Source organism: Piliocolobus tephrosceles, chromosome 9 (assembly GCF_002776525.5).
Source record: "Piliocolobus tephrosceles isolate RC106 chromosome 9, ASM277652v3, whole genome shotgun sequence".
In the NCBI taxonomy this organism is placed as follows: domain Eukaryota; kingdom Metazoa; phylum Chordata; class Mammalia; order Primates; family Cercopithecidae; genus Piliocolobus; species Piliocolobus tephrosceles.
The window spans coordinates 74,640,382-74,712,105 of NC_045442.1; the positions used below are offsets into that span (position 1 = coordinate 74,640,382).

Consider the following 71,724-nt stretch of genomic DNA (forward strand, 5'->3'; position numbering starts at 1 on the left):
CCTATATAGTCATTTTTCTCCTGTGCCATGCATTCAGGGAATGACATCTCTTGTTTCTATCTGGTCATCAGGGATCATGTGCAGGCCTTACCTTCAAGGTTGTGGAACTCAGCCCCAGCTAGACCTTGTGGGTCTTATTTGGATTGTAAAGAGTTTGTCCTCATAAAAGGGTGCTTTTGTGTCCTCTGGCTTTCCGTTTGGGATTCCAGTGGTCGATAGGCACAAGTGGGGTCTTACGTCGTGTGGCAGCCAAATAAGCTGCATCTTTGGGTTGTAGGGCTTGGTGTGGGAGGGGTGCCGCTAACACATGCTGTGCCTTGAGTTCTGGGTGTATCACATCATGATACTGTCCCCATGCTTCCCATGCAAGGGTCACAGGCACCTCCCACTCATCTGCTGCCTAGGGCCAGTCCTATCGCCAACTTCATGTTTTGGGTCCAGGGCCTCCCCTCCAGAAATCCCACACATTGGCAAGGGAAAGCCAGCCTAAAATAAGGGCCAGGCCAACCTGAGGTGTGGTGGCCCAGGCCAACGGGCTCCCCCTCATCTTGAGTGCATGGAACGCCTCCCTGTGAGGCTTATTTGGTGGCTCAGGCCAAAGGGCCCCTCCATCTTGGATGCCTGGAATGCCTCCCTGTGAGGTCTCAGATCTGGACGTGGAACCTGAGGTGGGACATGGAGGAAATGGAGCAGAGAAGGAGAAGGGGTGAAGCCTGGACCCTGATGGAAGGGGAGGAAAAGAACAAACTGGGACTGCCACAATGGGGAAGGAAGGGCCCATGTGGAGGAGCATGGAGTCATCTGCTCATGAAGGAAAGGCAGGAATGGTGCAGAGGTACTGGGGCTTCCGTGTGACTCCAGAGACCAAGCCCAGAGCTGTGTGTGGAGCCCATGAGAAGCAGAGATTTTCCAACAAAGGCGCATTTGTGGGCCTCCAGATGGAGGCCCTACCTTCTCAGCAAGAGAAGAAATCCCTCTCTCTTTGACCTTGCTCCCATGCACAATTAGAAGGTTCTGAAGAGTGACTTCATTATTGATGGGTGAATATATGTTTGTTGAGCATCTGAGGTGTGCTAGACATTGTGCTGAGTGCTGGGTGCAGAGGTAAATGGAATATCTGGTTACTGCTCTCATGGGGCTTATAGTGGGGGAGAAAGTTAGGGCACACGTAAACACGAGAATGGATAGATATTGTGATTAGTGCATTGGAGAGAAAGAACAGGATGTTTCAAGAAAGGACAGCATGAAAGACTGCTGTGTGGGATCAGGAAGGCCTCCATGTATGTGTTGCGGGGGTGATGGTTAAGGTGAGGCCCAACAGATGATGGGAGTTACCCAGGTGAAGGGTTGTGGAGACAGAGAGCACAAGCGAGGGACAGGAGGCAGTTGGGCTCACGGCACTTAGGGCCCCAAGGAAGGCTGATGTGGGTGGCAGGGGGTAAAGGGGGTGCTGAGGTGAACCCAGCAAGGGCTGTGGACCAGGAAATAGGACTTTGTTCTGAGTGTGGTGGGAAGGCATGTGGCAGGCAGCCACCTTGAGGATGGGTTTCCTTCTCGCAAGTGCCAGAGCTCAGTGGCTGCTTTCTGAGAAGCTGGCGACCAGGACGACTGGTGCAGGGCAAAGGGCATCAGGGAGACTCTTCCTTCCTCTGGGAATTGAGTTTCTCAGTCTCCAGCAGGCAGCATGGGAGGTCCCCAGACCTGCCCTAGAAAGCTCCCCCAAACCTGAGCAGTAGGCAGCAGCTTGGGGGTGCTGGGTTCATGTCCACCCTGAACTTGTGAATGTGACCTTATTTGGACATAGGGTCCTTGCAGATGTAATCAAGTTAAGATGAGGCCACAGTGGATCAGGGTGGGTCCTAATCCAATAACTGGTGTGCTTATAAGAAAAGGGAAATTTGGACACAGACACACAGATGGAGAGGCCATGTGAAGATGGATGCAGAGGTCAGAGTGATGCTGCCACAAGCCAAGGATGGCCAGCACCCACCAGAAGCCAGGAGAGGCCCAAGCAGAGCCTCTCCTAGTACCTGCAGTGAGAGCATGGCCCTGCTGATAACTTAGCTTCAGACTTTGTACCTCCAGAACTGTGGCAGAATAAATCGCTGTTGTTTTGAGTCACCCAATTTGTGGTGTTTTGTCACAGCAGCCCCGGGAAACAAATACATTGGGCCCAGGAAGGGGAACCTGGTGTATCAAGCCTGTCCCACATGCTGGCCCACCAGCATTCATTATCTTGTTTACATGATACCTCAGAGAAGTTCCAATCATGGTCTTCATTTTACAGAAAAGCTGGATGGTCAGAGAGGTGCAGTGACATATTAAAGGCCCACAGAGACACAATAACAAGGCTTGGGTTTGAGCCCAGGTCTGAATCGGCCCCTGATCTTTCTGCACTGCCCATCTGCAGAGCCTTGATGGAGAGTGATTCAAGGGGGTCAGACAATGATGCAGAATCGAGGCTCTGTGGCACTCATGTATTTACTGGTGGAATCCCATGCCTGGCATTTGTTTTAAAATGCCCTAAAAGAAAAAAGAGTGGGAATGGGGATAGATGAAAGAACAGCAGAGTGTTGGTAATCATAGAAGCTGGGTAATGGGCCCATGGGAGTTCATTGTATTATTCTTTTATGTTTGTGCATCTCTGAAAATATCCATAGCAAAAACTTAAAAAGTAAGGCCAGAGAGATGCAAGCCTAAAAAAGAAAAAAGATTAAAAATAATGAGGGCTCTGAAATCAGAGAGCACAGGATTGGGATTTCAGCTTCGCTCTTCATTAGCTGTGAGATGTTGGACAAGCCACTTGGCCACACTGAGCCTTGGTTTCCTCTGCTCTATGGGCTCTCACCAAGCAAAACCTCATGGGATGGTGGAGGAATCAAATGGTGGAATTCAAGTGCTCAGCCCAGTGCCATGCACATAGGAGGCATTCTAGAAATATTTGCATTATTATGGTTACCGAGTGTGCACCTTACAGCAGCTCTTAAGAGTCAAGACTCTTTTCATTTTTGGTGAAATCGAGATGAGAATGAGGCTTAGAAGTGGAGAAACTTGTCTAAGATCCCAAAGCTAATAAGTGACAGAGACAGGCCTGACCCAGAAATCTCTCCCTGAGCTAACTGCTTCCATCACTCCCAGAGCTACTCAGAGACCTGCTTTCATGCAGTGTTTAGGGCCTTTCCCACAAGGAAGCTAGCTTTCTTCACCTTGGTTTAGGGATCGGGCCACGGAGGGGAAGGAAGATGAAGCCACCCCTGGCTGACCCTGGTGAGCTCTGGTCACTCCGTGTTTGCTCAGCTGCAGGGTGCAGGTGGCAGGAGCGGATGCTGAGCGCCAGCTGACATGCTTTCAAAGGTGACAGGCCCGTGGTAATTGATGGTCAATGAGGGCCATGGCTCCATGCAAGTTGTTGATTTAAGGATGACATTGATCTGACACACTGGCCACAGCAGAAACAGCAAAACAAAGGAAGGCCAAACTGGAAACAGGCCTGGCCTCCCTTGGCCTCAGCTGCCTTGGCTCTGAGCCTTCCCAGAATGCTATGCCCTGAGGCCTGGCCAGGATCCTGGTGCCCTGGAGCTCTGGGGTCAGCCAGGATAGAGGAAGTACCCAAGGTCCCCACCCATCTAGGTGCAGGCCAGGGAAAGAGTGAGAAGGAGCAGAGCGGGAGCAACCTCTGAGGTTCCCAGAGCTGTGCTCACACACTGTTTCCAGCCTTCCCCTGCCCAAGTTTCCACACCCTGGGAGCAAGGTGGAGGAGGGAGGGGCCTCCAGACTGTGTCCCACACGCTATGGTGGGTGCGTTGGATGTGTCTGCTGAGGAGAGAAGATGCAGGGGCCCTGGGAGGTAGGCAGGGGTGGGCTGGGGGATAAGAGAGGCAAGCCTGGCAGCAGAGGCCTGGGTGTGAATTCAGGGCTCTAGCAGGAAACAGAATTCACTCCAGATGCTTCCAGTGAAGAGACAAGGTCATTGTGTGAGCAGCATCAGGGAAACTCCCAAGAGATGAGGATGCTCTCATTGACTAGCAACAGTGGCACGACATGACCCTCCCTAAGGCTGAAGGGTCGGTGGGGGTGGGAGGGACAGTGCTAGCCAAATCCCAGGAGAGCCAGACTCACAGAAGAGGGTGCCAGCAGCCACTGCCTGGAAGGCGGCCTGAGCAGGAAGAAAGAGGGGAGGAAATGCACAAGCTCTCTCTTCACTCCTTTCTAGATCCTTGCCAGCTGCTGGAGGGAGCCACTGATGTAGTCAATAGGGGCCACCTCCCAGGCTGGAGCAGGGCAAGGGAAGGGCAAGGAACTGAGGGGCAGTCTGGGGAGAATAGAGGATACCAGCACACCTCTTTTCTTTCCCTACAATGATGGCTGTCATACTCACCGCACAACCCCAAGGGGAGGATTATTGATAAGGTGTATGACAGTCCCAGCATAAGGCTCCGCATGTGCTGGGTAGCTTCAAACTCTCCATCTCTCTTTTTCTGAAACATGCACACACACACTCCACATTTCCTAAAATCTCTGAATGACTGTCATAAGGAAGAAGGAGTGAACATGTTCTGGGAGGGCCAAGGGGGAGCCCGAGGACAAATTGTGTAGCTAGCAGAATTCTGTGGCTCCTGGAATAGGCATGCCCCAGGGGCACTGCCTTCTGCCATGGGAAGCATGGTGCCCTTAACACGTGCCTGCTGTGTGTGAGCGAGGCTCATGTGACATGCTCCCCATCCTCCAATCCACACCAGCTCTCAGGGCAGCTGATGGTCATGCCCTAGCTTTGCAGGTGAAGATGCTGGCCTCAAAGGGATGGGTGCTTGCCCAAGGTTGTCCTGGAGCCAGCCTGTATCAATCAGGATAGGCCAGGTTTTGCTGCTGTAAAAACCCCCAGAGCTCGGTGGGTCAAGACAATAAGGTCTTGGCTCCTGCTCATGTTATCTGTCCATCAGGGGTCGGCTGGAGGCTCTGCATCTTGCCAACCTTCCTCTGGGACATAGGCTGTCAAAACTGTAGCCATCTGAGGCATTGGTCTCATGCTGGAGATTTTGTTTGGCCTGGAGGTAACACACATCACTTCTGTTTACAGTTTGTTGGTCAGACTGGTCACTTGCCTCTATCCAAGCAAAGGGGCCAGGATGGTCAGTCCTACTAAGTGTCCAGAAGGTGGAGAACTGGAACTATTAGAAGAACAGCATTAGTGGCTGCTACATGAGCCATGGCTTCCTTTCAGGCCTAGGGAACTCCAGGCGCAGAGCTCTTCCTGCTGCTACAAGGTCGACCCCACCCTGGCAGAGGCTGGTGGAGTGCCATGGCACAGTGGGAAAGGCTGGAGCAGGGACTGTCTCTCCATCTGGCCCCTGGGTGTCTATGGTCTGCAGAGCTCCATCCATCGTTCATGTTTTCTCTTTTTGGCCATCTAATCCCTACCATGAGCCCAACATTGATGAATCACAAACCCAGACCTCTTTCTGGAATTCCAGGTATGTTCATCCATGTGCCTAGTTGACATGTCCACTTGGATATCCAACAAGCTCCTACAACTGAACATGGCCTTTCTCCCGAATTGTCCTCGTGTCTAGTCATTCTTGTTTCAGTCAATGGTGTACGTATCCACCAGCCGTGGAAACCAGAAACTTGAGAGCCCTCCCTGCTTCCTTCTTCTGCCTGTCTCCATGGTAGGTCCTGAAGCCTGACCTCCTCCATAGCCACTGCCACCATCTCCAACCTGGAATAGGACAGCAGGCTGTTCGGCACCTTGTTCTTTCCAATCCATCTCCCTGCTGCCACAGGGATTTACAAAAATCTAGTTCAATGAATTCCGTAATTTTTAAAACCTTCAAGGGTCCCTTCACCCCAGTTTTAAATCCAAACTCCCAAACAGGGCATCTTTATGATCCAGGCTCCTGTCTCTTCTGCAGCCTCTTCTCTCCCCAACCCTGCACCCCACGCCCAACTCTGTCCCTTTGTGCACACTCTCTGTTTGTCCTTCAATGCCTTTCTCTGCTTCCTGTCTGTCTAGATGGCTATGGCTAATTCCTTCTCAACCTCTCCAACTCAGTTAACACATCATTTGTTTTAGGAAGCTTTTCTTAACAGTCCCCAAAGTAAGTGTGCCTCCTCTGCATTCTTGTAGACTCCTGTATATAAACACCTATTGGGAAGGCAGAGGGGGTGCTGCCCCTCCTCTCCCCTGTGTGTTCTTGGAGGGCAAGTTTGAGTCCAGAGCCCAGCACGAGGCTTGTCTGGCAGTCAATCAATTCTCGTGAAAAAATAGGCAAACTGGCCTACCCCCAAAGTCCCTCAACTGTGGTCTCAAATCACAGAGGGACCTTGGAAATCATGTAGCCTAATGATTCATTCCACAGATGAGAACTGTGAGGTTCATCGAGGAGGTGAAAGTTCTCAGTGAAGGAGTAAATATTGAATCTAGATTGGTGAACTTCCAAACAAAGACCACTGTATTTTTTTTTTTTTATTATTTAACATTTTACTATGTCATGCAGAGTTTATTTCTTTTGTTGACTTTAAACAGAAGCACTGAAAGTTCATGTGAAATCATTCATCAAATACAGACAAACAAAAAGAGAAAAGATGGAATTTGCTTAGTAATTACACTGCCTAACCAGAGATAACCATTGCTGATTACTTGGCATGTTACCTTCCCTTCTTTTCCCTGGGCAGATAGATGTATGTCCATTTTAAAAAACAATACTATGATTACACTACAAATGTGTTTCACCCATGCTTTAAACATATTTGTAAATCTCTATTCATATTTGTCAAAGACTGTATAGTTTTAATGTTTTTAGTTGTGCTACAATATAATTCAGTAATCGGACATGATTTTTGGATCTTAAAGTTGGTTCTATTTTTTTGTTATTATAAACAGAGCAATGAAGAACATCATTACAGTGAAAAGTTTGGCCAATTTTTAATTATTGCTTTAGCACACATTCTTAGAAGTTGAACTGAAGTAGAACTGGTGGGTTGAAGGATTTGCACTTTTGTGCATTTTGCCAAATTGCCCTCCAAAAAGGTTGACTCATCAGAGTTTATATTTACCAGTTTGTTGTATTGTCAATGTGAGAGCAAACTCTTTGCACCAGAGATTGAAGGACCTGTCTTTGGTAGCAACTTTCCCTCAAGTCACATGTCTCAGTCTGGAGGTTGTAAACTGGAAGCCATGAACCATCTTCTTTTGAATCTGTGATGTTTTAAAATATTTGAAGTAAAGCCAGGTGCAGTTGCTAACACCTGCAACTCCAGCTACTCAGGAGGCTGAGGCAGGAGGATAGCTTGAGTCCTGGAGTTTGAGGCCTCAGTGAGCTATGATTGTACAATGGCATTCTAGCTTAGGTGACACAGTGAGACTCTGTTTTTAAAATACACACACATATATATATATATTATACTGGATGTGGTGGCTCACACCTGTAATCCCAGCACTTTGGGAGGCCGAGATGGGCAGATCACATGGGGTCAAGAGTTCAAGACCAGCCTGGCCTACATGGTGAAATCCCATCTCTACTAAAGATACAAAACTTAGCCAGGTGCAGTAGCGTGCACCTGTAATCCCAGCTATTCCGGAGGCTGAGGCAGGAGAATCACTTGAACCTGGGAGTTGGAGGTTGCAGTGAGCTGAGATAGCACCACTATACTCCAGCCTGGGTGACACAGCAAGACTCTGTCTCAAATATATATATATTTGAATTAACAGCCAACTTTTTTCTCTTTTTTTTCTTATTAGACTTTAAGTACTAGGGTACATGTGCACAACCTGCGGATTTGTTACACATGTATACATGTGCCGTGTTAGTGTGAACAGCCAACTTTATGTATCAGTAAATTTCACGAAAAAAAAAAAGAATCTGAATTTCTGACCTCTACTTCTGAAGGGCATGTGCTCTCACAATTTGCCATAGTCTCTACCTTTCCCTGTTGCCACCCAGTCTGCTTCAGTCATTTACTTGCCAGGCCCCTCTAGGCATTAGGATTTGTAGCCCCTCTCAGTTTCTTTTTCCCATTTAAAATTGGCCCACCAGCATAGAACACCATGCTCTTCATTCTGATTAACTACAAAATTAATTTTTTAAAAAACAAATCCTATTTGTAATAATAATATTCAGGTTAATCATTTAGGAAGCTGCTTCAGAGAAACCCCGAAAGTCTTTAACCAATATAAAATACCATGAATCACTTTGGACTCCACAGTGCATTATGTATTTAAAAACAGAAAATTAGACACAGGAGAATTCATCTTAACTTCATTAGATATGAAATATTAATTCTCTTCTGGCTTTCATATTATTTACATATTTAATAACATGTTAGCTACAGTCTTTGACTGAGAGCAATTAGAGGCCAGGGGCTGTCTCCTGCCTTAATCTTAAAGATGCCAAAATGTTTTGATATTGTGGGAAGAAGGGATTGCTAAGGAGAGTTGGATGCTGTTGCCTCCATTCCTTTCCTCATATGTCGTAATTAGTTAACCACGTATTTCTCTTAAACAGGATGTTGATGACTTTGCCTGACCCAGTGAGAATTACATTTCTCCGTTCCCATCCCTTTCTCTGCTCTAGCTGGGAAGAGGAGATTGTGGCCATTTTGTTCTACTAAAACACAAAGACAAATGTTGATCCAATATTTTTGGATCCCTTTTTGCCTTTCTTAGGTCCTTTTAGAGCCTCAGTTTCCTCATAAGCAAAATTAGGGTAAAAGAACAAACGTGCTGGACTATTGTGAGGGTAAAGGGGCTGAACGTGGAGGAACACACAGACCCATGTCTCACACGAGGCCGCTGCCTGGCTGGGGGTGGGTTCTTCCTTGCTGCATCAGTGAGCAGCGCCTTGGGCCTCTGCACCATCCTTGGTGCATCTCTGGACCTTAGCGTGCTGCTCCTGTCATCACGTCACCAAGGGCCCACATGAGTGCTGTCAGAAGTTTGCAATGATGAATGTGTCTCTGGGAGTCACATCTGCAGTTACAGCAAGAGAATCAGGTGAGGCTATTCAGGCCTTGGGAGGCTGGTGGGACAAGTTCAGCCTTGACCTGGGCCTGGGAGGGAGGGAGGGCTTGGACGGAGGCCCTAGAGAGAAGTAGTGTGTATGATGAGTGCACAGCATAGAGCTTGTTGGTGGCGAGCTTGGTGCAGAGGGTCATAGAGAACAAGTCAGCCTGGTGATATGGGAGTGAAGGGATGGGCAGAGTCAAGGCTAGGGAGGTTCGATAGATTGCTTTTAAGACCAGAGAGTATCAAAATTATAAGGGACCTCGGGAAAAGCCTAGAGTTGGGGATCATCACCTGGTGGCCCTAGACCAGATAGTGCACATTGCAGATATCTCTTTGGCTCACCTGATGCTAACTATTATTATTACTTTTGTTAATTTTCAAAATCTTTTAGATACAGCCTGCATTTTCCAGTTACTCCCAGTCTCCTCCACTCCACCCATTGACGTGACTTACTGGTCCTAGCTTCCAACCATGCCCCTCTTTCGATTTGAAGAATGAGGGAACTGCAGTCTTACGAGTAGAAGCTGCTTGCTTGGGCTGCACACAGGGTGAGAGCCTCAGCGTGATTCCATGCCAGGCTGCCTGTCACGTGGTCCAGGGCCCTTGGAGGAGCTTGGATGGAGCCCTGTGGATGACAAGGAGCTCCTGCAGGCCCAGGGCAGAACATTGACGTCTGGGAATCCTGGGTATGCTACGGAGGAAATTGTGGGTTGTGGGTCGGACCCAGTGGTGGCTGGAGCCCAGGCTGCTGTCTGGATCTCAGAACCCCATACCTCTCCATTAAGCACAGGCCTCCCTGGCAGGGGCTGGCTCACTGCAGCCAACATTGTTACCTCCCACACTGCTGCCTCCCTCTCTCCCTCCTCAACGGAGGGCCTTACAACTCTCTCCTCCACTCCTTAGTGGGACACTGAGACAACAGCATGTCTCCTAATCACATCTCCACCTCCTGATAAAGACAGTTATCTGCAGAATCCCAGGCGGACTTTTAAAGAAAAGGGTCTCCCAGTTATTCTGGAATGAGACTTGGGTGGTTCATGGAGAACTGGGTGTGCAGAGTGCTCTCACCTTATACCCCAATTGAGTCTATCAGGATTAATGTCACGCTAATGAACACAAGAATTAAGGATGATTTGTCGCTTGTTGTAAAGTGCTTCCAGGCATCACCAATACATCATGGCCACTCTCCAGAAACAAGAACCCAGTGAGTCTGTGAGACGCTGTCTGGGGAATCAGGATCAGGAGAATCGCTTATTATAGTTAACCTGCCCTGGGTGATGATTCCAGGAAGCAGTGGAACCCAAGGCTAAGGCTCAGGCACACGGGAAATAAGTATGACACCCCAAACCATGCTGTAGGAGCAATGCTCCTCCTTCCCTGAAATCCTGAACCTTTATGCACATCCTCTCTGTTTTCAGCACTAGAGCCAGGGTTTGGGGGATAAAGGCTGAAGGAGAGTTTCCGTCTTACAAATAGGGAAATTGAGTCAGAGGATCTACGCAGCCTCAAATCTGTGGTAGTTAGAGAGCAGTTCTAGTTCTGGCCCTGCTACCTACATGCTGTGTGACCTAGGTTTGGTTAAGACCCTTCTCTGGGCCCCTGTGTTTCCCCATTCATAAAATGACAAGGTTAGAGTGGAAGATGTCTCTGCTAAAATTCTAACCCAACCCATGTGTTAGAGGGCATGTAGTTTTTTCTTTCTTTTCTTAAAAAAAAAAATGTTTTCTAAAACAGCTTTATTGAGACATGATTTACATACCGTACAATTTGCCCATTTAAAGGATACAATTCAATGGTTTGGGGTATGTTCACAGATATGTGTAACCATCACAGTTTTAGAACATTATCATCATCTCAAAAAACCCCCTCTGTATCCTTTAACTATTACCTCCTTGTACCCCTGTCCTGCACCCCTAGCCCTAAGAAACCACTAAGCTCTTTTCTTTTCTTTTTTTTTCTGGATGCAGAGTCTCACTGTGTCACCTGGGGTGGAGTGTACATGCACGATCTCAGCTCACTGCAACCTCAGCCTCCCAGGTTCAAGCAATTCTCCTGCCTCAGGCTCCCCAGTAGCTGAGATTACATGCATGCGCCACCATGCCCAGCTAATTTAAAAACTATTTTTAGTAGATACGGGGTTTCACCATGTTGCCCAGGCTGGTTTTAAACTCCTGAGCTTAGGCAATCTGCTCGCCTTGATCTCCCAAAGCTCTGGGATTACAGGTATGAACCACCGTGCCTGGCCTCTATTTTTTATTTCTACAGATTTTTCATATGAATGAAATCATATAGTATTTTGTGACTGTTTTTTAAACTTAGCCTAATGTTTTAAAAGTTCATCCACATTGTAGCATGAATCAGTACTTCATCCCTTTTAATGGCTAAATAATATTCCATTATATAAAGATACCACATTTTCTTTGTCTTTTTGTCCTTTGATGCACATTTGGGTTGTTTCCACCTTTTGTCTATTATACATAATGCTGCTATAAACATTCATGTGTGAGTTTCTGTATGGACATATGTTTTCATTTCTCTCAAGCATCTACTTAGGAGTGAACTGCTGGGTCATATGGTAGCTTTATAGTTTAATCAGTTGAAGAGCTGCCATACAGTTTTCCAAAGTGGCCACACCATTTTAAACTCCCATAAGTAGTGTTTGAGGGTTTTAATTTCTTCACATCCAACACTGTTATCTGATTTTTTTTTTTTTTTTTTTGAGACGGAGTCTCGCTCTGTCGCCCAGGCTGGAGTGCAGTGGCAGGATCTCAGCTCACTGCAAGCTCCGCCTCCCAAGTTTACGCCATTCTCCTGCCTCAGCCTGCCGAGTAGCTGGGACTACAGGCGCCCGCCACCTCGCCTGGCTAGTTTTTTGTATTTTTTAGTAGAGATGGGGTTTCACCGGCTTAGCCAGGATGGTATCGATCTCCTGACCTCGTGATCCGCCCGACTCGGCCTCCCAAAGTGCTGGGATTACAGGCTTGAGCCACCGCGCCCGGCCTGTTATCTGATTTTTAAATTCCAGCTGTGCTAGTGAGTATAAGTACTACCTTACCATGGTTTGGATTTGCACTTCCTTAATGACTAATAATATTGACCATCTTTTATTTGTTTATTGGCTATTTGTGTAACTTTTTTTGAAGTACAGATCTATTCAGATCTTTTGCATCTTTATTAATTGAATAATTAGTCCTTTTATTATTGCATTGTAAGAATTCATTATATACTCTAGATTCAAATGTTTTATCAAATAATATATGATTTGCAAATATTTTCTCCAATTATGTGGGCTCTGTTTTCACTTCCTTGGTGGTGCCATTTGAAGCACAAAAACTTTTAATTTTGATGAAGTTCAATTTATCTATTTTTTATTGCTTGTTCTTTTAATGTCATATCTAAGAATTATTTATCAAGTCCAAGATCATAAAGATTTACTCTTAGGTTTTCTTTTAAGAATTTTATAGTTTTTTGCTCTCTCATTTAGGTCTTTGCTCCATTTTGAGTTAATTTTTGCATATGGTGTGAGGTAGGCATCTAACTTCATTCTTTTTTTTTTTTTTTTTTTTTTTTTTTTGAGACAGGGTCTCACTTTGTCACCCAGGCTGGAGTGCAGTGGCACGATCATGGCTGACTGCAGCCTTGACCTCCCTGGGCTCACATAATCCTCCAACTTCAGCCTACCACTTCAGCCTCCTGAGTAGCTGGGACCAAGGTGCACACCATCAGCCCAGCTAATTTTTGTATTTTTTGTGGAGATAGGGATTTTGCCATGTTGCTCAGGCTGGTCCCAAACTCCTGGGCTCAAGCAATCTGCCCACCTCAGCCTCCCAAATAGCTGGAATTATAGGCATGAGCCACTGTGCCTGGCCTCTGACCTCATTCCTGGGCAGGTGCTTAGCCAGCTCTCCCAGCTCTGTTTTGTCGAAAGGACTATACCTATTGTCCCATGGAATTGTCACATTGTAACCCTTGTCCAAAATCTGTTGATCATAGGTTTACGGGTTTATTTTTGGACTTTTAAATATATTTCATTGACATGTATGTTTATCCTTATGCCAGGACCACACTGTCTCGATTACTGTTGTTTTGCAGTAAGTTTTGAAATCAGAAACCGTGACTCTTCCGTGAATCTTGTGCTTCTTTTTCCCAGATTGTTTTGGCTCTTCTTTATCCTGTCCAATTCCATATGAATTTTAGAATCAGTTTCTCAGTTTCTACAAAAAATCCAGCTGGGATTCTGATAGAGATTGGTTTAAATCTGTAGATTGGTTTGGGGAGTGTTATCATCTTAACATTATTAAGTCTTTCAATTCATGAACGTGAGAATTTTTTTCTATTTATTTAGATCTTTAATTTCTTTCAACAATATTGTTTTCAGAGTACAATTTTACACTTCTCTTTTTAAGTTTATTCTTAAGTATTTTGTTCTTTTTGATACTATTGCAAATGCAATTATTGTTTTCTTGACTTTATTTTTGGATTCTTTATTGACAGTATACAGAAAAATGATTGGTTTTTGCATATTGATCTTGTATCTTGCAACCTTGTTGAATTTGTTTACTAATTTTAATAGTTTTAGTGAATTCTTTAGGATTTTCTCTATATAAGGTCATGTCATCTTCATGTTTTGCTTCTTTCTTTCCAATCTGGATAAATTTTATTTCTTTTTCTTGCCTAATTACCCTAGCTAGAATCACCAGTACAATGTTGAATAGGACTGGTAAAACTAGACATCCTTGCCTTGTTCCTGATCTTAGGAGGAAAACACCCTGTCTTTTAGCATTAAATATGAAGTAAGACTGGGCATAGTGGATCATACCTATAATCTCAACACTTTGAAAGGCTGAGGCAGGTGGATCTCCTGAGTTCAGGAGTTTGAGACCAGTCTGGGCAACTGGGCAACATGACAAAACTCTGTCTCTACTAAATAAATAAATAAATAGATAAATAAATAAATAAATAAAGAAGCCAGGTGTGGTGGCATGCACCTGTAGTCTCTGCTACTTGGGGAGCTGAGGTGGGAGGTTGAGGCTGCGGTGAACCATGTTTGTGTCACTACATTCCAGCTTGGGTGACAAAGACAGTCCCTGTCTCAAAAAATAAATGATGATAGCTGTGGGTTTTTCACAGACACTCTTTGTCAGACTGAGGAAGTTCTTTTCTATTCCTAGTTTGTTTCACGTTTTTGATCATGAAATTGTTCATATTTTTTCAAATGATTTTTATGCATCTGTTGAGATGGCCGTGTGATTTTTGTTTTGTTCTGTTGATACAATGTATTATATTAATTGACTTTTCAGATGTTAAACCAATTTTGTGTATCTGGGATAAATCTCAGTTAGTCCATGGTATATGATTCTTTTTATATGTTGCTGGATTTGGTTTGCTAGTATTTTGCTGAAGATCTGATTATTGTATCTATATTTATAAGTGATATTGCTCTGTGGTTTTCTTGTAATGTTTTTGGGTTTGGTATCAGGGTAATACTGGCTTCATAAAATGAGTTGAGAGTGTTCCCTCCTCCTCTATGTTTTTGGAAGAGTTTATGAAAAATTGGTATTGGTTGTTTTCTGAATGATTGGTAGAAGACACTGGTGAAGCGATCAGAGTTTGGGGTTTTCTTGGTGGGTAGTTTAAAAATTACTGATTCAGTCTCTTTACTTCTTATATAGGTCGATTCAGGTTGTTTATAGAGGCATATAATTTTGTGTGTGGGCCCTTGCACAGTTAAAAGCCTTTTGTGGGGCCTGAGCTCAGTGGATCATGGATCACTTCAGTTACTGGTAAGTCCATAGGGGTCTTCTGATTAGGTAAATATATGGCTTAGACAGAAAGTGGGATGTAATTTGGGCATCTCAGTCCTCTGGAGACTGGAGAAGATCCTGCAGGTAGGTCTGCATCCTACCTGCAGCAGGCAGGGTTGGGGGAGAAGGGCTATTTTAGGGAGCTGAAGTGGGAGGGATGGGGTGCATATTGTGATTCTATCTAGAATGATTGCTGCAGCAGGGCCCTCCAGCTAGTCTAGCTGGTGCCTTCCTGACATGTGTACATCCCTTCCATCCACACTCCCTCCCAAGTAATGGCTGTGTCCCTAGCACCCTGGGGATTGTTCAGCACCTCGGAGGAAGGGAACCTTTCTTATTATCATGTATCCCCAGCTCCCTGTAGAGGGTGGATATACATGGCAGGGGGTCCAGGTGGCCCAGAAGATTCTCAGGATTATTTTTTGAATGGAAGAATGGTCAGAACTGCCTCTTGTTTCTTGTCTCCTGGGAATCAGCAGGTATACCAGGCCTGAAGCCAGAAAGTCAAAGGGGTCCAACAGTATCCAAAAGCCCACTTTTCTCAGTAAATGTGCATCGGGTGTCTTACCCATCAAGCATGGATCTAGAAACCCTTATCACTCTCTGTACCATATGCAAAGCACTGTGGAAGATAACATAATGTGAGGTGCCTGGTCCCTGTCCTTGAGATGCTGACAATGTAGTTGCTGGAAAAACACCAGCAGATTCAGTTGAATGAGTCCTTAGATGGCCTCTCAATCTCAGCCCTGTAATGATCACCATTGTTGTTCCTGTATTCCTGGTTCCAGTAAGAGTGCCCAGCATGCTGATGCTGATTGGTGCAGGGACTGCATAAGAAGGCCTTTCAGCCCTCTGGGCTCTTCCCATTCTCCACTTTTCTTGATGGGTGGTCCAATTTCTGAAAACATGCCCAGCTTCTACTTTGTACTTCTGCAATTTTCTGCCTCAGCCAAGTCATAACTGTTTCCTCACCACCCCCACCCCCTGGAACATTGTCCTGGCAGCCTTCATCCTCTGGTCTCAGTCCCACACCCTCTCAGGAAAGGTAAATGGGTCACATACACATACACACGTGCACACACATGAAATTTCTCAATTCTTCCAAGTGGAGAGCCTCCAAGTCCCATTGCTTACCATCCACTGTGGCTTAGGGGCTGGAGAATTTGGTAGCCTCTCCTTGAGACAATATTTACACATTGATCTCAGAGGGAGGCATTTTGGAAAAATGCCAAAAGACTTAGCCTAGTTTAGCTGAGCTAACCTGAGAGCTGGGTGTTACCTCAGGCACCGTTGTAGAAACAGGCTCCACAGGGGAGCCATGGGGGTGGTTATTCCCTGTTCAGGAACTGGAGTCAGTCTCCGTTAGGTGTGTGAATGCTGAGCGGTGGAGGAGGAAGTGTCATCCTTACCATCTCAGGCCCAGGCTGGGGCATGTTAAAGGTGGCTCCTGCCTGCTGGGGGAGGCTGGCAACTCTGTCAAAGCAGCGAGCCCAGATTCCACAACCTATCTTTGTGCAGTGCAGGCTTCTGATCTTGCAGATGGGGACTGAAAGTTCTGCCCTCACACTCCTCTGGCATTTCAGCCCTGACCCAGGTGCCAATGTCCTGGATTGGCAGGCATTCTGGGCAAGCCTGAGATGGCCCCACTCTGTGAAAAGTCAGCCAGTTAGTCGACAATATTAGGTGGTACTGACTCTGTGCCAGGTATACTCTCATCTGTGGTTCTCAACCAGGGGCTATTTTGTGCCCGTCCCCCCAACCTTACCCACCAGGGGACATTTGGCAATGTCTGGAGACATTTTTGATTGACACAGCTGGGAGGCAGTGGCTACTGCTGGCATCTAATGGGTAGAGACCGGGGATGCTGCTACACATTCTACAAAGCACAGAATCTGTCTTCACAGCAAAGCACAATCTACCCCAAGATGTGAACAATGCTGGGGTTGGGAAAGTGGGCTCCCAGAGGTGACAGATCTGGACCAAATCCCTACCCTCAGAAAAGCTAGGTGCTAGTGGGGATGGACAGATCATCTCAGAGCAGGTCCCTGTCCTCCAAGTGTGCCCTGAAGGTAGTTCATTTGCTAGTTTCCCCCTTAAGTTTTTTCATTCACTTGTTCAATCTTCACAGTTTGAGGTTTTTTCTTGGGATGCAGAAATGGCATGAATCTGGTGCTTCCCCTCAAGCAGCCCATGTTCAGCAAGGAACCAACGCACACACATCAACACGCACATACACAAACACACACAAATGCACATATGCATGCATGTACATGCACATGCACATGCACATGCACACACACGCATGTGTGCATGCAATTCCAACACTGTGCAATAAGAGATGAGGTGGATGAATATCTGGAGACTGCAGGTGAGGAGTGTTTTGTAGCTCAGCCTTGAGGGTTGTCAAGGAATGGTTCCTGGGGGAAGTGAGCTGAATTTTAAAGGACAGGAAGACTCAGTAGGGGGAAAAGCTATTCCCCTCAGAAAGAACTAACTCTGTGTCGAAACCCATGGGCAAGAGAGTTCAATTTCCTGCAGGCACCGTGGGGCAGCCAGAGCTTGACTGCAGAGGCTGCTCTAGCCCTCTGCAGCAATCCACACTAATCGCTCCTTCCTCCTGCGATAAGGCATCCCCTCTCCCCTCTGCCCCACAGCCCCTCCCCCATCGCACCTTAAACTCATCTGTGAAATTGCATTTCTCACCCTCTCTGCCTCCAGCCCCTCCATCACTGCCAGGAGAGGCCATCAGTTCCCTGACCCAGCCCTAGCCCTCAGATGGGAGTCAGATGGTGGCCTCAATTATTTTCCTAACAACCAGAAGGATTTGGAGGAGAAGTAGAGCAGGAAAGGGAAGAGAATGTGGCCTCCAGGGGCTTGAAATTGGACAGAGTGCCCTTTTATACCTCTTGACTGCCTTTGGTATCTTCTCTATCATATGTAAACAGCATTAAACAAATGAAAGGCCAAGCCCTGGAAGGCCTTGCTATAGAGTCCACTGGGGAGAGAATCAAAAGATGCTCACAGCTGGTTGCCCTGGGAAGGGTCTAGTGGAAGATGCTAGGGGTCTGGGGTTAGCAAAAATGGATCTTTGTCGTGGTTGTTTCATTGTCTTGCTGGGTGACCTCAGGTAAATTACTTCACCTTTCTGGGCCACGAGCACCTCTGCTGTGAAATTTGGAGGGAACCCATCCCCAGGGCTGGTGTATCATATAACAATAACATCTGGTGACATCACTGGCCTTTAATAGACAGGACCAAAGCACAGAATTTGAAAGGAAATATGCCTACATTTCTTCCTTCTCCCCTACTGCCCATGTTCCCCAGAGGTATTAGTGGCCACAGCTGATAGCTGATGAATCCAGCTGAGGTCGATAGGATACATCAGCATTCTCCAGATAAACTCGATGTGTTCATGCTGCCGTACCTTAACCTATGCCATTCCATTGCCCGGAATGCCCCTCCTGCCCTCTCCCCACCCTTCCCAAAGGGGATATTCTATGAAGGTCTATCTAAGAAGGCCTCCCCTCTGGGACACCTCCTTGACCTTCCCTGGTTGCTGTCTCTTCTGGCCCCCAACAAACTTTGCTTGCTCCTCTGTTCCATCTTCAATGTTGTTTACTTTTGTGTCCCTGGCCTGTAACAAAAATCCAATAGCTCAGAGTGTGTCCCACCACGGTGCAGCAACTCGCATTTCATCAGCAGGTGAGCTGTGACTGTCAATAAAGCATTGCAGCTAATGACTTTGGCATGGATCTGGGCATTTCTATGCCATGACTTCTCCTTTTCACTTGTAGCCAGGACACAGAGATCACAAGAGAGGGCTGTGCATTGGAAAGTTGTTACTCCTGTGTATCTTGGAGGAGGAAAGGATGGACCCTGTGTACTGGCAAAGACTGGTTGGAGACATAATCATGGGCACCTTCAGCTGGGCTCATTTAATTGCTATGGATAGAGTCCTGCTCAAGCACCTGTTGAAAAATGTTTATTGGAGAATACGAGGCTATCATGGGGTTCTAGATGCAGAACTTGCATCCTAGTGGGGCCTCACAGGATTGAGCCCAGTAAGGAATTACAGTGCTGCGTGGAGCAGCTTCTTCTGTTCAGGTGTTACTGCTTCTCCCTGCACACTGGTTCTGCCCTACTCCATCCTCAGATTGGCTTCCTTCTTTTGCTCATAACTTCCACTCCCTGGAAACTTGGGTTTGTCAAAGTCCAATTTGGCTGAGCTTCTCCATTACATGCCTGTGAACTTTGGGCTCCTGGTCCTTCTGCTATCTCTCACAGTTTCCTAGTTCCTTGGATCTCAATTTCTAAGAAAGGAATTTATAATTCAACTCAATACAACAAAGGTTGCCGACCAATGAATGGATGCAGTACTCTTGGATCAGCACCAGGACTTGGTGTCTGGGGGGTCAGGGTCAGGTGGTACAGAAGATGGTCTTTTAGATAATGGTGGTTGGGGTGAGGCAGATTATTTTAAAGGGGGTTAGGTAAAAGCAGGGAGTATTCTACTGGTTTTTGTACACTGTTTTTTATACACAAGTAGCTACTGTGCAGCATATGATAGCTAAAAGCATGTGAGGATGGATGGACGGATGGATGGATGGATGGATGAAGTGTGGATGATGGATAATGGATGGTAGAGTGGAATCTCTTTGGCAGACAGTTGAAATGGTTCTATAGCACCACTTTCTAGATCATAGTTTATAATGCAAGAGAAAAGGAGATTTTACATCCATATACACACATAATTTTATGTATGTATGGATAGATATATAGATATAGATGTATTTAATAGTAAGTCATATCTGCTTAACCAGAGCCATACACGGCCACATGCTGTGCAGAGGAACCAAAGGTGGATACCATGTGTGGCTTTGGGGAGGACTAGTGTAAAGTCAACCAGTGTCCAAGGCATGGCCTTGGGAGAGAGAGGACCACAACTGCTACACACTGACCAAGTAGTCTTCGGGAGTGGACCAGGATCTTCTGGCCTTCAAAAACCCTTTATAACCCGCAAACAGCAGCTTCATCCTGTCACCATCCAGGCTCAAGGTGAGTCATGTGTTCCCACTGTATCAATCTGACACTCCCCATGTGGCATTGGAAGGTTGCATGTGTACAACATTATCAGTCGCACTCCCTCCACTGCTTTGGCCACACCTCCTCCCTGCTATCCCACACACTGTCTTTTTCAGCTTCAGCCTTAAGTACTGGCCAACGATGCTGGCATGCTTAGAATACACCAGGTACTGTGCTTTTCTCTTTGCTCATATCATAGTGTTTTAAGCTTTACAATAACCCTAAAGGGTAGTGGTTATTCTCCTCATTTTGCAGATGAAGAAACTAAGGCCCAGGGACTTCAACCAACCGTAAGCAATAGTCAATAAGCAGAAGAGCCTCTTCTGTGCTGACTTGTATGGACTTCCAGCCTTGCTTATTCTCCTTTTGCAGGCTCAACCTTATCTAGACTTTAAGAGACAGCCCTTTTTGTACTTCCTCCCACCCCGCACCCTCACCTCTTATTCTTATTAAGTTTAAAGTACCAAAATGATGCAATTAAAACCTATATTGCCTCCCGGCCTTTCACTTGTGCCCATGAAATATCTAAGACCCAATGTTCAGAGGTGAATACACACCTCTTCTTCTCTCCTTCAGAGCTGGGCAATATTCAAACTCAACATAGACCGGTGGATGGAGAGGCGGTTGTGGTGGAGGCAAGAGCTATGGCTGAGTCTACATCCCTAGTTTTGTAATGACTGATGACGGTTGCGAGTTCTGTACAGCATCTCACCAGGCCTCTATTGGCCCTGCCATTGGATGGAGATGACCCTTGTGTCCTGCTGACCGCACTGGATCACATCATCTCCCCATCTAGCTTCAAAAATAATCTAATTAAGACATCTGTTAATTCTAAGCTGTTTCCTTTTCTGGCCTCTGGGGACCTCAGTTCCCTCGTCTATAAAATGGAGAGGTCTCTTTCTACTGGCTGGCTCTGCGAACTTGGGGGAAGTGGTGCCAGGCATGGGGCTCGGGTGCTTTTCTTCCACCGGCTGCTAAAGGGGATGCCCTTGGAAGGCAGTCATTTCAGCTACTAGCTTGCGCTGTCTTGGCCTGGCCTCCAAACCTCTGGATGTGAAACCTTTAACCTCTTATCCAGATGTGCTGTTCTGCTGTCAAACAGTTACAAGTTTGGGAATATCTGTATAAATGCTGGCCAAAACTGAGGCCATAACCACCCCACCCCCAAACCAGAGATTTATGCTCACTGACCAAGATTTATGAAATTGCCACCTTATGAATAGTTCACGGGCATTCAGGGTCAGCTGAAGGTTTTTAGGGGAACATTTGGGAGTAATTTTGGAAACATTTTGCTTCTTTCCTTTTTCTTTGCAAGTGGTAAGAGGAGAGGGGGAAAAGCCCTGAAATCGTCCCTCCCACATGGCTAAGGAGGGAAAGCAGGACTCTGTAGTCCCTGGCTCCACCTGGCAGAATTTATAGTCTGCAGCTTGCAAATTACTGGAGGGAATATGGAAACCTGGGTCATGATGTGGGAGAGAACATTCCCCAGTGCTGACGTGGATTTCCCTGTGCCAGAGAACCAGAGATGGGGTAATTGAAGCTCATGCGCCAAATGGTTATAGCAAAGGTAATCTCCATGGCAGCATTTGAAATATCCCCAGTGCACAGGGAGGAGGGTGGTGGCGGGGAAGTCAGGCACTGATGAATGAGACAGAATCAGGGATGCTCGGGCTTGGACCCATACAAGGTCCCAGGGTTTCCAGAAACTTAGAACTAAGTTGGGCCCTTACTCACAAAATGGGGTCCTCATTGGGTAGTAGAAGTAGGAAGAAGGCGAGCCTAAAGCATAATCTCAGCAAAGGGAGGGACTCTGACTTTTCAGCACCATATCCCTGGCTCCAAGCATGGCTCCTGCCACTTAGGAGATCTTTAATATTTTTTCAGTGGATGAATGAATGAATGATGGGTGAATAAATGGATGACTCTAGAATAAGTGAATTGACAGTTCTGTTGTGTTCCACCTGTGTTCATCTCATGGCTTACACCTTGGCTTGCCCAGAAGATAGCGGTCAGAATAGTGAGGTGATGCTCAACTATGTCATTCAGAAGGCAGTAGAAAGAATGAGAGGTATTTAATGGTTAGCGTAACAGTTTCCTGTCTGCAAGTTTCTGAAGGCAGCAGACACTAGTGAGTTAGAGTTAAGGCCAATGCCTAGAACTCAGAGGCAGATCTGGGGTCCCCCAATATCACTGCTCACATTGATTGAGTGCTTCATATGTGCAGGGCATACTTTTGCCATTGCAGATGATAAACACTAAGGCTGAGGGAGTATATAGGTTTCCTGGGCTGCTGTCACAAATGACCACAAACTTGGTGACTTTAAACAACAGAAATGTACTGTCTTACAGTTCTGAAAGTCAGAAATCCAAAATCAAGATAGCAGGGCCAGGTGCGGTGGCTCATGCCTGTAATCCCAGCACTTTGGGAGGCCAAGGTGGGTGGATCACCTGAGGTCAGGAGTTTGAGACCAGCCTGGCCAACATGGTGAAACCCAGTCTCTACTAAAAATACAAAAAATTTAGCTGGGCCAGGTGGCAGATGCTCGTAATCCCAGCTACTTGGGAGGCTGAAGCAGGAGAATCCCTTGAACCCAGGAGGCAGAGGTTGCAGCCTTGAACCCAGGAGGCAGAGGTTGCAGTGAGCCGAGATCGGGCCATTGCACTCCAGCCTGGGCAACAAGAGCAAAACTTCATTTCAAAAAAAAAAAAAAAAGATAGTAGGGTTGCATTCTGTTTGACAGCTTTAGGGAAGAATCCTTCCTTGCCTCTTCTAGCTCCTGGTGGCTGTTGGCAATCCTGGCACTGTTCTTGGCTGTGGACTCATCACTGCAGTCTCTGCCTCTCTTCTCATGGCCTGCTCCTCTGTGTCTTGATTTGGATTGAAGGCCTACTCTGACAGTCCAGTGTGATATCACCCAAATCCTTCCTTTCAATTACATCTGCAAAGACTCTTATCCCACATAAGGTCACATGCACATGCTCTGAGTATGGGGGTGTTATGGACTGGGTGTCTGCATCCCCCCAAAATTCATATGTTGAAGTCCTAACCCCCAGTGTAATAGCACTTGGAGATGAGGCCTTTGTGAGGTGCTTAGGGTTAAGGGAGGTCATGAAGGTAGGGCTCTTGTGATGGGATTAGTGCTCTTGTTACCGGAGAGACCAGACCAGAGAGCTTGCAGGAAGAAGAGGCCATGTGAGCAGAGTGAGAACTTGCTACCATGAGCCCATGCGAAGAAGCCTCAGGATGAAAGCTACCTGACCAACACCTTGATTTTGGACTCTTCTAGAACATGGGAAATAAATTTCTGTTGTTTTATAAGCTACCCAGTCTATAGTATTTTTTTAATGGCAACCTGAGCTGGCTAATACAGGAACTACCATTCAACACACTATGGAGCAGGCCAGTGGTGGTCAGGGGCAATGGTCAGGGGCAGCCAATGCTCCTCTTTTCTTCCCCATGGAAGCCTTTGAGAGCCTTTCTGACTTTCTGGCATAGACGCAGCTTCCCAAGGAGGCATTGAGTTCTTATGAGGGGGTTCAATGGGCTCCACAGATGTGGGACAATGTGATGGGATCCCCTTGAATTCTGTGATTGCATGGTAGCCCCTGGACCATGCCCCTTGCCTTTTGTCCACTGGCAGCAGGCTCAAAACCACCAGGCAAAGTAACCGCGGCAGTGGAACTGAAGGCACGTGTCTAGCATTTATGGAGGATGGCGCCTTCTATGGGAGCCTGACTCATGACCTCTGTGAGTATTTTTGGCCCGGAGAAAGGGCTGGTCTGAGCTGGGGCTATCAGTCTTCTAGTATTAAAGGGTCAGTACACAGAAGGCGGTTATAAATCACCCAGAGTGAGCTGGAAAGTGAGTGCAACCTTTCTGCCTCTTTTGGAAGACTCAACCTGGGGAAAACACCATTTCATGTCGAGGGTGGGAGGGGGAGGTATCTTAGAGCCCTGGGCTTGGCCAAATGTGAAGTCAGCACCCCCTCCTAACCTCCCCCAAATCCATCCTTCCCCCTGGCCTCCCCTGGCATCTATAATTCCGTTTGTTGTGCTCGCAAACACGGTGTTGGAAGATTTCATGCTAATGAAAGGGTTTCTTGATTAGGTTATGCTGTTACTGTAAATGTTCCCTCATTATCTATGTTATGGTAGGAATTTGAAAAAGTATAAATTGAGCGTCTTGCATAATTTATAAAACCTGAATGTTTCCTAATTAGTTCGGTTAGGTTAATGATGGTGCAGCGTCACTTCTTCCCAGTCCCGTTAATGACCTTTCCACTCTTCATTTTGAACACTTTGTGTTATTTACAAGTTCCCTCCCAACACAAATCCAAAAACCAGCTTCCGGAGTGTGGCCCCATCTAGCCTCTGATGGAAGGATGAAATGCCTTGCAGAATGTGAATGGCTCCTTTTTTCTCTGCATGTCACCCACCCGGCTTTGAGGCCAAGAGGCAGCCTGTTTAAAGGTTGGCCAGCCCAAATTTGGCTCAGGCCAATCCCCTGAAGAATGCCGGTGAAGTGCATTCTTTCGGCATTTGTATAGAGACTGGTGCTGTCCCCCATTAGCAGCCAGAGATGTGAAAATGCTGGAGGAGGTGTGGGAGGGAAAAACCCTCTCAAAAGGATTGTAAAATAACATTTTGCATCCTCAAGTAGTTCCCAGTTCTCCCTGGCAACCATTCATTTCTTCCGAACATTAGAAATTTGCAATATGAAAGTGGATTGGCTTCTCCCTCCCTTGGGGCCCCTGTATCTCTTCATCCAGCGCCTTGGGTAAAAAGCAATGCATACGTTTACAATATAAATGTGATTTAATCGACCTCCCTGTCAGGGAGAAATGGCAAGCATATCAAACAAGACCAAGATGTTAGAAAGAAAAATCATAAATTATTCCAGTGACGAGTTTCGGAGCCGCCTCCTGGACTACTAGATGATGCTATATAAGGCTGTTCCTTGAAACAATAATTAAGATAATTCTGTATGACAAGGAGAAAAATGTCCAGCTTTGTATGAAATGTGCTTCATGTTAGCAAGCTGAATGCTTGGTATTGATTACTCTCTCCCCACAATCTCCCCCACCCAGCCGCTGTGGTTCAAGGCTAAAATTAATTGAATGATGCAACATTTCTTTTCTCGAATCCTTATTTACCGTACATGCCTCCTAGAAGCCATGCAAAGTGGGCTGGCCTCTAATTCTCTAAATTGATCTCTTCCTTTGGCAGTGTCTGGGAGAATGCTGACATGTACACACACACACTCACACACATCCTCGGCTGGGTGTCCATTGTTCTCCTCTCTGGAAGGCATGATTCCCCCCTCAGGCAGATTTGAGGGACATATCAGTACAGCAGAGCTCTCGCTATTCTGTTATTAGGCCACCGTGGGGCTCTCCTACAGAAATATGGCCACTGCCAGAGGTTCCTCAATACAAACAGCTGCAGATGGGACTGGCTCCCCCCACTCGCCACCCTTCCCCTGCTTGCAGTCCATAGAAAGGCATCTGGCCTCTGTCTAGCAGAACATCCATTTTCCCCCTCTTCCCTTTCCAACCTCCCAGAGTATGGTGTGGATCAAGGAAGGACCCCTTCACTCTCCCCTCTTCTATTCTAGCTGCCATATACTGAGACAGTCATCCCCCCTCCTATGAGAGGCACTGGGCAATTCCTGGCGGAGAGAGATGGTTTATGGCCTCAGCTCTGCTGGTTTTTCCGAGGCTCTATTTCATCTTGACTGCAGTTGCTGCCGCAGTGGTGGCTGGGAGAGAGAGCGAGGCACAACTTCAGGTAGTTAATCCACAGTACATCCCCTGGGCTCCTGCAGCAACGCTGATGCCTTCCGCTGCCTGGAGAAGCTGAGAGAGTAGTGACAAAGGTAGCGACTGCAGGCAAGGGGCCCACGGGCAGGGGTCTGCCCCAGGCTGGGGCTGGATTCCAGCATCTCTGGGCTTGCTGGGTTACTGAACAGTGCCCTTCCCACCCTGAACCCAGCTTCTTCACTGCAGAAGGTGGTGGGGATTCAAGGTGGAAGCCGGTGACGGGCTTGACATGTTGTGCACAATCAATGATTTTAAAAAAAATCAGAGACATTTAGGCAATTGTGCGATGAGTAAATGGCTCTTGGTTTGACAGTCCTATTTGTGACAACCCAGAGCCTTGTCCCCAGGGAGCCATCCTTTCCAGAATGATGGCAGAGAAGGACTCTTGTCTTTTGCCCTGGGTGCGAGAGGTTGGTTGTGGTTCCACTAAGCCCTGAGGTGCCATCCTTTGGGAACAGGCACCGAAGGTGCCCATGGACCCCCTGCCTTAGTCTTCCCCAGGAGACATGGCATCATCACTCAGCTGTAGCCACAGCTCATGAAGCCAGATGGTGACAAGCACATTGCATGGAGGCTGAAGTGGGTGGGCTGGGAGAAAAGGCAGCACTGGTGCCCAGAGCTGACTGCTATGGGAGAGGCAGCTGCCTATGTGGGCTCAGAGTTGGGGGTGAGTATAGAAGACGGGATAGGGAGAAAGCAGGCAGCCAGTGGGAGCTGGACCCATGGAGCATTAGTAACCCATTAACGCCTACCCTTAAATTAGCAGATCCCTACAACACTAGAGGCTACACTCCAGGACAAGGGCCATGTGGATCTTGTCCACTCTCCCAGAGCTGAGTACAGGGCCCAGCACATACTAGTGCTCAATACAGGAGTGGAGTGATAAGTGAGGGCCCAGGAATCCCTGCTGAGGGGAGTGGGTGCCAAGGCATTGGTCTGGAGGACTCTGAGGCCATTGCACCTTGAGAACGGGTTGTTGAAAGGCAACATGAGGAGGCTGTTTGCAGCCAGTTTCTCTCCCCACCCTCCCTCTGGGCAGTGAGGGGGGCTAGTGTAGCATCCAGAAGGTTTGAGTCTCACTTTTGCTGGGAGCCTCACATCTGGCACGAGGCCTGAGCCAAACAGTGTCTGAACTTGTCCTCCTCTGACCCCAGATGATCCATCAAATCCTTAGGCATCTCTGAATCCCTGTGCAGCCTGGTACCCTGTAGGAGCTCAACAAGGACTCCTGAGTGGTTGGCTGCTTGACGAAGAAGCAGCCCTTCTCTGTTGATGAAAGAGCAATTAAGACTTTAGGAGTCTGCAGTCTAGACAGGGAGCTGTCAAGTCTCACATAAGTGGGTCTGGGAACTGGTAATAGGAGATTAGGGGGGCTTCTGGAGAAGAGAAGCTGCTTTAGAGGTGAGCAGGAGGGAGCCTGGGGGCAGGTCCCGGAGGGTGGGTCCTGTGCGTTGCTCAGAGGGAGCCAGCATGTAGAAAGTTCCAGCCCCTCTGCCTGTCTGCTCTGTGTGTCTTACAGGCTTGTTTTTACACTGCTTTCTTTAATGACTTCTCACCATAGTCAAAACAACTCTCCTGTCAACTTATTACCTTAAAAATAGTTGAAAAGATGACACTTGGGTAGAAAGTGCTTTAAAAGAACAGATACTTTCCCACATGCTCCTCTAGCTCTTCCTCGGAGAAGAGTCTTGTGTTTGCAGACCTGGGTTTTAATCCCAGCTGTATCTCCAGGTGTGACCTTGGCCAAGTCATGGTACCTCTTGGAGCCTCAGATTCTTCCACTGTAAAACACGGTTAAAGCTCATTGGTGCATAGGAATAGATCATTTCCAACGTGTAACTCCACACCTGTGTGCTCAGCCCATTCTCTCACACAGCAGCCTGGGAAGGCTTCCTGGAGGAGGTGGCAGAGAAGCTAGATGCTGCATAAAAGCCAGGGCCAGCGAGTTCGACCACTGCAAGCTGAGCTTTTGTAGGACTCCCAGCAGTAAGCCTGGGTGGCATCCATTCCTCAGTTCCTGGACCTTCTCATCATTGCCTACCTCCCCATCCAGGAAGCATCCATCCCTGTACCCTTCCCTCTGCCTGGCTTCTCTGGTCCTCAGAACAACCCCCTGCCACCTGCACCCTCCTGGCTGGGAGAAGGGTACAGCCTCAGCTCTTAGAATTTGGAAGACTTTTAATTGCTGTCTTTTGTCCATGGAGATTAGAGTGACTCCAGCTTGGAGACAATTAGTAAATTATTATGATTAGTTTCCATTTGTGTGGTGCTAGCCTTTGAGAATCTCAGCTGATTTAATCGGGGTTGGTTAATGGGAGTGCTAGCAGTTCCCCTCACTCCTGACGTGCCTTGGAAACCAAGAGTGAATCCATGGACCGTGTTCACAGGAGTTCAGCATTTTGTGCTGGAGTAAGACCGTCTGCATCACAGGATGCCTTGTGCTCATAGCTTTCCCCATGGGTCTTTGGGGAGCTGAAGAACTGGAGAGAGTGGGACGTGGGGACGTGGGCCTGGATGGGATGTCAGGGACCTGGTGTGTTTGCCTGGAAAGGGCATCACTGCCCCATGCTCCCACAGTTCTCCTTACCCCACAGCCCACACCACCACTTCCTCCCTCCTCTCCCACTTCACCTTTTCTCTTCAGGTAGACTCTAGTCCAGTGGTTTGCAGACTTTGACCTGTGTCAGAATCAACTGGGGCACTTATCAAAACCGATTGCTGGGCCCCACTTCCAGGGTCTCTGATTTAGTGGAGGAGGGGCAGGGCTGAGAATCTGAATTCCTAGAAGTTCCCAGGTGCTGCTGCTTCTGGTCCAAAGACCACCGTTTGAGAGTCATCTTGTCTTATGGTTTTCAATCCTGGGTGAACATTTGAATTCCTTGGGGAGTCTTTAAACTGATCATTTCCCAGCCCTCTGACCAGGCTGGGTTCTGTTGGGCTGAAGCCGAGTCAGGGTAGATATTTTTTAAAGATTCTCCAGGTGACTCTGATGTGCACCTTGGGTTGAGTGGGGGCCCTTTCCTGGAATGCAGGCCTATTTCCAGAGGAGCTCTCACCCAGTTGCTGAGAGGTTCAGCTTGGATTAGCAATAGCTAGCAGGATGTGGACACCTGGGTGCTGGCTTTAGTACCTGCTTCTGAGTGTTGACTTCCGATTCCCAAGTCTGCCTTTCCTTCCTGTCCCATTCTTTCTTTCTTTTCCTTTCTTGTAGCACCTCTTTCATCTGCCTCTCTTTCTTCCCCCTGTAACTAGTTTAGTGAAGATGCCACACAGTGGAGTAGAGTTATTACATGGTTTTGTTTTCTCCTGTCCCTCTCACTCTGTTGACTCCTTTTGTCCCATAACTTCTGGCCACTTTCATGTATCAGGACCTCCTCTGATCTGACACAAAACAGCAGTCTCACCGCTGAGTCAAACCTGTCTCCGTGGAGTGGGGAAGGAAGAACAGGCTTTTCCTCTTGAGGCTACTCTTCTTCCTCCTTTCTTGGGTTTTCCAGGATGGGAAGGGTGGATACCGTCTTGCTTCACTCGCCTCCTCTCAGTGAGATGGCCGGCTTTTGCTTGGGCTGGATAAAGCTGCATCTGCCTGGTGTGCATCTGCCTGTCCCAGTGGTGGCCCCTCTCTAGTAGTAGTCTCCATGCAGAAGGTGAGTGTGGGTTCTTCAGGGGCAGTGTCCAGCTTCACTTTGCCTCCCTCATTCCTGAGTGTGCCCCCAGGAAGGACCTCATCTGGGTGGCAGCCACCTGGGCAGCCCACACGTCCCGCCCCAGCTCTAACTTCTGTGCTTGTGTATGTGGAGCCTCAAGGTCCTCTCCATGGGTTCTTTCTCCTGGGAAAGCCAGGAAGCATGGGGTCAGTGATCCCCCACCCTTTTCCCAGCCCTCTAAGCTTTGGTCTGTTTTCATTTTGCAAGTGCAGGCCTCTACAGCAAGCTGCAGCCTCCTTCCTGCAGAGACTGCCAGACAAGAAGGCACCACTTCCTGTGTTCACATTCTGGGGGAGTACGCTATGCCCTCCCCTAGGCCGTGCTTCCCACTTCCGCATTCAGCCAGCATCCAGCTGGGGTGGGGAGGCGCTGATCTCCTTTTCCTGGAGTCATTCCTGTCTCTAGGCCTGATTCTCCTGGAGGCCTTTCTCCTGCCTGGCTTAGGGGAGGAGGGTATTTTTCTCACCATGAATTCTGCCCTTGCGCAAGGCCATACAACTCAGCAGTTTTCTCTCTTGCCTCTCCTGAGTGCTTCTAGATTGGGACAGGGGCGAGAAGAAGCAGAGGGCACTTGGTGGTCGTCCCATAGGTAGCCAGCTGGCCCTGCTTGTCAATAGCTTTCTCAGCTTGGAGTTGGTGTTTCTTCATCACATTATGGGCCCAAGTAGCCAACCCCAGACCCATAGGAGGGTCCCACTCAGCTTCCTCTTGTCTTCCCACCCAGTGGTCCTCCTCCCCATTATGTCCTCCCTACTTTCCTATCCTGGACATTCAGTGAGCCTGACTCTGTCCCAGGCCCTGCTTTAAACCCTGGGGGGCATAGATATGGGACAGCTCCCAGTGCACTCGTTCAGAGGTGGCAGAATGCTCCAACAGTTACCAGTCACCATCCCACATCTGCCAGGAGCTCCTGCTCTGCCGAGTGACCAGGCCGTGATACTAGAGTGGTCGGACTGTAGTGGAGGCAAGCCCAGGGATGTGGAAACACAGGGCAGGGCCAACTCGCCAACTTTGGGGGTTTAGGGTAAGCTTCCTGGCTTGGAAGAGGTGGTGTCTGAGTGGGACCTTGAAGGATGAGTAGGAGTTTGCCACTCAGACACAAGAAGAACATTTTATGTTGAGGGATTGAAGCATGAAAGCAGGGGCTGAATGCAAAGATGCTGGGTGTGACTGGAGCATAGAGGAGATGACATTATGGGAAGGCGTGAGGGATAAGCAGAGAGCAGGTCACGAAAGGTCCTGGGAACCATGCCACAGTAGGGAGCACTTCCCAGAAACATGTCAGAGTGAGCTGTTGGGCAGTCCTCCCTCCACCCCAAGGCTTCTGTTTTGAAGGGTCTAGTTGAACACTTTCTTCACATGGTGGTAGCCCTTAAGCTCCAAGCACTTGAGTCACCAGCATTTCTGAGAAGGGACGACTTCCCACATTGATTGCAGCAGAGCAGGTGGGGGTGATAGGTGGGCAGCAGACACCTGAGCAGGACGGAGGATGAGGCAGCTCCCTTTGGGTCCTATCTCCAATAGGAGGGACATGAGCATCAGGCCAATTCCTGGCTTGGTTTTCCTGGGGAAGTGTTTGGCTAAAATACCAGCGGCAGAAGTCTTGGCTGGGAATGAGGAATCCATAGGACTCGAATGATTTACCTAAAAGAAAAAGCAGAACAGAGATTATTTTTTTTTTGGAGGTGGGACTCTGGCATGACATTTTAAAAATGCATATTTCCATTTCTCATGTTCCATGAGCATATGTTGCTTTTCAAGAAGAAAAAAGCCCACGTTAGTTCCCCAGCTATTTCACCAGTGCCTATTTATCTTGTGCCAGTCTTCAGAGACCCTGCTGGTACAGGGTTGCACTAGACAGGGCAGGCCTCACCTTCCCAGAGTGCAACCCTCTCTCGCAGTTAGTGGGCACCTGCCGTGGGGTCTAGGTGCACTTCCTGCATCACCTCACTCATCTTAACAATGACTCTTGAGGATGGGTATAATTAACCTCAACTTTCAGATGAAGGTCCTGAAGCTCCGAGCAGTTAAATCACTTGGCTGAGGTTGCACAGTTAGGGAACTAACCACATTGGGTTTCCAGTCCATATGAGCTTGACTCCAAAGGCTGGGCCATTTGATTCTTTTGGTCTATTGGGCTCCTATGCAGGCTCCCTTTGCCAGGCCTGCCCCTTTGTACCTTGGGTACCCCTGGGAAAGTCTTACAGCTTCTCTAGGCCTCAGTATCTCCACCTATAAACTAGGAATAATTACGTCTCCCTCGCAGGCTCATTATGAGGCATAGAGAGGTGTGATTAACACACGTTGCTCAGGACAGTGCCTGTCACTGGATGCCTGGCTAATGAGGGCTTCTAATCATGGTGCGGGACGATGTGAGTTGGTGTTGATTCCCTGCTTCTATTACAAGAAAGAATCCACTTCTGTCTGTTTCCAGTTCCTGGCTTCAGAAGATACAGGTCCTGGGCTACCTTAAGCTCCTAAACTCAGACACAGGGGAGGGATCTGTATGGGAAAGGCAGTGACCTCCCTGTCCTGTTTCCCCCGTCACTGCCTCCTGGCTTCCCACCCTGTCCTGGTTCCCCCATCACTGCCTCCTGGCTTCCCACCCTGTCCTGGTTCCCCTGTCACTGCCTCCTGGCTTCCCTCCCTGTCCTGGTTTCCCCATCACTGCCCCCTGGCTTCCCATGGCTGTTCCTTCTCAGGCCCAGGCTCAACCCAGCCCCAGGTCTCTAGCCCAGACATGGTCCTTCAGCATGGAACGTCAACCCCATTCACAGGTGGTCTTAAGATTAGTTACAAAGACCAAGGCCAGGGTGAGCCTGGAGCAACCATGTGTTCAATGCTCCTGCTGCTGTAAGTCTTGCGTTTGGGACCTGTTTTCTCCAGGTGCTCCATACACATCACCCACACCCACTGCTTGGAACACAGGATGTTCGCCCTACTGGTTCCCTTCCAAGATGACAACCATAAACTCTGCAGTCTGAAGGAGACCCTCTGTTTCTGGAGGGTTACCAGAAGGTTGTGCTGCCCATCCATCTCCCAGAAGAGCCCACGCCTTTCCTTCATTTAAAGTCAGACCATCCCCTACCTTGCCATGTGTTCTGTTCCAGGTAGCATTGCCTCACCGCCCATCTCCACTTAGGTATGGTACCATGGGCTTGTGCTGAGGGCAGGATGTTGGGAGAAGCAGCCCTTAAGTAGCTAGTTATTGTGCCTATTGCAGGAGGAAGAGTGCCAAGGAAATTGCTGGGAGACATTTTTCTCACCTTTAGAACCAGGAAAAGGAGGGCCGATTATGGAGAGTTCCTTTTTATTTATGGAAACCAGGCTGAATGAGACTGTGTCTTCCTCTCTGCTTTGTCTGCTAGGAAGCACGGAGCCCAATGCATAGCCCATTCAGCTCTGCATCTGACTTGATTCTCCCCAGCCCCAGCCCCATCAAGCCAGCTGGAGAGCAGGACCTCCCTGGGTTCTGGCTGCTTCTCTTTCCAGGAGACCTGTGTCTTCCTGGCATCCCAACAGCCATGGTTGACATTTCACGTTTCCATGGGAACAGAGTCTGACTGTAGCCAGACAACTAACTAGAGAGGCTGAGGAGGAGTGTGTGTGAGTGTGTGTTGTGTCTGAGGCTGCTCTTGGAGCCCAGGGATCTTGTGCACTTCCCTTCGGCTTGCAGTGGCTGCAGCAGCTTCCTCTTGGTGGTAATCATGGCCCATTTGCAGCTCCTACATCTCCATCGCTGACATAATATTGCACCGGGGTCCATCCATCTGCATAATCATCTTAACCTGCTCCCACAAGAGAGTTTAAAAGGTCTGGGCTGTTGGAAAATGACCATAAAGGCTGAACGCAGATACCTTTAGCAGCAACGCCAACATCTATCACAGGGTAATTAGAGGCAGGGAGTGAGGGCTCCAGGCCCTGCGTCAGGGAACGGTGTGGGGCTGCGTCTGCTCTGACTGTTGAAAAGAGAGGGAGGGAAAGACCCAAGAAGGCAGTCCAGGAAGGAGAAGAGCAGTTTCTGCAGCAATAAGAGGATTTCTCTTTACTGGAGGGTGTGCAGCTTCTCCAAGGGGAAGGAGCTTTGCCTGAGACTGTTTAGGGACTCCTGGGACCTCTGTTCACACACGGCATGCGCCATGGTTTTCTGATACTAGAAAAATAATGACCAGGACTGTTCCTTCTTACTGTGTTCTAGGTCCCAAATTCTGGAGTACTATGTGGTCTCGAACAAGTGCCCTTTTCTCTCTGTTATCCCATTTCTCTATTTGTAAAATTAGGGGATTGGATAAATCCGTCAGGTTCCAAACTCTGATTTGTGGAACCCTGGGGCTCACTGGCAGGGATGGGGAAAGGAAAGGGGGTAGGCATGGGTGAGACCCACCTCGTTTACCCCAACCACAGTGGCTTTTCTTTCATTGGTCCTACATTCAGTTTTCTAAGGAAGGTTATACATGAAGAACAGTTTTCTGCTACCAGAAGCACTGGACCACCACTGGGCTCCAAGATCACTTGGAGTCTCTCGTGTTTGTATGGTAAAGGTACTAGGTTTGGAAAACCAGATTTTGCTACGTCCTTTAACAAGTGTGTGTTTCATAACTAGTTTTATTGTGCTGAATTTGATATCTCCAGAAAAACAGTCGCATCTGTGCAGACAGGGAGTGCGACTTGAGGGAGTGTGAGGATGCCACGGAGTCAGACGCAGAGGGGCAAGAACGGCTCTTGCAAAGCAGTGACCAGGGGCCAACTACCCACAGCCCACCTCCCCAGGCCCACTGGGGCTCCAAGTCATTGGGAATGCCCCAGGCAGGGGGGATGGCTGTCCTCCCTGTGTTGAATCAGCAGAGCTGTTTTCTTCTGGGTCCCCCGCCCTCCTTGGCTGTCATCTCTGAGCGGGGTACGCAGCCCTCCGGCTCCGATCCACATGGAGCCTGGTCATCTCCTTCTGGCATCCGTCAACTGCCTGAGCTGTCGGTGGAGGCTGCTGTGGCCTCTCTGTTGCTGACCTCTGGCTCCCCAGCCTCTTGAAAACTCCCTGCGATTTGTCTCTGGTCCTCCTGCAGTCTCCCCGTCTTCCCCTGGGGTCGGGGGTCTCAGGCTCTCAAGACTGTAAGGCTCACTGTATCCGCTGCCTCATTTGCCAGGCGCTTCAAGCTCCAAGGCGCCCCTCCTTCCTCACCTTTGGGTCTTTGAAAATTTTGCGACCCTATGTTCTAAAGTGATCCTGGTTGTTGACAGTCCAGGGAGAGAAACTGCTGAAAGCATTTCCCCTTGTTTGGAGGGTCCACTGCTGTCCCTTCTAAACTCTGGAGTTTTTCCACACCTCCTCCTTTTCATCACCTTTTAGATGCCTCCTGATACCTGAAGTCTGGCTTATGGAGTGCTCCCTGTGTGAGGTTCAGTGCTGGTGTCTGTGAGGCTTTAACCAAGGTATACATTAAAAAAAAAAAAAAAAAAAGAAAGAAAAGAAACTTTTTTTCGTCTGACCCTCTATCTGTGTCAGCCCAGGCCTGGGGAAAGGTGAGGGCAGGCCGGGTGGGTTTTCCAATCTGGTCATCCCAGAATCTCAGAAACACCACTCCCCTAGTGCTCCCTGCACACCCAGGCTATGCTGGCCAGATGTGTCTCTCTGGTCTCTGTTGGACTCCAGCCCAGCCTATTCTCCTTGGCAGCAGCTCCTGGCCTGCTCTGCAGAAGGGGCAGCTATTTCAAACCAGGCTGAGGGCCCTGGATGTGGCCTTTTAAAGAAAAGATGATGGTAGCTTTCTTCCCAGGCAGCACCACCGCAGTCTCCCAGAGCACCTGGCAGCCCCCTTCAGAGTCCACACATTGCCTGCAAGGATTGCTGGTTTTCAGTTCCTTCTCAAAACTTTGCCTTGGGACAGTTGCTGGGTTGGAGGCTAAGGCTCTCTTGGGGTATCCTTTGCCTAACTGCAGTTCCTCCCACTGAGCCACAGTGTAATCTCCGAAAGAGTCTGCCCAGGCTGGGGCTGGCGGGTCACCTATTTATTTTAATAGTGCAATCCCTTTTGGGATGACTGTAAGCAGAGGCCCCAGTGATAGACATCTGAAAACAAGTTGCCTGGAAGCAAGCCTCTTGGAGGAGGCTTCTGAGTCTTCTCTTATCGTGCACCCATGCCTCCCCCACTCCCACTCACATTGGCCCAGTCCATGACCCTCCCTTCCTTCTTGAGGAGATCAGCATTCCAGACTCCTGGAGGCCCTGGCATGGTACGTGCCACAGGTGACCCTAGAAGCCAGGTCTCTGATTCTCAGTCCACTTCTCATCACTCCTGCTGAAGCCACATGTCCCTCAGCAGGTGCATTAACTAGAGGACCCTTGTTGTGACTGTGGAGGTCTGGCAGTTACATGGAGGCCCAAACAAACTCTTGCAAGATACTGTAGGCTGCTAGAGGAAGTAACTTCCTGGGAGGCAAGAGACCTGCTTGTGGTCTCAGATCTGCTAAGCGGCTATGTGATGTTGGATGAGCAGCTTGCCCTCTCTGGGCCTTGGCACCTCTAGTTCTACAGTGAGTGGTTTGATTCTGGGAAGTGTCAAGGCCTCTTCAAGGTCCCTCCGCTCTAGGTAATGTCAGGATCTTTCTTGAGGCATGAAGGAGAAGCTTGTGGTAGCAGACAAGAGCACGTGGAGCAGGACGGGATGACCCTGGTATTCCCGTGGAAGAAGGACCATGACAGCTCCTTCTCCCTACATGGCCTCGTCTCGGGTCCCCAGAGTGAGTGCAGTGTGGGACCTGCCTGCTGCCCCTCCTGAAAGCCCTCGCTGGGGCAGTGAGCAGTTCCATGCTCTGTATCTTCATTCCATGGTTCTTCCTAGAGATCCACTTGTGACAAATGCCTCCTTGATGGGAAGTGGGCAGGAAACATCTCCCGAAGTGCAGAAAGTCAGCCCTCCACATGTAGCAAAGTCCCACCTATTCATGTTGGCACCAACCTGGGCAGGTATGAAGTGACAGGAGGAAGCTCAGCACCTGCTGTCAGGGCATGTAGACTGGCGGGACAGGCAGCAGTACCTGCTGCTGAGGTCATGAATCTTAGTCTCCTCACTCAGCTGGTGACACAAATCACTTGTCCCGTAGCTGCTTCCACGATCCATTCTGTAGGGCTGGTGGAAACTCATCACCTCGGCTCCTCTGGGGTTGTCCACCTGCCTCTCAGATTACCCCTCTGGGCATGGCTCATCCCAGGAGTCAGAAGGAGGGTCCTCTGGGTATCACCCCTCGGGCCCCTGGGCCCTCACTCTCCCTGCCTGTAAGGCCCCTTCAGGGCACAGCTGGCTCTCTGCTGCCTTCCAGACCTGACTAAGGCACAAGGCTCCTTTCCCCAGCCCTGGCCCCCAGAAGTTTCCCCAGGAGCCTTTGCTGTAGGCTGTTGCTCAGCAGGAGAAGAGAAGGCAGGGTCCCTCTCTCAAGGAACAGCTTTCACTACTCTCCTCCCTCCAGCTTGGGGAAATCTCCTTTTGGTTTGGGAGCAATACTTCCACATTTATGTTTCTTCCAAGATCCCTTGCTTCTTGCTAAGAGCCTGGCTGTCCTGCTTTCTTTCTCCGCAAAGCCTCCACATCTTCTAACGGATTTATGCCTGTGGAAACAAAAGCCAAGACATCCCGTGGGTGCCTTCTGCTTTCCCCTGTGCAGCCGGCGTCTTGTGAAACAAGGGTGCACGGCGGGAAGGGACAGGAAAGGGAGAGCAGAAAACTCAGGAAAGGGAGAGCAGAAAACTCAGGACCGAACAGGCCATCTGAGGTGGGATTTTAAAGTAGTATCTGGGCACCGTCCCGGATACTATGTTCCCACGTAGAAGCACATGTGAACATGAGTGCCTGCCCCTAGGCTTGTGACTAAGGTCCCCATGCAATAAGCAGAGCTCAGATACAGACTGGATTCTGCAGTGCCACCCAGGCCCCGGGGTGGGGACAGGACAGGACAGGTCCTTGGCTGTATAACTGGGAGCCAACCATGATACGAAGCCATACTTGGGTCATGCAGGATGTCCACAGAAGCCTCAGTCCTGCGGTGGTATGCAGAGAGAGCATAGCCAGATCCTGTGAAGCAGGAGGGCAGTAGAAACCTAGCCTGAGATGCAGAAGAGAAGAGCAGAGGTGGAGTCTGGGAATGGCCCCAGATGGGGTATGGTTTTGCAGGTCAGGCTCAGGAATTCAAGCCTGGTCCTTAGGCAGTAGGGAGCCATGGGTGGTTTTTGAACACGGATGTGAGTGATGAGAGACAGGAAAGGTCCTGAGTGATTTTAAAGAGAAGGGTGGAATGGGTAATCACTGAGCTGGGAGTGGTTTGGAAGGCTTACTGAAGGACTCATTCATTTATTCATTCATTAACTCAACAAAGGCTTATCTAGCACCTTCCATGTGCCAGGCACTGCTCATATGATGAATGTAATAGAGTGTCTTCCCCATGGCACTTACATTGTGGGTGGGAAATGGGCAAACCTTAACCAACATATAAACATGCATTCCAGGTGGTGATGCAGGCTCAGAAGATATCATTGCAGGGTAAGGAGACTGAGAGTGAGAGGGGATGCTCTTCCAACTAGGGAAGCCGGGGGAAGCTTCTAGAGGGGGTGGTATTGGAGTAGAGACCTGAAGAGAATGTGGGGGTTGATTTGTCCTAAAGAATGCGTTGGCTTTGCTCAGCTCTGATGGACAGGGAGTGTGAGTGAAGCCTTCGGGGAGGAGCTCATGGGAGCTGCAACCCGCCAGTCCTGCTGCTGCAGAGACTCTGTGGGGGTGAGCTTTGAGTGGTGAGGTTGGAAAGGAGACAGTGCTGTTTGGACGAGAGTTCTAAGGCCGGGTTGAGGACTTCAGTCTTGCTTGGTGAGCCTCAGAAGGCTGCTGCGCAGGAGGTGAGCAATGGAATGAAAAGCGCTTGGGTTTCTGCAGAAGGCTCCCTTCCAAAATTACAGTGGGTTGGCCAGTGCAGGGGCCCAGGAGCAGACTGAGCATGCCCAGAGAGCCCCCTCCTTTGCAATTACTACAAGCCCCAGCACAAGGCAGGGCCAGACCCCTTGGGGATCGTCTCCATATCAAAGGGGAGATTAGCTCCAAGTCCCTAACGATGCTGGATGTGCTGGCCACACTCACCAGTGCCGCCTCCTCTGAGACTATCAGCTTTATATCTGCTTCTTTTTATCAATACAGGCAAATAATTCTCTAGACATTTATCATTTTAAACTGTCACAGTCCAGTGCCTTTCCCGAGGACCACAATCAATACTGATCTCAGTTTGAATACTTTTCTGACAAGGTTCCTATTTGTAGATTCACAAGTAGAACTAATGTGTGTTAAAGCTATTCAGTTTGGCATTTTGCAGCTCCATTGACACATTAAATATAGGCGTTCACCACGACGATTAACCTTACAACTATTAAGTAATAAAAATACTGCATACATATTTATCAGCTGAACATCCTATTCCGGCATGATGCCTTCCCCGACGAGGCCTTCCCATGATGGGAAACCAGAGAAGGTGGAGGTGGCTGCTGGAGAGATGAGCTCACTCTTTGCAGAGAATGTCAGGAGGGATGTGGGGATCTTTGGGCCACAGTGTTGGTGGGAGGAGGGGAAGCTGCTCTGGGGATGGAGGCCCAGATGGAGCTGAAGCTGACGGGGTACTGAGGTGGGTAGCAGCAGAGCTGAGATGTTCTAGGATGGTGGATCCAGCTGCTCTCTGGGATGAGATCCCAGACTTCCTCATTCTTGATGCTTCTGAATAGGTATCCTTTCTCTTCTTGGGCCTTAGTTTCCTCCTCTGCATAATGGGGTCAGACTAGAATGCCTCCTGGCCTTTTTATAAGGTCATGGCATGTGTGCAGTAGGATAAAATTCATAAAGCCTACAGCATCAACAGGCAAGGAGTGACCAGATTAGGAGAACCTGGGTGCCCCAAAACCTCCTCTGGTGATCAGGAGGGTTAAGGCGATTGACAGCTCAGTGAGTGGGGCACACCAGTGGGGACTATCAGGTAAATGAGCTCAGATGTCCCTTTTGCAGTGGATGCTTGGTGACTCTGTCTCCCTGCTTATTGATGTGGAACTCTGCTTCCTGGATCTGTCTTTCCTGGACCAGCATCCAGAGGGACCCTGAGTACCTGTCTATTTCCTGGCACAGGGGTACATGGGCCCCAGTATCCTGGATGTGAGCTGAGGCAGCGGCAGGGCAGACATCTGCTCATGTCTACTGCCATTCTGAGCAGTTGGTGCCCAGGCCCTTCCCATGACTAATAATATGAGTTGGAGGGCTTCATAATGGGACAGACGAGGGGTTCTAGAATCAGCACTCCCAAATCCAGACACCCTTGCCAGCCTTGGGGGCATCTATCTGGCTTTACCATTGGTCCATATTTGTGAGCTCTGGCTCAGTCCCAGGCCCAGGGCCAGCTGGGGTTGGGGAGTGGGTAAATGACAGCAGGACACACCATGTAGTGGCGGAAAGGAGGAGTCTCCACACAATTGCAGCACATAGCAGTCAATGTCCGGTGAGAAAAGGGGACAGAGATCAGAGTGGGCTGCCTGGAGGAAAGAGCCTCTGCTTCTAGACTCACTGGACAAGCCAGGGTTCGTCAGGCAAAGAGTGGAAAGGAGTATTGTCGGCAGGAGCATGGCACATGAGAGGGGACCCTGTGGTGGCTATGAGGGGTGCCCTGAAGACCTCGCTGTGGGAGCACAGCCCCATGAGAGCTCCAGCTACCATGTTCTAATGTCACTGCTGTGTCTATGCTCCCAGCCAGCGATTGAGTGCACAGGCATGTCCCAGTAGACAAGGGCCGTGCCCTGACCCCTAGATTTGGCCTTGCCAAGCCTTCTTGAGACTGCATAGCATCTTTTCTTCACTCATGGTCAGACTTGCTCTGGGATCTGGAAGCAGCTCTCCCAGCCTTTCCTCACCCCCTCTCCATTTTCTCGCACATGGACGTTTCCCTAATAAATTCCTCACACATTGCATCCCATATGGGTGTCTGCTTCTTGTAGGACCCAGACTAACACAAGCAGGAAGTGCTTCAGGAATTGAAGTGGATTTATTCTGGCCTCCGGGTAAAGTGTGAGGGTGAAATTGTGATTTCCATTTTACAACAAGGGAACAAAGTCTCCACAAAGTTCTAGATGCAAAATACTTTTTAAACTGCAGCATGACTTCTGAAGATAGGCCCTGTTGATGGCTGTGGAAGGGGTTAGGTGCTGGAGCAACCACTTCCTGGAAACCTGAATGCACACTTTCCATCTCATAAAATCCCCCCGGTGGAGAAAGGGAAGTGCACTTGTCTCCGTGACCGATGGAGGAGAGAGGGGCTCAGATATGCACCACCTTTGGTGCATCGACTTTGGGTCTGGGATGGGAACCCAGCTCTGTCTGACAGCAAAGTGTGTCCCAATCGTCTGGGGTGTCTAGACACTGTTCATGTGCCAAGGGACAATCAAAACCTGTCACCTCGGCTCCAGTTGGCAGGAGGATGCTTCCACCCACGCTCCAGTTGAAACAGCAGGAAATGCTGTCAGGCTGACTGACCTGGGATGCGAAGTTGTATAGAGAAAAGGCAACTCTCCATTTTTAAAATTTATTTAAAATTTATTTTTATTGAGTTCCTTTTTTAGAGACAGGGCTTTGCTCTGTCACCCAGGCTGGAGTGCAGGGTCGCGATCATAGCTCACTGCAGCTTTGACCTTTGACCTCCTGGACTAAGCTATCCTTCTGCCTTGGCCTCCTGAGTAGGAAAGACTGCAGGTGTGCACCACCATGCCCACCATGCCCAGCTAATTTTTAATTTTTAATTTTATTTTTTTTTTAGAGATCGAATCTTGTTATGTTGCCCAGGCTGGTCTTGGACTCCTGGACTCAAGCAATCCTCCTGCCTCAGCCTTCCAAAGTGCTGGGATTACCGGTGTGAACCACCATGCCGGGCCGCCACTCTCTAGAGCGGGCCACAGAACCCCCACACAGCTGAGAGATGTGTAGACAACTTTTGCAGCACCATGGTTTTGTTCAAGACTTGGCCTCCTCCTGCACGCCCAGAGTCGGAGGGTTGGGGCATACTGGCTTTCTCCTGACCTTAAATGAAAGGCAAGGAGGCCTAGGATTGAGGCTGGCTCTTTTACCACCGTGAGACCCGATCTCTGTCTGGGACCTGTCATTGGAGGACAGCTAGCGACCATGGCGCAATGGGGAGCAGCTGACCTTGCAGCGGGAAGGGCCATGCCTCTACTTTCTCAGACGGAGGGATCCAGGGGGCGAGGCGCCTCTCCTGGGAGGTGAAGGCTGGTGTGGCTCAGTGCCGGGGCTGGGGCAGGGAAGCCTGGAGCACTCAGACTTGCTTCTGGGGGTGTCCCAAATATGGTGAGCTGCATTAGCCACTGTCAGTGGGTGTATGCTAAGGTGCTCCTGGTTTTTCTCTGTTTCTATTTTCTATCTTGACAGAAAAATTGTGATTTTCACGCTGTCACTAAACCAATAGGTCCCTGACATGTGTTTTTGTAATCTGTGGAGCTGGTTTCCTGTACTTTTGACAGTTCTATTACATCTCTGACAGTTATATAAAATTTTTCCTCTGGGAAGTTGAGGGGGGCCTTTGCCTCTCCCCTCACTGTAACACCCCAGTCCCCCACGCTAACTTATGTTTGGAGATGACAGAGCAGGATGAATGCTTTTCTTGTTCCAGCCCTGTGTTAGCTGCCAGTCGCCTCCTGGGAGGCGGAGGGTGGAGTGCACAGCCAACAGACAAGGGAGGGAGCCCCGAACCTGAGCTCCCTCAGGTGGGAGAGGGGAGCAGCACAGAGCCAGCCCTGGTGACTCAGGAACCCACAGTGGAAGGATGCTTTGTTCCTGCTGGGTTCCAAATTCGGCCAATTCCCTCTGAGAGTGCTGCCCTTGCCCCTTGCAAACCACAGGGCACTCTACTGAGGGAGGAGGCCACCCTGCTTCATGCTGATGCCTGTCAGTATAGGGGGGCAGGAGGTTGGGGCAGAGCCTTGGCTGCAGTGTGTGCAGGCTTGTGAGTGTGCACATGTGTGTGTTGAATTCAGGGTGTCACATCTGTGCACATCCACCCTTGCTAGACACTGTGCCAGGCCCTGGGGTGATGGGGCTGTAGCCTCTGTACCTGGGGGGCCCAGGTGTGGGTATGAAAGCCAGAGCTGCGCCCATGGGTGGAGCACCTACTCTGGGTAAGTCTGTCCGTGTGCTCACACTGGAAGCACATGCACCATAGGCACACATGAGTGGGTGGTGCATATAGGGGTAGATGCGGGGAACATGTTTGCTTCTGACTCGGCTGCTACTGTCTGGTGCTAAGCGCAATGTCTGTCTTCAAGACAACGACTTCTTTCGTAGAAACAGTGATAGAAGGGGTCACTGGAGGGAGGGGAGCAGGGGCCAACATCACCTCAGCCACAGGTATCGCCTGTCCACGAAGTGGGAGCTTTATCACCCTGGCCCTGTCACTGCCCTTCTGGGTGGCATTGGACAGATCCCATTGACTCAGCCAAATTAGGAGGAGGCACTGAACATTATCTTGGGGATTCTCTATGAAGCACATATGAAGAGGCCCCTAGATCCCCAAATAGCACCTCAGCCTCTGCAAAAGCCTTCGCCAGATCTCAGCCTGGTCTTGAGACATTATTTGGGGCCTTTCAATCGACGTAGCCACTCTGATTTTCCTGTCTACGGAAAACGAGGCGTTGCCATGGCAACTGCCACATTACACGCTTCTGTACTGACGATGCCTCTGAGATACAGAGCAGCTTCTCAAAGAGATACACTTTTCAACATGTCATGTAGAATTCTGTACTTGTTAGGGAAAATCGCATTTCCAGCAAAATGACATGCCTCTCCCGGGCTTGCGGACGCATAGCTCACACCTTCCTTACACAAAGAATTTTATTCACTGCCTCCCTCCTGCCTCTCTGGTCTGCTACTGGCTACCCACCCCTCCCGAGCACCAATTCCCTTTACATAAAACATGAAGTTGGAGATGAGGCCTGCACAGAGGGCAGGGCTCCACTAGCCAGGGTGGAGGAGCCCAGGGTGGGCTGTCCCCTATGGTGGAGGGGCCCAGAAGCCAGGTCTGGGGATGGGTGCCTTAGTTCTGGCTGTGGGGTCAGCTAGCTGGCCTGGTCCTCCGATGTCCCTCCACTAGCTTCCAGGACCCTGGCCTGACTTCTCGGTGTCATGCTTAGAGGAAGGATTGCGAGCTCCCCAGCCCCACTCCTTGGTCAGCGCTGCAAAGGGCCTAAGTTAGGAGCTGGTGTCCTCTTCAAGGTCATGGCCTCCATGTATCCCGTGTGTTCAGCAGAACCATGTCAGCTGCTTCATCCCTGTCAGGCAGTGCGTTGGGGATAAAGCCAGCCTCAGTCCTATTCTCCTTGGTGTGACACTGGACTCACTACTTCCCCTTCTTGACCTCAGATCTGCCATCTGCCCCCGAGCACGTGGGCTGGATGCCCTCGGCAGAGCCTGCTCTGAGAGTCTGAGAGTCTGAGATCATGTCCCCATGCTCCTGCAGATCTCCAGACCCCAGCTCTCCTTGGAGTTCTGCCCAAAGAGTCTGAAGCTATCTTTCTCTCAGATTCTGTGACTGATAAATTGACCACTGAGATATCCCAGGGAAGCCTGTATGGACACAGGGATGAGCTTGCCCTAAGGGAACTGACTGCCTGTACTTCTGAGCTGAAATCAGAAGGCTCCTATTCTGGGAGCCCACTCCTGCATGTTGGCCTTTGCCAGAGGGATGTTGTACCAAGCTGGTGAGTGACCAGGCCAACACCTCCAAGTACTGATGCATTCAGATTACTTGCTGAATTGATGAGACATGCATGTATTGAGGGTCAGCACTAAATGAGCTAATACATGCGAAGCAGTTTGATGAGTGCTCGGCACATACGAGCCATCGGTGCTCATTGGCCATGGTGGCATGAGAAGGTTGTGCAGACGCGGAAACACTTGCACAGCCACTGTCTCCAAGGAGCTGGGAGAGAGGGGACAGCCCAACATCGAACAGTCTCAGCACAAGTGGGGAGGGAGTGCTCAATGTAGCCTGGTCCTGGAGCCTGGGGAGCCCCTGAGGGTCTCCAGCCCTTTTCACTGGGCTGAGGGGAGCTCTTGCTTTCAGGAGAACTGACTGGGGCCCCTTCATTCTTTCCTATTAGAATGGCCTCAGAATTGAGACGCCCCCCAGGAGTTAATCCCACAGTTTGCATTGGCCTCTCTCCAGGGAGTGAGTTTGAGGACCATTTTCTCCCTCTGCCTTCCCTAAGGCAATCGCATTGTTCCTGGAAAAGCTTGGCTAGGGAGGGCTTTGTAGGCCCCTGGGGCTCCCTGCGGGTGGTGAGGAACCCTCAGGCCAGCCTCCTTTCACAGGCTGGTTATCTGGGAATTTGGCTCTTAGACAAGTTGATCAGCAGTTGTCCTTCTGCCAAGGGCCACAGGGAACTTCTGGAGGGGTGCCATGGGGTGGTTTGGGGCACTAGAGAAAGTACGGAATAGCAAGGCCTGTGTCAAATACAGAAGGGCAGCTTTACACGAGGAATTCAGTTTTCTCTCCTTGAGACCAGTGATGTTCCAAGTGTGGTTCACAGATCTGTGTTGCTGGTTCACAAACTGTTAGTGGTCCACGAAGGAGTAAGGAGGTTGCATCAGAGCGTAAAGCAAATACAACACTAAACACATATTTAATTCAGCTTATATATGCACCCAAACACACATGCCTATAATTTGTATTACAAGACACTCTCGATGAAGGCAGCAATGCATGGATTCAGGTTCTAGTGCAAGCTTCGAATGCCACTGCAGACAAGCCCTCTGAATAACACTGCTCTCCACCACCTCTCACCTGCCTCCCAGTGGAGATGGGATCTGCCTCTGTGCTGCCCAGGCCAACATTCCCTCTCTAGGGGCCTCCAGGAGCTTCCCACTGGGTCTCTGCCTCCAATCTTATCGTCTTCCAACCCAAAGCATCCTCCACCCTGCAACCAGAGTGTGTTTTCTGTGCAATCCTGGCCATATTGCTTTCCTGCCAAACACCTTCCAGTGGGTCTCCAAGTCCAAGTTCCTTAGGGCGGTGTTATGTAAGGGCCCTGCAAATCTTGCTGTCTTGATGCTTTCCCACCTCATTGCCCACCAACCTTGCTTTGTCATCTAGTCACAGGATTTCTTCAGTTCTCCAAATATATGGCACTTTGTCTTGCTCCTAGGCCTGCGTCTAAACTGTTGCTCCTGGGACAATGTTCTCCCTTCTTTTGTCCTGGCTAACTCCTATCCCTTCTTCATCAGAGACATTATCTTTCTTAATTAGGATGGCCTTAATTGTATGAAAGAGACTGTTTATTTTCTCAAATATCCTACTTTCTTATCTATGGAATCCCCCTTTTTGGTTAGGTTTATGGCTTCCCAGGACAAATGTGGCTCCCAGCCTCCCTTACAGCCAGATGTGGTCGTGTCGCTGAATTCTAGTCAATGGGATATAGACAGAAGAGTTTCTGGGAGGTGTTCTTAAAAGGAGAGGGGATACTTCTTCTACCTCTCCTCCTCCCTGCTAGCTGGAAAGCAAATGTGATGCCTGGAGCCTGGGCAACCCTCTTTGAGCCATGTGAGTGGAAGTCACATGCTAAGAATGGCAGGGCAGTGAGAGAAAAGATGCTTGGCTCTCTGATGACTTTAAAACTGCCCCTGTCATTCTGAGCTGCTTATCTTCAGACTTCTTATATACGAAACAGAAATAAGCCTCTGTCTTGCAAAAACCACTGTTATTTGGGGGTTTTCTATTAATCACAGTCAAATCTAATTCTAATTGATGCAGGTGCAAGTAATTGAATACCTGAAAGTAAGGAAGACATTTTAGATCTCTCTTTTAACAAGACATCTGGAGGGGGCCTGTTCCGGAATGGTTGGACAGTCTGATCAGTGTCTATGGTTCTCTCAGCCTTTTCCTTGTGGTCACAGCATGGCCTTTGCAGCTGCAAATATCATATTCTCACATGGAAACATCTCAGGTGGAAGGATGAGCATGGGTTGGAAAAGGTTCCTTCTCATACCCCTGTCCTTTAACCTTGGAGCCAAACTCTCTCCAAAAGCTCCAAGCAGGCTTCCCACTGCATCTTGTTGGCCAGAACCATAGCTGCAAGGGAGGCAGGGACAGTTAGTCTCTGGATGAGTCAGGCAAAGACCAGGGTTGGGAATGGCTGGTGGCTGGAAAGGCAGCAATGCCTTGACATTATCCCTCTGTGTAATGTCTGTTCATTGGCCTCTCTCTGGAGCGAGAGTTCCCTAAGCACAGTAGCTGGCACCAGGGACACCACTGCAGAGCTCTTAAGAGTGCATCCTTTGGAGCCTGACCTCCAGAATTCAAATCCCGGCTCTACTGCTTGTTGCTGAGTTAACGTTCCTGCACTTCATCATTTAAGGGGGAGAGGCAAGCATTCTCACCTACCTCAGAAGGTTGTTTGAGGAGTAAGTGGGTTCATATATGTGAAGCACAGAATGCCAGTTCTCAAAATTGGCTGCAGGCTAAAATCATGTGGGGAGTTTGAAAATTTAATGGTGCCTGGACCCTGAAATTTACCCTGGACTTTCTCAGGCTGGTTACCTGGGAATTTGGTGCTTTTGGTCAAGTTGACCAGCAGCTGTCCCTCTACCAAGGTCCACAGGGAACCTCTAGAAAGGGGGGTGCAGTGGGTTGGTACTGGGCACTGGAGAAAGTAAAAAACAGCAAGGCTTGTGTCAGATACAGACGCTGGAATCTAACTGGTCTGGGATGTGGCTTGGGCTTTGGGATTTTTAAAAGTTTGCTAGATGGCTGCCACATGCAGCCAAGAACAGTGGCTAGCAGAGAGGAAGCATCCAGTAAAGGTGAGCTCTGATTGCTTTAGTTCATCATTGTGGCCCCAGTCGTGAGCCCAAATCCTGGCACAGAGTGGGCCCTCAATAACTGTTTGTGGAATGAATGAATGAAACTTTGGGGACAGGAAGAGGGAGCTGAGGTTATTTAGTCCAACCCTCTGGCACTGGGATTGCTACAATGCCTACTTGGTTGTTGCCTCTGTTGGAACATCTCCTGCGGGTTTCAGTACTGCCTGTTTCCTCCTTCTCCCAAAAGGCCCCCAAAGGCTCTGTGCAGACCAGCCCTGTCTCCTCCTTCATCCACAGAGAGGATGAAAGAACATGGCAAGAGGAAGACTCACAGAACCTCATAGAGAGGTTTTGAGAATTTGGCTGTCTGGTTCTCCCATCGCTCATTTGGCCACCAGCTTTGGTCCCAGCTGCTGTGCCCTTGGGGGATGCATTATGCCCCTGAAAGGGGCCCTTGTCCCTTTTTGGGGTGTCATCCTGGCTGGGTGGTATGGATTTCGGCTGTAAACATGGCCCATCTGGGAGAAGCCCAGGTGCCACATTTTGAACAGCTCTGAAACTTAAAGCTCAGAAGGCTTTGAAATGCAAATATTTTGAAGGAAACATAAGGTAAACATGAGTGCTTATTTCCCCCTGATGAAAACAATATGCTGTTTGCTCTGAAATGTAAATAGGACCTAGATCGCTTTTAAAGAAAGCCATGTCTCATATTTTTAGGTCCAGGGTAATATCGTTCCTAAAAATATGTGCATCCGGCAGCCTTCCCACCCGCCTGAATCCACACTCCCTTTTTCGTTCCTGATGCCCCTCATTCCAGGCGTTGCTGTCTTCTCCCATAAATATTCCAAATCCACCTCCCCCCTTCCCAGTCCGGTGCCACACTCCCCCGCCTCAACCATCATCTAATTTTTCCAATACTCTCTGAGTGCTTGGGAGTTCCTTTTGGATAGAATTGGGGGAAAAAAAAAATCTGTAGCCAAAGGCGTTTCACTGACTTGAAAGAGATTTTATGGTGCATTGAGTTCTAATCAAGTTTAATAAGTATTTAATGCAGGATGGAGACTTTGCCCTCAGCCCCGAGGCCTGGCCATGCATGCTCGCGGCCCCCTGTTGGCCATGAGAGAAAGGACCGCTGCTGGGACCGGTGTTTTGGGTGGGCGCAGCGAGTGACAGCTGCAGAGAAACGAATAATTAGCGATTTCAACCCCTGATAATGAGTAGCTCCATGATCCTTCTTGGAGCCATTAGGAACATCTATCTTATTAATGATCCCGCTCGACAGCCGCGGGCCCAGGCGCCCGCTCCTCTCTCGCTCCTCATCTGTGCACAGAAGAGCGGAGATGGAAGGTGGTCATTTTTCATCTCCCTTAGTAGTGGGGGCTCAAGCTTTCTGGGCCAGCCACATCCCTAGGGCTGATCGGGATCCACCCATGCCCCATGTACCACTCACCCTGGGCACTCCTCCTGTCGCCAGCAGAGAACACCTTTCATATATGCCCACCGGGTGCCTCTTGGGCCAGGGGTGCCATCACCCACAGTGTGTTCTCTTCCTTCCCTGCCACTTGCCTGGGATTTGCTATGATCACCACATTTGGGCAGGTACCTGCTAAGGGTTCAGGGCCTTATCCAGGTTCACACGATTAGCAAAGGCTAGTGCCAGGATACGATGCTTGTCTTTTTTGTGGGCTCTTCTGCTGCTCCATGTTGGCCTACTAAGTGAATTCAAGGAAATAGCAGCCTTTTCTGGCTGGTTTTCTTAAAGGCAATGTCCAAGCCAGCAGTTGCATTCTGTCTACCAACTGCATCTGGTTTGTAGGTATGAATCTGTTTGACCTGCACATGTCTTAATAATTGGGAAATAGACACTTAAATTTCCAGATTTACTGAGAAATTGGAAGACTTGGACACATTAAATTTGTAGTTCTGTATGGCTAGATCTCAGGGGCACCTGCTCTTTTAAGACAGTTTGCCACAGGTCCTACCACTCCCTATCATCCCATGCCTTGCCAGACTTATTCACTTATGTTGTCTGTCTGTTTCCATATCTGTTTGTGTTCGAACTTGAGTGAACTATATAGACCTGTGATGTTCAAATCTTATTTTATCAGCAGCTGCCTTTTCTCAAACAGATGAGATGGGCAATAGAGAACATCTATCAGGAATATCATGGTTAAGGTTGGCATGGACTTGGAATCCCACTCACTTGGACCCCACATTCTACCCCAGTAGTTCTTCAAAGTTTGTGGGAACTCTAGGGCCCCACAGAACACAGTTTGCAAATGGTTTTCCTTGATAACAAATAAGTGACAAGATTCCAGCCACCCATTGAACACACCAGCAGATACCTTGCTGAAACTATCATCTTGGAGACAAGATGGGCAGAACTTGAGAAGCCCTTAGCAACTGTTCATTTTTATAGGGTAAAAGCAAGTCTTAGAATGAATATCTGAATCAGTGCTTCAACCTAGAGTTTGAATCTCCTTGTTATTCCTAAATTTTTTTTCTGGAGGAACCCTCACCGCTCAGTCCCAGCCTCACACCAGTACTCTATCTCCCATCCTGAAATTGCAAGCTTTTAGGGAAATGAAGAATGACTCCCACTCACTAAGCAAACAGAATTTGTTACTTAACAAGGAGTAAGTAGTTTAAACATTGCTTTTATGTGAAATGTATACACATAAAATAGAAGAGAATGCAACATTCACCTGAAGCTTCAAAATAAAATGTGAGACTGGAAAGGGATTTGGGGGTTATAATGTTGCTTTGGATAACATCTTCTGGTGCTCTTGAACAGGGTCCTCAAAATTTCTCTGTAAAAGGCAAGACAGTAAATAGTTTAGGCCATATAGTCTCTGTTGCAATCACTCAACTCTGCGTTTGTAATTAGAAACAGCCTTAGATAACATGTAAGGGAATGGGTGTGGCTGTGTTCCAATAAAACTTTATTTAGAAAAACAGGTGATGGGCTGGGTTTGGCCATAGTTGCTGGTCCCTGCTCCAGGTCTGTGTGGGTACCCTGCTTTGTTTTTATAGGTTTCTTAGAAGACACATCTGAGAGCAGTGTATGACACTAACTAGGTGTCCTACATTTCATTCAATTCTGACACAAACTTCCCAAGGCGGATCCTGCAAATTAAGGGCTCAACCTCCATTTCATATGCACTTCTGCCTGGCCAACTACAATTTTCCAGGTTCCCCTATCCCCATTCCAGGCTTGAATATTTGCTAGAATGACTCACAGAACTCAGGAAAGTGCTATCCTTATGACTATTGTTTTATTATAAATTATATAAATGAACAGATTCATCAGGCAAGGTCTTGGGAGTGAGGGGTCCGTGAAGCCTAAAATATTGACTATCTTGCCCTTTACAGAAAAAGTTTGATGATCCTGACCAGCGCATCAGGAAATGTTCTCCAAAGCCACATTATACCTCCCAGATCCCCCTTAAGTTTCAACTGTTTAATTTTCAAGCCTCAGGAAAATATTGCATTCTCTTGTATTTTATGTGTATACATTTCACAAATAGAGTGCTGCAGAGCTTCCATACTCTCTCCCAGTGGAATGTGGGTGTGTCACTCTACCAGCAGCATGGAAGTTACCCAAGCCTTGTTTCAGTGTTTCTATCTGGGGCTTCAGTAGTAGGCATGATTGATGAAATCATTGGCCATGAGATAGAATTCAATTTCCAGCTGTACCCTCTCTCCCCAGGGGTTGGTGGGGTGGTGAAAGTTCTAGCTCTCTAATCACATGCTTAGTGTTTCTGGTGTGGCCAACCCCTCTCTTGAAACTATCTAAGGTCCCACCTCGAATCACCTCACAAACTTAGGTATAACCAAAAGGCCTATTATGAATAACAAAAGACACTCCTATCACTCAAGAAATTCTATGGGTTTTTGAAGCTCAAAAACCAAATATGTACTTTGTATTATACCACAATCGGTAAATAGATTTTACTTCATTCGCCAACTCCAACTGATTGGTCATGCCTGCTTGGAGTGCTAGGCTGTAGATTCTGAGTCTGGGTCCAGGTTCACTGGAAAAAGTGCTGTAATCAGTTAGTGATGTCTGCCATGGATAATACAGGAGGCTTTAGTAGCACGTGTGCCATGTATCTGCCATTCGTAAAGGCAAATCTCTGTATCTGGCACCTGTTTTCCAAATAGTATTTTCTTATCTTCCCAAATTTTGCCTGCTAACCTGTGTTCATGCTATCTAACCTCTCAAAGAGGCTATGCTGAGGTCAGATCCTACTATCTTCCCAACTTGATTTTAAGTTTCAGGAGAGCAGGTGTCCTGGTGACTACGCATGAAAACTCCAGTAAGGAATATAGCCAGCATCACTCTGTGTACAGAGTTAAGGCTGCAAGAGGGGAGGGCATCAGAAGTCAGTGAGAGCGTATAGAAGTCAGCTTCCCTGAGAGGTAGAGGGCTGATCAAGGTCCCAAAGAACGGGCAGGATGGGGTAGGTGGAGGGGAGAGGAGGGTACATGTCAGGGAGCAAGGTGTTGAGGAGCTGTGGGAGAAAGAGCTGAGGGCCAAGTCTGGTCTCTGACTTCAGAGGGCTTGAGGTCCAGGTAGAGTTGGTAGCAGTGGGAGCCGTTGTTGTTGCTGGACAGGAGAGCTACACGGGACTATTTTGACATGGGGGAAGATGCATGGAAGGGCATTTCTGGCTAAGCCTAGCAGAACATGAGCAGGAGGAAGTGCTCCTGTTTGGAGCAGCCTGGCCACTGCAGGGAAAAGGAACCTCTGCAGGTGCACACATTGGTCCATTGTGTAGGAGAAGCCAGATTATGCTTTCCTTCCATTCCCATGCACCAAGCAATCAACCCCAGAAGTGAGGTCCTCTAAAAACTTGGCCGCATCTGCAGGAGTCTAGTGGTGGGATTAAGGAGAAGAGAAACTTATAGAGGAAGGAGCGTGTGCCAGATGAAATGAGCAGACATTTTCTAGCTATCCTTATTGGGCTGACACACATGGCTGTGAGGAACGAAGCTGTGCACTAGGAGCTTTGTGATCTGCTTGGCTGACCTGGAGCTGATGTTTGGATTAAGGTCTTTCATGAACTCTGATGAAGCACCTGCCAACATGGTGCTGGTGATGTTCACTTGCACAGTCCATTTAAACCTGTGAGGAGCAGGTACTGCACCCATTTAACGGATGAGAAAGTCAAGGTAGATAGCTCAAGTGACTTGCCTATGTTAGTAAGTGGCAGAATTCAGTTTTAAACTTAGTTTTCTTGACTCTAGCTTCAGGGCAGTTTTTCATATAGCCAGATAATTCAGTTATCAGATACTGAATGGACAGCGATGCTGAAAGGGGGGTGAATTTTGCAAGTGACCTAGAAATCTTTTCTCTGATTCAACTTCTGCACTATAACAGATGACTGTCATGAACGAGTGCCTGCCCACTTTAACTGGGATATCCCCCTTCTCCTAAACATCCTCCCTCCTCTAGAAGTTTCTGTTCTTGCTTCCTCCCTTAGACTCCTGCAGATTCTGCCATGTTTACAGAGGACCCCAATTTTTTAGCCTCACTTGATTGGCCTGGACATGGATATGTGACCAAAGTTGAACCAATTTCAATGCTTTTTCCCATCTGGCCAGGGATAATTGGTTCAGGGCTGAGCGTTGCATCCAAGCTGGGCCTATCCCAGGCAAATCTTTGGCCTGAAATTTTTAAGATGGAGCTGAAAGGGAGCCTCCAGACTCTCCCCACAATGCAGGCTCTAGGGTTGTCAAAGCCAGGAGCACTTGGCCTCTGCGTTGCATGCCGTGTTGAAGAGCTGGCCTGCAGGTGAGAGGGAATGAAGCCCCTGCCAAGAGAATCAGAGATGAGAGATGGAGGAAGGACGTTCTCTTCCAATTCTGGTTCCCATCTTTCTGAGGCCCAGCTGCTTCCTGCCTTTCCTCAGTTTGATCATTGAACCTTCTTTTGGATTCTGTGAGTGAATACATTCCCCTTTCGGCCTCAGCTAGTTCGAGTTGGATTTCTGTCACTGGCAACATGAGTTCTGACTGACACGTGCCCCATGTGGAAGCATTTGCCATTCATATGCTCATGAGATATTTACAGGGCTGGTCCTACGTGCATGGCACTGTGCACAGCTGCAAGGTCACTGGGCGGGGGAGCATGGAGAAGGGGGTTCCGTTCAGAGATTTGGGGTGCAGACAGGATCCATCTGCAGGGGACAAGTTTGTACAGGCTGATCAGTGACTCTCAAGGATATAAAGGGACACCCCTGATTCCCAGATGTCACCTAGCCTGGGGTTGGACTCATGACTCCAAAAGCAGATTCTAACATCTTACGTCTTCACCTTGAAGTAGGAACACGAATATCTCCAGATCTCAGGGAGAGGTTGTCTGACCCTTGAGCCAGAACAAGGCCCATTTACTCTGTGTTCACGGATTAATCCTGAGTGCCAAATGTGGTGCCTGGTACACAGGAGGTACTTCATAATCATAATGTGAGCTGGATGAATGAATGAATGAATAAATTCATGCATGTTCAGCTCTGCTAAGCTCACTTCTCTTCCAAAGCAGTGGAGGAGGATGCAGCCTTTGTCTTAGACATGTCCTAGCAATTCTGGCTTCCTTCCAGAGCCTTCCAATCCTCCCTGTCCCCTGCTCGCCTGCACCCCCTCCCTAAAAGGAGAGTTACACAGAAAGAGGGTCAAAGCCCCAAAGCCCGAGGTCAACCCCACCCCTGCACTAAGCCAAGTCCTGCCTACCACTCATGCCACGTCTGGTGGTGTCCTGCTCTTCCCAGCTGTCTCTCTGTCTCCTGCATGAATGCACCCCTACTCCCTGCACAGATGTGTATGCAAAACCCGTCCTGTCTTGGCACTCACTGTCTTAAAGGCACTCAGTAAATGTTTGCTGAATGAATGTGGAATGAATTAGATTAAACAGATACACTTATCTTGCTCTAGCATCCATGAGATGGTTTGCTGTCTAAGAGCTCAGCAACTAACAGGCGAGATGTCACCTCAGGGATCGGGATGAAGAATGGACCAAAGAGCTGGAATAGATGTGCCACTATGGGTGGGCACATGAGGGAGGGACTCACAGAGGGGTAGCATTTGCACTGGGCTCAGAGGGAATGAGTAGGAGTGTAGCTGGTCAAGAGTATACCTGGAAGGAGTGTATCTGGCAGGACACTTCACGAATGACAGTGATAGGAAAGGAAAATCTCAAACAGGTAGGGCAGACTTCAGGGCTGGCTGATTCAGCAACTCTCAGATGCTATCTGGGACTCAGGTTCTTTCTCTATTCTGTCACCCACAGTGTTGATTGCATTCTATAGTCAAACGATGGCTGTCAGCAACATTGGGGGCTATGTGTGTCCTTGTCCTTGTCTAGTGGGAGAGAGGGGAATCACTCTTCCAAGCGTAAATTATAATTGGATTGGACAATTTTGGAAAAGAACCTGCCCCTGGACCATTAAGGCACATGGCAGTCCCCTGTGTTGACTGACTTAGAATAATAGGGCCCACCCCTGGGGAGGATGAGATCAACTGCCCTTGAGCCACTGGGTTGTGTGGGGAATCGGGGGTGGGGGATAACAGAACCAAACAGAGGCCGGACAGGAGGCAGGGAGGATGGGTGACAATGAAGAGAGTCCACATCAGAGGAGGGGAAGATGCATGGAAGGGCATTTCTGGCTGAGGGAACAGGCCATGTTAAGGGTTGGCGTCAGGACTTGTGTGTTTGGGAGATGATAGGAATCAGATGGAGAAGGGGCTGAGAGGCTGATGCCCAAGGGCAGGCCCTTGAATGCCATCCTGGGGAATGGGATCTCCCTAGGAGAGTGGACTTCTGTGGACAGGAGAAGGGGAATGAGAAACACGCTGAGCAAGCCCAATCCCTCCCTCCTTGGGTTCTCGTGGTGGCACTATCCCAGGATTACCATATGCAGTAGACTGGGTTCTGCAGGTTTGGACAAGGCTGGGGTCTGCATTTCCTCACGTCCCCTTCTCTTTGGGGTTCTGAGTTAGGGCTGGCCACATGTGAAGCTGTGGGAGATTTGGAAGGTGGAAGCAGAGAAGAATTAATCATTCTCAGAAGGTCAGGACCATCAGACAGGATGACAGATGCAGAAGTGCCCACAGGCATCCAGGGTCCCATTCATCTTTCCGACTCTTGGCCTTACCCACCTCACCAGTGGGGGCCCCCGAGGTAGCCACCAAGTGCTGAACTGTAGGTCCCCCAGAGGCAGCAGCCTCCATAGCCCCCACTTCCTTCCCACCTACCCACCTGTTCCCGTGCTTCAGGCTGTTGGTGCCTTCCTCTGGTCTTCTCCCAGACCTTGATCTGCCCAGCCCACCTGCAACTGTGTAAGCACTAAAAACTCAAATGCTATGTTAAGACTAGTTGCTTAACACCTACACATTCAGTGGAGTCATCCTCGAGTAATAATACCTCAGCTTGACCCCATCAGAGAGGCTGAATTATAGCATAAAAGCACAGGCTGCTGGCTTCAGATCCTGGCTCCCCACAACCTGCTGTGCAAACTTAGGTGAGTTTTCCATGTCTCTGTGGCTCAGCTTCCTCCTCTGAGAAGTGAGCCTAAGAATAGGGCTAGCTGCAGAGACTGGCTAGAGGAGCCCATGAGATGATAAGACAGCATGATTTGCACAGTGCCTGGAACATAGTAGGTGCTGTGTAAGTGTTAGCTGTTGTTACCACCTATTTGTCATGTGTTCCAGGCAGCAGCCGAGGTGTTCACACAGGTGTTAATTCATTTAATCTCCCCAACAATCTTGTGAGAGTGGTAGTGCTATTAACCCCATTTACAGAGTCACAGAGAGGCTATTAGGTTGGAACATATGAAATTGCTAGTTTTGTAGGTCAAACATAGTTCTGTATCAGCAATTGCTTGTGGCTCACAGCTAGCATGACTGCAGGTCTCAAAGCCGGGCATCCTGCCCAAGCTATGCAGCCTGCACTTTTACTGGAGCACCTACTGGGCGCGAGAGAGACGGCGTGTCCTCTATTACAGCACTAATAATATTACTGGAGGGCTGTTTATGTAATGAAGGCTGTGCACATGGAAGAGGGAGCTACAGGCTATTTTCAATCCCTTTCCCCTACACCTTAGCTCATTTGGGCATATCAGACATAGACGTCACCTCTTCCATGAAGCCTTCCCTAACTTCCCCATCCAGAGAAGTCAAGCCCTGCACAGAGTCAGAGGTCGGAGAGGGCCCTATTCATCTGGAAGACAGTGGGAAGTTTTGTGTGACTGGAATGTCCACTACTTGAAGAAGAGCCTGGAAAGGGACCTAAGCCAGAGGAAAAGACCTGGGATGACAATGGGGCTTGGCTCCATTGTCACCATGAGAATGAGCCATCCAGGCCAGCTTTTCTTACTCACAAAATGCCACTGAATCTCTTGATCTTGGCCTGCCCTTAAGCCTTCTTGGAAGCTGCTCCTTGGTGAGGGTGCACCAGGGAGCCTGAAATGACATGTCTGGCAGGAGGTGGGCAAGTTTCCAAGCCTGGGTGGCATCACAGGGACTTCCTGGCTTTTGCCTGAGGAGGCAGTCCCTGTAAGAGTGACCTATGGAGTTGACCTCTGCACTGGGAGTCTTAGGCGGCCCCATGTCCCACCTTCTGCTTTGCATCCTCTGGACCTAACCTGCCTTCCCGAATCCAGGCCCGCAGCTTTGTCCTGGGAAGCACCATCTCAGCCCAGGCTGAACGCTGCCCATCCCATCCCCATCCCCATGTCTGTCCTGCACTCCTCTCTCTGGGACAGGGCTATTCTCTTATCTGGGGTGGGGGAATCTGACAGACGGTACCAGAAACCAGGTCTCCCTGAGGGCTTTCCCAGGACTGCCTGGGAGAACTGGGGGTGACCAGGGTCTCCTATTCCCTTGCATGTGTTAAGAACTTGGGGTGTGGGCCAGGCGCGGTGGCTCGAGCCTGCAATCCTAGCACTTTGGGAGGCCGAGGTGTGCGGAGTCAGGAGATTGAGGCCATCCTGGCTAACACGGTGAAACTGCGTCTCTACTAAAAATACAAAAAATTAGCCGGGTGTGGTGGCGGGCGTCTGTAGTCCCAGCTATTCGCAAGGCTGAGACAGGAGAAGGGCGTGAACCCAGCAGGCGGAGCTTGCAGTGAGCCGAGTTGGCGCCACTGCACTACAGCCTGGGTGAAAGGGCGAGACACAGTCTCAAAAAAAAAAAAAAAAAAAAAAAAAGAACTTGGGGTGTGGTGCTGGGCTCCCCGGTAGGAATCCTGCTCTGGCCCTTCCTAACTAGTTTCCTCCTTTGTAAAATGGGGCTTACAGATAGCGCTTACCTCCAAGGCCAGTCAGCCCATAGCAGGTTGGAACTATACCCCGGCTCTTGGAGTATAGTTCCAACCTGAAAATTGGTTGGTATTCTTCTATACCTCAGTGATTGAGGGGGACGCGAAACAATGAAGAGGTAGGTACAGACTTGACACTCGCTTGTCAAAAGCATGAGTGACTTTGCTGAATTGGATGATAGCTTTTGAATACAGAAAAAAATCTTTTTTGGGGGGGCTACTCACAAACCAACAACTATAGACCCGACACAGACATACTTTTAAGTTTCATTTGGAAAATTAATATTTTCTCCATCACTTTTTTAAGTCTAGAAAAATCAATAAAAGATAATTAAGACTTTGTGAATTTTCATAGTTTCATCACTAAACACAGCATTGGGAAGAGAGGTTTAGTAGCCACCATGACATGGCATTTCCACCACAGAAATACAATAGAAGCACATGGCCCTGGTAGTATAGAGAATAATAAAGTGCAGTGAGATCATTCGGAAGTGATGAGTTTTGAGGATTTGTTACTTTTGTTTTTAGCATAATTTATTTTGAATTTATGTAATTTAATTTAAAAATAATAGTCATATTTAACATCCAGCTTGTAAAATTCCTGAAAATTTAACAATTGGCTCTTGTGAACCGGTACAAGCTGGCTCCAGCATGCCACCCCAGGGTTACTGTGGGGGGTAAATAATTGAATGTTTTCCAAATGTTCAGAAAACCCTGACATATTGAGTAAGCCCTCCATAAAATGTTAGCTAATCTTCTTACTTACTATTATGATTCTCGATTGGAACTTTGGTGAAGTCAGGGGCTGAGGTTAGGTGTATTTTACCACTAGACTAAGTTCCACTTGAGGACAGGGATCTCCTTTTATTCTCCTGGCATCTAGCACAGGCCTGGCCTGCAGGAGGTGGTGGGCAATGCTCTCTCAGTTGGCATTTTTCCAGCTTGACCTGGATGGACGTCCATTTCACTCTGGCTGACCTGTGGCTGACCATCAGGCCCGCCTGATGGCACAAGCCACAGATGCCATCAGGTGGGTCTGTTGGTCTTTCCCTTTTCCTGTTGGCTCGTTAGGAAAATCTCACAAGAAGGTGCATATGTGGGAAGCCCCACTTTTCAGGTGCTGACCCAGGAGAGGAATCGAAGGCAGATATTCTCGGCTCTGTGCCTGCTTCCTGCTCCTTAAAGAGACCTGGGGATGTTTACAAGTTTAAAGTCTTACAACATTGGGATTGAAGTACCATTGCCCCTTTGTATCCATGGGATCTGCATCCATGGACTTAACCAACTGTGGATCAACAATACTCAGGAAAAAAAAATCCACAAAGTTCCAAAAGCAAAACTTGAATTTGCTGTGCACGGAGTCCTACGCTGAATCCACACGAGTGAAGTGATGTGTAGACATTGTATTAGCTACTATGGTATAAGTAATTAGAGATGACAAAGTACACAAAAGGATGTGCATAGGTTATAATGCAAATACTATCCCATTTTAAACTAGGGATTTGAGCATCCTTGGATTTTGGTATCCATGATGGGTGATGGAACCAGTCCCTAGAGGATACCCAGGAATGACTGTGCTTGCAAGAGGTAGCTGAGTTCCCATCTCCCTGCTGAAACTAATGGATGTGCCCACCCTATGCAGGGAAAACCGTATACTTAAGGACCCAAATCCTACTGGGGGAGGGGCATGAGAAGAGGGAGGAGCAGAAAAGTTTGCTCCCAGTCTGATAAAAGTAGCGTGAATACTTTTTCCTTTATCCACAAACATTTATTGAGCATGGATCATGGGCCAGGATAGGGCTGACTTCTGGGGATATGAAGTAAAAATTCTACAGCCTTTGCTCTCAGGGAGATTACATTACAGTAAAAGGAAGCAAAGAGCCTATTGGAAGGGCTGTCACTGGACGCGGTATGGAATTGCCCTCAGCAAGCTGCGGTTGCTCAGGTGGGAGCGGTTGGTCCTGGGGGAGCACTGGGAAAGGCTCAGTAGAGGGGTGATGTGTGATTTGCTTGTTGCAAGCTGGGGAGGTGCTCACCTGATGGTTAAGGGACAGACGCCATGGTGCTGTGGGCAGGAAGTCCCTCATGGACAGAGGCAAGGCCGTGTGGAAGGGACTCATGTGACCCAGGCAAGTGAGTGGAAGGGCACAGGGCAGGGCTTAGCAGAGGAGCCAGGCAGCAGTAACAGAGAAGGGGTTCACCCTTAAAGGAGCAGTCCATAAGGAGATGGCAATGAATGGGTCAGAAGGTGAAGGAAGACAATGAGACAACGATAGGTGCCCCAGAGTAGAGCCTAGAGCCTGCAAAAACACAGGTGCAGGCAGCTTATTTGTCAGGTGATTGTGAAAGCTGGAGTGAGGGAGCAGGGAGAGAGACGGTGTGTGAGAACAGGGGAATAAAGAGTGCATAATTACTGTGGGCAACTGAACACAAGCCCACTAGCACCCTCTAAAGAACTGTGGAGAAGATGCCTTGGAACTCTCCCTCCCAAGGATGGGAAGTTGACTCACCCGCTCCCATCTTCCACTGGTTGGGAGTTGCCCCTGGGGGTGTTAACTCCTCCATTTTTTGGCCATGCTTGTGTTTGAGCCAAGGGGTCACCCTGACGCAGAAAGGGAGAGAGTCACATCAGCACACTTGAAGTGAAACGCTGGCAGCAGGTACACAGCTGTCTTTCTCAGCTGTGCTGATGTCAGGAGGACAAAAAAGATGTGACATGGAGCACACAAAGTATTTGCTAAAGGAGTCAAGGAAAGAGTGAGTTTCAAGAAGGAGGATGGGTTGGCAGGTTTCCTGTCATGGAGAAGTCTTGGATGGAAAGGTCCAGGATGGAAAGAGTTGGGTTTGCATTGGGGTTCAGCAGACAGGTAGAGTCAGAGCCAAGTTGCACTGGGCTGAGGAATGAGAGGGCAGTGAAGAAGCAGAGACAATGGCATAAGTGATTTTTTTTTTTTTTTCTGGATTGTCAGCTGTGAAGGAAAGACAAGGAATCTGACAATAACCAATGGTAGATACAGAATGGAGAACTCACTGAGGATGAAGAATGTGCAAAGATCAAGGATAATGGTGAACTTGAGGGACTTCAGGGTTTGCATTCCAAGTTTTCTTTCCTTCAGACTGTGTGTGTGTGTGTGTGCACGTGTGTGTGTGCGTTGTGTGAGTGTGTCTATATGTCTGTGTGCTGGGACTAAAGAGAGAGAAGGAAAAGTTGCTCTTTTCTTGGGACTGTGGGATGACATGGGCATTGGGGTTGGACAGACCTGGTTTAGAATCTTTGGTTCTGCCACAGTGTGATCTGGGCCAAGTACCTGGAACTCAGTGCTGTTATCTCTAAAATGGGGATAACAATATTTCTCTCCCAAGGTAGTTCTGGGCTTCAGTGAGAAAAGGTAGAAGAGTCTGACATGGATTAGATGGTCAGAGCCTCAGTATTGTCTGAGGGACAGGATGGTGGTTAAGAGAACAGACTTTTGAGCCAGACTGCCTCCCTGGGATCAGGCCCAGCTCTATGCTGTCCAGGCTGTAATGCACACAGTGACAGCATTGGCAAGAGTAATGGTGTGACGAGATGTAAGGCTGGATTGGTAGGCACGTCCAGAGAGCTGAGACCAGAGCGCAGGCCAAGGCTGGGCTTCATCTATCCTGGGGTCTAGGTCCCTGGCCACTCCACTACTCCCAGTGACTTAGTTTCTCCTCTGCCAGGAGGGGGTGAATTGACACACACCTGTCAAATGTGTGGTTCAGATACCAGCACTCCCTGTCCCTAGCAGACATTATCGATGGAACAGACACATTGTCTCATTCATAGTGCTTCCTGACATGGGCTCCAGGTGGGCCCTGCAATTGATCAGACTCGCCAGATGAGATTTTCCATCTAGGTCTATGTGACCTCTCTAGATGCTCCTGTTCTTAGACCTGGACAAGCCCAGCTTCTGCCCAGTTCCCATGCTTTGCAGGGCCTTTCTCCAAGTTTTCAGAAAATGTGTAGCTAACCACAGTCCTCATTTTTTCACTTGGCTGGTTTTCTCCCATCCCTGCAAATCGGGTAGGTTGTGGGATTTGTGTCTATGGGGCTGTTCCCGGCTGAATTCTAGAAGGGCAAACTATTGAGTAGATTACACTATGTTGCCCAGCATAGTATTTTTCCCTTTTCTTTTAAATAACAGTACTATTAAGATATAGATCACACACTATATAATTCACCCATTTTAAGTGACCATTCAATGGGTTTTAGTGTATTCAAGAGTTGTGCACCCATTACCACAATCAATTTCAGAACATTTTTATTGCCTGAAAAGAAATCTTGTACCCTTTAGCCATCACCCCCTCATCTCCCCTATTTCCCCTAGTGCGAAGCAACCACTAATGTATATTCTGCCTCTACAGAGTTTCATGTTCTAGACATTTCATATGAATGAAATAATATATTATGTGGTCTTCCGTCACTGAATTCATTCACTTAACATAATGTTTTCAAGGTTCACCCATAGGGTAGCAAGAATCAGTACTTCATTCCTTTTTATGGCTGAATAATATGCAATTGTAGGGATATATCACATTCTGTTTATCCATTTGTCCATTGATAGACCTTCGGGTTGTTTCCAACTTTTGGCTATTATGAATGATGTTGCTAAGAACATATATACAAGTTTTTGTAAAGACACAGGTTTTGATGTCTCGAGTATATATCAATTAGATTGGTGCAAAAATTATTGTAGTTTTTGCCATTACTTTTAATGCCAAAAGCCACAATTACTTTTGCAGCAACCCACTAGGAGTGGAATTGCTGGGTCATGTGTTAATTCTATGTTACACAATCAGACTCTCTTCCAAAGTGGCAGTACTATTTTCCAGTCCTAAAAGCAGTGTATTAGGGTTCTAATTTTTCTACATGCTGCCCAACACTTATTATTATCTGACTTTTTGATGCTAGTCATCCTAGTTGGTGTGAAGTGGTATCTCACTGTGGTTTTGATTTGTATTTCCCTCAATAATGATATTGAACATCTTGTCACGTGCTTATGTGCTTGTTGGTGATTTGTAAGTCTTTTCTGAAGAAATATCTATTTAGATCATTTGCCCATTTTTAATTGGGTTGTCATTTTATTATTGAGTCATAAAACTTCTTTATATATGCTATATACAGTCCCTTAGTGGTCATACAGTTAGCAAAAATTTTCTCCTATTTAGTGAGTTGTCTTTTCACAGTCTTCATGGTGCCTTTGAAGGACAAAAGTTTTAAATTTTAAAACTTTTGAAAGTTAAAATTTTATGAAATCCAATTTTTCTATTTTTAATTTTGTTGCTTATTCATTTGGGGACACATCTAAGAAGCCATTGTCCAATCCAAGATCACAACAATTTACCCTCATGTTTTCTTCTAAGAGGTCTATAGTTTTAGCTCTTCTGTTTGGGGTTTTGATCCACTTTTAGTTAATTTTTTTCATATGGTTTGATGTAGGGATCCAATTTCATCCTTCTGCATGTTGTCCCAGCACCATTTTGCTGAAAAGATTATTATTTTCCCATTGAATTGTTTTGACATCCTTGCTGAAGATGAATTGACTTTAAATGTGAGGATTAATTTCTGGATTCTCAAGCCAGTTAAATTAGCCTTCATGTTTATCCTATGCTCCTATGCTGGTACCACACTGTCTTTATTACTGTAACTTAGAAGTATGCTTAGAAATCAGGAAGTGTGAGTCCTCCAATTTTGTTCTCTTTCAATATATATATTTTTCTATTCCAGATTCCTTGAATTTCTACACGAATTTTAGGATCAGCTTGTCCATTTCTGCAAAGAAACCAGCTGAGAGTTTGATTGGAATTGCATTGAATCTGTAGATCAAGTTGGAGAGCATTTGTGTCTTAACAGTATTAAGTCTTCTCACCCATGAACATATTATATTTTCCCATGTATTTAGATATTTAATTGTCTTCAATAACGTTTTGTAGTTTTTAGAGTATAAATATTGCACTTCTTTTGTTAAATGTATTCCAAAGTATTCTTTTTGACACTGTTGTAAAAGAAGTTGTTTTCTTAGTTTCATTTTGAGATTGTTCACTATATGATATTTCTTTTGTGGCATAGTATGTAATTGCTCATGAATGGTGCTGATGCACTGATTTTTAATGACTTGTTTAGATAGACAAAAACTTCAAAATAAGATCTGCCTTACACACACTAGGGGCATCCTAGCATCTTTGAATTCTGAGACGTCATTTTATTACAACAGTTTGTTTATTGGTTTATTTGTCGAGGGCCCCCTATGGGCCAGACATTGTTTTAGGAGTGAGAGGCACAGCAGTGGGTGCGGCAAAGTTTCTACCCCTATGGAGTGTGTGTTCTCATGGGAAAGACAGACAACAAACTAACCGCTAATCAAATACTTAATACAATTTCAGGCAATCACAAGTCTTTTGAAAGAAAACGAATTAGCTTTAGGATACAAAGTTCCCGGGCACAATGTCAGATTCAATGGGATGGTGGGGAAGGCCTTTCTAGGGAGGTGACTTAGGGACAGAATTAAATGCAGGGTGAGCTGTGTGGAGAGCTGGGGAGGACAGTAGGTACCAGGCCCTGGGTGGGAACACCCTGCAGGGGATTGGGGACAACAGGGGAGCCAGCGTGGCCAGGGTAGAAGGGACCTGAGATGGGGAGAGGAGCTGAAGAGTTAGGCAGGGACCAGGCCATGAAGTCAGATTGGCCACGGTAAGCACTGTGGCTTTTACCCTGAGTGTGATGCCAAGTCACTGGAGAAATTACCAAGAACTGCAGGAGTCAAGGAAGGTGCCTTGAAAGTCAAGGAGGCAGGTGAGTTCTGCAGGGAGAATCTGCATGCGCAAAGGCTTCGGGGTATGGAGAGCCAGGCAGGAGCAACAGCAGGAAAAAAGGTATGGGAAGAAGCTCAGCCTGATTGGAGCAAATGGAGTATATTCTGGAGCAGGACAAAAAAGAAAAGAGGGGAGGGTTGGCATGCTCTCTGGTTGTATCATGGTCTATCTAGAAGGTAGCATTGGTTTTAGCCCAGAGTTCAGCCCAGATTCAAGGCTTAGGAAACCTAGAATCAAGCTTTGGCTCTGACGTTGACTTGTTCTATGATCTTGGGCAAGTCATCTCCCTTCTTTGGGGCTTGATGTTGTCATCTGTACAATGGGTGCTTTAGAACAAGAACAACCTCAAGTGTGTTGCCCCTGTAATGCATATCTCTGGAGATTGCTTGATTCACCAAACCCTGGAAGAGAGCCCTTGTTGGGAGAGAGGCCTTCTGTTAGCTGAGCTGGTCTATAGCTTGTCTAAGCTCAGATGCCTCCTGCCCTGAGGTTTGGCAGGGTGACAGGGTAGAGTGTTACTATGATTTATCTCTCCCTTTCATCATTACCAAGCTAATGTGATAGCCTGTGGCTGGTCTATAGGGTGGCTAAGCTTGTAAGGAACTAAAGCTGGAAATGCTGGAAGTAAGTGTGGCAGAGTTGATAAGTGGTAGAGAAGGGAGATGGAGAGAGGTTAAACATAGCAATGCCAGGCCCAACTACACCATGTCCTCCCAGAAAAAGTTGGGAAGGGCTCAGACGCTGACTGGTCCACCTCCATGGGTTTGCAGAGGAAGTGGATAAGGCCCAGAGAGGGAATGACTTCTGCCTTAGGTCACCCAGCAAATTGGAGGCAGAATAGAAACATGGTTCCTGGTTCTGGACTCATGGTCTTTCCACTGCACCCCACTGCTTCTGGCAAGTTGAAAGCCAACGTCCTTAGGGCAAGGAGAATTAACAAGAGGTAGAGAGAGGAATGTGTCTGAATGTTGGTTAAGTGGTAGGAGAAACAAGAAGTGAGCAGCCTCCTGGTGGTCCTACTTCTCTCTGATTAGGACACACCAGTACAGAGGTGCAGACCCTGCTCTAGCTGCGCCTGCCCTGGAGCCAGCAGCAGAGGATGCCCAGGAATCCTGGGAAGCCAGCCTGTGAGCCCTCGCTGTGCCACACCTCTGTACCCGCCACAGCCTCTCCACCTGCGTGATCTGGCCCATGACATTTTCTGCTCAGAAATCTTTCCTTCGCCCACTTGCCGACAGGATTGGGGCAGGACTGTAGCAGCCTCTTCCCTGTGTTGCTCTATTCAGACTCTGGGGACCTTGTAGATGATGAAATTGAGAAAATAAAAGTTGTCCTCATTCTGGTCATCACTTTGGGAACACTGTTTTGGGAACACTTGAGAGAGGGGCTGATTCGTATGCCTCTGACAGACTGGCCTAGCACCCAGGACACCGCAGCTTCCTCCATGCCAACCATGGCACCTGCTGGTATAGTCTGCTGGTGCCCCAGTGACATGTGCCATTTTTCAGAGTCTTTCCTCACTCTTTACCCTCTTTAGGGCTCAGCCAGTCTGCTTTGCCAACTGGGGTGTGGTGGCTACTGTCTTTGCCCCAGCCCTTAACCTTGCGTTCTCCTGTCCTGACCATCTGCTCCTCCTAGTGACCATGGGGGCTATGGGCTCCAAGCCAGGCCAATCAGATCCTTTCCCTGGCATTTTTTTGCCACTTAAGCTGGCCCAAAGAGCTTGTTATCCTTTTTCGTATAAAGCTGTTTAGATATAAGCCAGAGATGCCTGTGGCCAGTGTTTCAACCTCTTGAAAAGCTGAAACTTGAAGAATAAAGTCAGCAGTCTGAGAAACAGATGGAGGTTAGAGAAAGCATCCTAGGGCACTTGGGTGCCTGGATCCCACTGTTGCTGAGTCTGGACCACCCCTCTTTTTGAGAGAGCTGGTGAACCTGGGTATTTTTTTTAGCAGTGAAAGGGACTCTGACTAATCTGTGGGTCTGATAACTCTAGCTTGGCCTTTTCATGGGTTGTGAGAATCAGATAACCTGCCCATGGTCCACAGCCAACCAGTGGTAGATCTTCAAGAAGCCCTCCCCGTCTCAAACTCCTTACAACAACCATTCCACTCATCATGTCGAAAAGTGGGTAATCCAGAAAGAACAGGAAAGGTGGGGACACATAATTGTTGGGGCTTGACATAGGCTCTCTCATCTCCACACAGTTAACACTGTTTTATGATAAAACAAAGAAATAAATTCTTATTTTAAAGATTAAAAAAATCAAGGCCATGCAACTTGGTACTTTCAGGCCCTGGGGAGTCTGTGTCTCAGCCCGAGTGGCCAGTTGGACAAAATGAGTGTCACCCTGGCCAGCCCCCGGACCAGCCTGCCCCAATCTCTGGGCCTAGCTGATGCCGTGGGTTCAGCATCCAGAGTCTCCTCCCTGGACATCTCTCTGGAGATTCAGGGTTGGCCAGGGCCTTGTGTGATAAGAATCATTGAATGTCAGTGCCCAGAGGAATCTTTGAGATAGAGAATGGAGCAAGTGCACGAGACAAAGACACTTGGCCAGAATCACACTGCCTTGTGGCTGCTATACGCTGGGCACAGAAACAGATGCAGGGAACCTGGGCTCTGGAGCTCCCACCACTGCTGCAATATGCCACACCGCTTCCTGCCTGGTCCATCAGTGTCCCCAGCAGGTGACCTTGGACAGTGTCCCAGGAGCCAAATGTGGTCCCGGGGTCAGACTGACATGACAGAGAGGATCTATAGATCTAGTGGAAGCCGCTTGGTGGCATCTTGCCCAGGAGTATCTAAGAATATAAAAGGGTTAGATTTGGGGACATGTATTTTAGCAGATTCTGAAACTTGCTCTTGCATTTTTGAATATTCATACTCTGCTTCATGAGCTCAGATATAAAATCTAGGTCTGTGTTCTCTCCTAGTGCCTCTGTTGCTTGCAGATACAGAACTTCCTTCAGAGAAATAGGTGAGTGGCCCATGCAGTAAATGCCCCCAAGACTGAAGTGACCCAGCTTTTCAGTAGACCTTCTGCTTGGCCATGCTTTGCAGGCTTCTGGTCACTAGTCCAGGTGACTGGTTGAGGATGAAAATGTCACTTCTTAGCCTCCTCCATTGCTCCTCCATGCTGTTTGCCTCAAGAAGGAAGCTCTGACCTGCTGGGGTATTCATGGCTCACCAACATGAAGTCCTCTGTTTCACTTTTCTCCTTGCAAGGGCCTTTTTTTTTTTTTTTTTTTTTTTTTTTGAGACGGAGTCTCGCTCTGTCGCCCAGGCTGGAGTGCAGTGGCCGGATCTCAGCTCACTGCAAGCTCTGCCTCCCGGGTTTACGCCATTCTCCTGCCTCAGCCTCCTGAGTAGCTGGGACTACAGGCGCCCGCCACCACGCCTGGCTAGTTTTTTGTATTTTTTAGTAGAGACGGGGTTTCACTGTGTTAGCCAGGATGGTCTCGATCTCCTGACCTCGTGATCCGCCCGTCTTGGCCTCCCAAAGTGCTGGGATTACAGGCTTGAGCTACCGAGCCCGGCCTGCAGGGGCCTTTCTCTGCAATGTGTCCTTCTCCATGTCCACTGGCCCAAAGCCTGACCTTTAGTAAGGTCTTCCCCCAGAATGGTGTCATAAGAAAGATAGACGTGAGGTGTAATTTATTGAATACTGTACTGAAACAGAAAAACTTATGGTTGTAAAAGTATTTTACGTACAGTTTCTTTTCTTTCCTTTTTTTTTTTAAGATGGAGCCTCACTTTGTCACCCAGGCTGGAATGCAGTGGTGCGATCTCAGCTCACTGCTACCTCTGCCTCCTGGGTTCAACTGATTCTCTTGCTTCAGCCTCCTGAGTAGCTGGGATTACAAGCGCACACCACCACACTTGGCTAATCTTTTGTATTTTTAGTAGAGATGGGGCTTTGCCATGTTGACCAGGCTGGTCTTGAACTCCTGACCTCAAGTGATCCACCTGCCTTGCCTCCCAAAGCTCTGGGATTACAGATGTGAGCCATCGCGCTCAGCCTTCTTGAAGTCCAGTTTCTACCGAACATGTATCACTTTCTTACCATCATAAAATAATCGGTATGTCAAACTATCATATATTGGAGACCATCTACATCATATACGTATAGATATCATATGCATATATGATGCACGTGTACACATCATACGCAGTGATGTCCTTATTTCTTAATCCAAGTGTTGGTTAAATGGGTATGTTCAGTTTATAAATATGTAGCAAAGTATAAACTATAACCTTGTTATAATGTAAAAAAAAAATCTAAAAATGAAAGGTATGAGGGAGGCAGAGCACTGGCCTTGGAGTCAGAACATCTGGGTTTGAAATCCTGACTCTACTGAATATTTGCTGAGCCAAGTTGCTTCACTTTCTTGTCTCCCCTACCTGTTGCCCTGCTGCATGCGGCTGATTACACCTCTCTCATGCCCTTACTCGTTAGGAGGGCTAAATGCCAGTGGGCAGGGGGACAAAGTGGTGTGCAAAAGCTTGGGTCACAGAGCAGATGATCAGACGGTCAACGCCTGGTGCATTAGGCCACCCCAGCACTTCTTGAAAGAAAGAACACAGGAGAGCAGCAAGCCAGAGAGAGCTGAGCTTTTGTTGGAGCCTTGTGACAGGCAGGACAGTGACTGAGGATTTAATGAGAGGACGATTTGAGCACCTGCAGTTCCAATGCCAATGAGTGCCTCTCTCTGTGTCCCCAGGACTGGGTTGGCACTAGCTGTTTGTGAAGTGCAACTTGTCCCCAGCAAGCATCTGTTTTGCTTCTCTCAGCACCAACCCTTCAGGAAATTCTCGGCAGGCCCCCTGTGTGCTCCAAAGCGACACCTTCCCAGCTCACTTTGGCTGCCAGCAGCCTTCCAGCAGGGGCTTCTTGCTCTGAATCCTAATGTGAGCTTCAGCAGGGGCTTTAGTTGCTGCACTCAGCAGGGGATGGGAAGGGATGGTGGTGGATGGAGAGTGATGAGGCAGTGGGCCTGGTTCGGGGTTTCAGGGATGCTGTGGCACACAGGGTCTGTCTGTGCATGCCTGCGGAGGCTGACTCATCAGCCTGCAGGCCGGCCTAGTGCCTCATTTGTCAATCAATGCCCCTAGCACTTGGTGAGCTGGGTTGGCAGGGGGTGCAGCCACTGAGACAAGCAGCCAGCTTGTCTACTGGTCATGTTTCTTCAAGAAAAGGAGGTTAGGCCAGGCATAGTGGCTCACTCCTATAATCTCAATGCTTTGGGAGGCAGAGGCAGAAGAATTGCTTGAGGTCAGGAATTTGAGACTAGCCTGAGCAAGACCCTGACTCTAAACATTTTTTTTCTAAAAAATTGGCTAGGACTGTACCTGTATCCCAGCTACTTGGGAGGCTGAGTGGGAGGATCACTTGAGCCTTGGAGTTTGAGGCTGCAGTGAATTCTAGCCTGGGTGACAGATCGACAACCTGTGTCTAAGAAAAGGAAAAAGAAAAGACTGTTAAGAATCTCAGTGATGCAGAGGTTTATAGTGGGCACTTGGGCCTTGCCTCTTCTTTATTCATGTGCTCGCATGTAGTAATTCCCTGCCAGCCTCTAGTTCAGCCCCTGGGCACTCAGTCAGGGACAGGAAGCATGGCCCCTGCCTCTCTGATGCCCTTTGCAAAGGCCCTGTCATTTCTCCGCCTGGATGACAGGCAGAGCAAGCCACGTGGTGGAGCAGGCAAACCCTACAGCCAGACCACCTTGGCTTAGCTCTCAGCTCACCACTCCCTTGGGTTCTGATTTGGGGCAAGAAACTTACTTTCTCTGTGCCACGACCCGCCTAATCAACATAGTGAAACTCCGTCTCTACTAAAAATACAAAAAGTTAGCTGGGCGTGGTGTCGGGCACCTGTAATCCCAGCTACTTGAGACATGAGGCAGGAGAATCACTTGAACCCGGGAGGCAGAGGTTGTAGTGAGCTGAGATCGTGCTGTTGCACTCCAGCCTGGGCAACAAGAGTGAAACTCCATCTCAAAAAAATAAATAAATAAAGAGTGGGGGTGATGACAGCAGTCCTTAATTTATGTAGTTGGCATGAAGTTCAATAGGTTAATGAGTGCAAAGAGTGTGAAATAGGGCCTGGAATCTAGTCCATAAGTAACAAAATCATAATGACTCGGTTGTGCTACCTCTTGAGTCACCTTCTTCTTCTAGGCTGTCTCCATCACATAACCTTAGAGATCTTTCTAGGTCAGTTCTGATTATAGTAAAGTCATTCAAAGGCTCTGTTGAAAGTTCAGACTTTTCCATGGCCTTCAGATCCCTGCTTTCCTCCTCTTGATCACCTTTCCAAACGGCCATGCCCACTTTTCTCCTCTCTACCTTACAGACACTGCAGATGGCCTGCCATTTGCTAAACTTGCCATAGCTTCTCATCCCCTGCTGTTCCTGGGGGACCTCTGCTCTCTCCTTCTTACCTCCCTGGAGTCCTACATGGGTTCTTCAAGAGGTCCTTCAGTTTGTATTTGAAGGTAGAGAATCCCTCCTTGATTTCTCCTTCTTTAACCAAAGCCAGCCCTTCCTGTGACCTCCCCCATTGACTGTCTACCCCAGGTCTCCTGTGCTAAGCAGTGTGTTGTAACCACCCGAGTAAGCATATGTCTCCATTGAACTCGGTGTCCTCTGGCCATGTCGGAGTCATCGCTGGGCCAGCATGAGTAGACTCACAGCAAACAGTTGTTGAAGGAATGAATGAACAAGATGCTTGGTGAATGCTTGCCAGATTAGAATGAAGAAGCAGCTAATCTCCTTTTGTCCTTACTATAACCCCTAAAGCAGATGGGGAGATACTAGCAGCCTGTTGGGACTTAGCTGCTACTTTGTCGGTATAAGTGACAGCTGGCTGGCCCCAGGCAGCTGCAAAACATGCCCTGGTCTGACTCTTCGGACAGTGCTTGCTCTTCTCCCCAGTTAGTACATGTTCTGTTGCCTGGGAGGGGCAGGTTGATGCACATGAAACATGGTACTTTCCAGAGATGTTCACCACACTGTCTCCATGCCACATTCCCTTCTGTAGCATGAACTTGCCCCTCCCCCATGAAGATGCAGACTCCTATCTCCCCCACCTTGAATGTGGGCTTGAGCCTACTTCATCAATGCAGTGGGATGGAAGGGATGTTCTGAGACTTCCAAGGTTAAGCCATAAGAAGCTGTTCAGCTTCTGCCTGGGTCCTTTAGAATTCTCTCTTGGGATGCTCCTTCTGAAAAGCCAGCCGCCACACTATGAGATGGCTAAGCCATACAAGAGGCCATGTGTAGGTGCTCTGGTG

The 71,724-nt window shown here is 48.3% G+C and overlaps 1 non-coding gene across 1 annotated transcript; it reads left to right on the forward strand.

Annotated features, from left to right (window-relative positions):
• The first annotated feature begins 34,617 nt into the window (after positions 1–34,617).
• LOC111537995 lies at positions 34,618–34,735 on the forward strand. The gene has a single exon (XR_002730173.1). It is a non-coding gene; the product is annotated as a small nucleolar RNA SNORA71 (small nucleolar RNA).
• Positions 34,736–71,724: the final 36,989 nt, after the last annotated feature.